The sequence below is a fragment of the Gordionus sp. m RMFG-2023 genome, chromosome 1 (assembly GCF_954871325.1).
Source record: "Gordionus sp. m RMFG-2023 chromosome 1, tfGorSpeb1-WG-v2, whole genome shotgun sequence".
Classification (NCBI taxonomy): domain Eukaryota; kingdom Metazoa; phylum Nematomorpha; class Gordioida; order Chordodea; family Parachordodidae; genus Gordionus; species Gordionus sp. m RMFG-2023.
In genome coordinates, this window is record NC_088775.1 from 71,893,084 (window position 1) to 71,965,172 (window position 72,089).

Below are 72,089 nucleotides of genomic sequence, written 5' to 3' on the forward strand. Positions count from 1 at the left end.
TTTGTAAGAATAATATATTTACTTTAAAAATTTTATTTTATGTACATATCCCCTCGAAATTAAATGTCCTTAAAAATAAAATAATACATACCACATGGATTGTATATTTTCCTTCAAAAAATATATTTGTCTACTCAAAAGTATATATTGTGAATTGTATTATCTGATGTATTCATTAATTTACATGATTAATAAAGTTATTCTTATGTTAAAAATAATTTGTTTGAATAGGGGGTGTGGCATAAACTCTTTCGCAAATAAATATGATTTGTTGTAACACATTTTCATAATGTGAAAAAACATTCTTGTATAGTTAACTAACTTTCCATAATTATTGTAAAAACATTTTGATAAAATTTTTGATATAATTTTTTTTTAATTTTTTAAAAATTTTTTTTTTTAATAATAAGAGTTTTTAAACTTTAATGAAGATTTACGTCAAAGTTATATATCGAATATAATTTTTTTATGTTTGGGACCCAAGTTTAAGTGGGAAAATGAGAATAAAAATTTTCTAAGATTTTTGGAATAATTTTTTTTAAAATGCATTATAAATTTTTTTAAATTTAAAGTATTATTTACAATATATTAATGTTACTTTTAGTTATCTAAAAAATGGAAATCAGGATAAGAAATTTGATAATTTCTTAATAAACATAAGTGAAAGAAAATTCGAATTTAGGGTTTTCAGATAATTCTTATTTTTTTTTGGTTTTAAAATTAAATAAAATTTAAAATTTCCTACGCATACCAAAAATTATCGAGATATGCCACCAACCATTCTACCCATAACGGAAGCCCCGACACTTCAATTTAACTTTATATCAGTCCTATGCACAATAGGAATAAGTGGATTGAAAAAATTCACAAAAATAGATGGGGCTTTTACTGCGATAAAATTCAAGGCATACCTGGATGAATTATTCTCACTTTTACCATCAAACTCATTACTTATAATGGATAATGCTCCTATACATCGAGCTAGGATAATTAGTGAGAATTATCCAAATATCATATTTTTGCCACCCTATTCGCCGCAATTAAATCCGATAGAAAAATTTTTCGGAGTAATTTAAAAAAATATAGATCAAATTCTCCTAAACCCAATAACCGAAATGAAGTTATTTCAATTGTTACGAGTATTTTAGGCAATTATTTTACATATAATTTTTCAAATTTTTATTCGCACACCATAAAGTTTATTGAAGAGGGAATTCGATGCATTCCTTTAAATGATTGAATTTGTAATTGATTTATATTGTGTAATATTATATTTACAAAGAATAAATAAATAATAAATGGTTTTTTTATTTTGGTGTTTCGAATTGATCATAAAAATTATAAACAAATAAGAATTATCTGAAAACCCTAAGTTTTCACTCATGTTTATTTAAGAAATTATTCAAATTTCTTATCCTGATTTCCATTCTTTGGATAACTAAAAGCAAAATTATAATATTGGAATAATGTTTTAAATTTAAAAAAGATATTGTAAAAAATTTTCTAAAAATCTTAGAAAATTTTTATTCTCATTTTCCCACTTAAACTTGGGTCCCAAACATAAAAAAATTATATTCGATATATAACTTTGACGTAAATCTTCATTAAAGTTTAAAAACTCTTATTATTAAAAAAATTTTAAAAAAATTTAAAAAAAATTATATCAAAAATTTTATCAAAATGTTTTTACAATAATTATGGAAAGTTATTTAACTATACAAGAATGTTTTTTCACATTATGAAAATCTGTTACAACAAATCATATTAATACTGTACATTATTAAGCCATTTGATGTCAATCAAAGATTGTATAATTTTGAATGGACATAATGATAATTATTAATAATAGATACATAATTTTAATTATAAAAAATATAGACACTTTGAAATGTTCAAAGTAATTTTATAGAAATATTATTTTGTTTCCAATTTATTGAGAAATTAGCATTATGATAAATAAAATGAGTAATAAGATATATACAAAATATAATATTTATGTATACTTCGCAGCGAATTCGCACAAACTATGAATGCAGGGTTAATCATGTTTATGGGTGGAATGAGGTTGAAAGAGTAGGACTCATCCATATGTAAAAATATGTTTATATATAGATTATTTCTTATCATAAAGACATAGTCTCCCTTTTATGGTGACCCTTTTCAGAAACATGGTGACCCTTTTTTCAAAAATCAATTTCTTTTCTTAATCATATAATGTTTTAATTTTATCTTTTTGAAATTAATGATGATCTTTAAAAGTTAAATTTTGATAAACTTTAACCCTTTTGGTCGCGGTAGTGCAAATATAAAACCACCTTTTAACCTTTATATCTTCTAAAGGAGTTGATCATATAAAATGGAACCACCACGAATATATATTAAAAGATATTCTTTTTCATATGTTTGTGGAAGAGTTATTTTTTAATTTTTTTTTTCGCGCCTTTATTTCAAAATACGTTTTTTACGGTGATTTTTCTTAAAATTCCAATTTTAATTATAAGTAAGTATATTTATCAAATATTTTTAAATATATATATTCCTCACTATTTTATCTATCTTTCTAATATTTATTTTTGCTCAAATAAATAATATTTATATATTATTTTGATCTTTTTAATGTGGTATATTAAACTAACCACTGCCACTTAACAACAATATTTTTAATATTTATTTTTTTAAATAATTGATAAATTTTGCCAACTCATTTCGCAATAATTTTAGCTTGTTATATATATGGATGATTATCTGGACATTCCATCTGAAGGTTCTTCGTTAGACAACTCATCCACTGATTCCGAAGATGATTATGAATCGGATACACGTTACCAAATTGATAGTGATGATTATGAATCGGATACACCTTATCAAATTGAAATTGATCGATTTAAAAAAGAAAGGTATATATGCTACCGGAACACTAAACAAAAATAGGAGATACTTGCCCATAAAGAATATGGAAACAAAATTAAAAAGAGGTGAGTTTGACTGGATAAGTGACAAAAATAATATAAGTATAATTAAATGGCGAGATAATCGTGACGTATTTATAATGTCCAATTATATTGATCCGAGATCAGTGGATACTGTGAAGAGAAAAAATAAAAAAGGGGAAGTATTTGACGTAAAATGTCCAATAATGATAAAGATGTATAATAAATATATGGGGTCTGTTGACCATTTCGACCATTTAAAGTCTTTATATGAAATTTCGCGAAAGTGGCGAAAATGGTGGCTACCAATATTCTTTTGGCTGATAGATGCGGCGATTATCAATTCATTCATAATATACAATATTCTTACAGATAATAAACTCTCATCGAAAGAATTCCGAAGACAAATAATTGCTAGCGAATTGGCATACTGTAAAAATGTTAATAGAGATGATAATATTCATAATGATAATAATTATATATCAATGCAAAGAAAAAATAATAAACCTTATATCCTTCCAGAAATTAGACTAAAAAACTCAGCTCATCAACCTCAGGCAGGACCCTCACGAAGGTGTATTTTCTGTAGTACAAAGTTAAATCCCAGAAGAACAAGGTGGTCGTGCAAATCATGCAACGTACCACTATGTCTAAATAAAAATAGAAACTGTTTCGAAAGTTTCCATAAGGTGTCAATGATATGAATTTAAAACCACCAGGGAGAGCCGCCATTTTGAATTAAAAAACTTTTTTCGTGTGTTTTATATTATATTATACTAGAATCAATAAAAAAATTACTAAATATCGTGTTGCAACATATTAATTTTATGAGGGAACCTAAAGGGTTAAAGAATAAAGTAAAGCTTGATTGTCAACTTTTATATATGTGTCCAATTTTAAATGGATTATTATTTCATTTTTTCCGATAAAAATTACATGTTCTTCAGGATCATTATCAGATTAAAGTTGCCATCTGGTCCAAAAGAACTGCTTCGAAGTCTGCGGTAGGCTGCAGGCTAAAAAAAATAAACTTGGATGAAGCGAGAAAGCACCTGCAAATTAATTGCTTTCGAGACGGGTCAATTTCTATTAACTTTTAAGCCCAAGTTCGACCCGAAATATTTTTTCCTAGGTCCCGGAGTAGAAAACCCAAGTTTTTAAAAATTATTTCTGAACCTGAACCATATCTGAACCCTTTTTAAAAAATTTGTAAAAACCCAAACCAAACCCGAAATTTATTGAACTCGGGTCAATCGAATTCAGTAAATTTTATAATTATTAAAATTATATATTAAGATATTTGTATAATTGTAAATACAAATACAAATATTAATAATGTAAATAAGATTTTTTAATATTTTCAAATTATTTAAATATAAACAATATAAATCTTTAAATATTACAGATATTACTTAGTATAAGATTTGTGTGAAGAGGCATCCTTAATTTACGGAGTTGGATTAACCATATCCATGCCCATTTTACCTAATAATAATAGTTTGGAAGAAGTTATTAAACAAGTAAGGCAGGAGAAAATACTTAAAAATGGACCAACGATTGCAGAGTAAAGTATTGGAACGATAATTAATGAATGGTAATTTTAAAAGATTGGATAAGAAAGACAATATTTCGCATTTTTGGGAGTCTGTTAAGCTGCAGCACCCTGAATTATATATTTCATCCAAAATCTTATTTGCTGTTCCTGCAACACAAGTTAATTTATGATATTTTCATATAAATATATTTAATATCGTTTAGTTGAAAGATCTTTTTCACATTTGAAATTCATTCCCACACATCAAAAATCGGGATGAGCTAACAACTCTTGGAAGATATTATGTTAATACGCTTATATAAAAATTTTTTTAATTGATACATGAATATGCTTTATATTTTTTAATATATTTTGCCTATAAATAAAATAAAAATTTTATTTTATATACCAAATTTAGTTTTTTAATTATGATTTAAATATATCAAAAGTTTTCTATATACAATTCAAATATTCCTAAACCGATCTGAACCCGAAACCAAACTCAAGTTCAAAAATATTCCCCTGAACCTAAACTAAACCAAACCCTCTTTTTACCTTGAACCGAACCCGAACCGTTTAATACTTTTACCAGGTTCCCAACCTTAGCAAAAACAACTAACTCACACAACTATACTAAGTGAGACCAAGAATAATATTGTACACATCATATTTTTGTGAAAAATGTACATCAAAATACCTAATGAATTTAAGTAAACACATTTAAAAATACTTTGGGGTGTTTTTAAATCCCATCTGGGCCATCGAGGGTTAACATTAAAAATACCCAATGTAAAAGAACCAATAACCCAACAAATTAAATAGATTTTAACATCCGGCAGGCAAGCCGGTTAAAAATTACAAAGGGAAGCTTTGAAAATACACCCATTACTACCTCTGTAATGAACGTCTATATAATTTTTTATCGATGAAAAAATAATAAATTGCACAAAATGGCATTAAGTAAGTAGGCTCTCATAGAAAAGGTGTCTAATTTTATCTGCAAAAAAAAAAACAATTTATCAGGTTTTATTTTATTCTTAAAATTTAGCACTCCAATAAAAATTATGACATTTGTATGGCCAAAAAAAGTTATAATTTTTTTTTAAAAAACCACTAAATTTTATATCAGATAAATTAAAAAAAGATGTTTCGGAAAAAGGATAATACATATATTTATGAAAAGAGTCCCTAAGTTTCTGAAAAGGACACATGATACTAAAAAAAAGATATAAAATTTTATTTTACTTTATACAATTTAAAGAAATTACGGGTCTAAGGAGGTTCAATTTAAAAAAATCCAAATTATTATAAGACTATCGATTTACTTCAATAAAAAAATCGTTCTAGGCAATATTATTAATTAATAATTAAATAGTAAAAAAGTATAAATAAATATTAATAAGTTTTTATATTATAAATTTAAAGAAAAAACATATATTATATATTGGTTAAATAGTTTAAACCTAAAGATGTAAACCATAAAGTTATATAAATATAATTTATGAAATTAACTAAGGATAAAAAAAATAAGCGAAGCCGAGAGATCTGTGTTGCCATTATGGCCATACATTGAAATGATTTGAAATAGCACTTGATTTTTTTTTCTTTTTCCGATTAGAATATTATTTTAAAGATGAAGGGTGCTTGTCCGAAAAATAAAAAATACGTTTGTAATTATAGGGATAAATTTTAAAGTGAAATCGTTTTCTTTTATTTTAAATTTTCTAAGTGGGTAATTGCAATATCAGGGAGACAAAGATATATATACCGCTGGTTGTAAGACATAAATAATGAGTTAACCATTTGCCCGGGGAATAAAACCCGGGAAATTAAAATTACATGATTTGACTTCTGTTATAGTTATTGAGGTTAATGTGCTCATGTGAGCACAAAAATCTTGAAATTTTAAGAGCTTTAAGTTTGTTGTTAGTGCTTTGATATCCCCTAGAAAAAATGAGGTGATTGATGAGAGTCATTAATGTCAATAAAAATATGATAAGAATACATATTCGACAATAATGTTGCAAATTAGACTAGCTAGGATTGTCTCTAAGTATTCATATTGACCGAATTTGAAATTTAATATGATTACTCAAGCGAGCCTTTTAATAGTAGACAATCAGGAAAATCCAATCACTAGAGGTGTGCTCCAATTTTTCCGATATATAATACTTTGCCTATATATAAAGAACAGTTGTCATATCATAAGCTTTTTTAATCACATTATGTCCCTTTCCAGAATCATGGCAACTTTTTAAAAAACAGGGAGTTCTATTATCCCTTAAAAGGGGAGGTCTGCTTGATTTTAATCAATACGATATTATCAAGTAACATTATGTTGTGATCTGAGTCTGGAAGAAATAGATGCTGATATAGGTAGTTTTATTGGAGATGGCAGACCGATAATACTTCGTTGTTGCAAAGAAGAGATCCTGGAATCAATCGGGATCGTCATATTTATTATTTGTGAATGATTTCACAGATGATTATTGTTATGTATTAAATTGTTTATTGTTATTTTTGTATTTTCTGTAAAATGTTTATTTTTATTATTATATGCATTATATGAATTTGAATAGAAAAAGAAAATGCGATTTGATAACGAATATAAATAAAAATAGATTTCAAGGATTACTTCTAATAATACATTTCAAGAATGGCGTAGTCGATAAAAAGTCTAACGAATTCAAACCTGTGTTACAAAGATTGGTACGACTTAGGATTTTGATTTATAAAATTTTCTGGTAAAGTCTTTATGTATTGCGTTTTGTGAGTTATTTTTATTTTATTAATTTTATTTTTAGTTTATAATTAGGATTTCAAGCATGATTATGATATTTATAATTTTAAAAAAATAGAATAATTAGACTTATGGATAGACCATTACATGAACCTCTATAGAACGAGATGGCCTAGACCTAGATGTGACTACCCCTTCCAATAACCCAGTCAGAATCTGAACAAGTCCGATATAGTCGGTGCCATCAAACGTCTAAAAATGCATAAAGCTGCTGGAGCTGATGGGATCTTTGCAGAACTCTGGAAGATAGAGGTAGACCTAAGTGTCAGCTTATTACTTCCCCTCTTTAGGGAGATTTGGAATACGGGTAAGTTTCCTGACCAATGGATGACATCAATTATACTAAACTTCCCTAAAAATAAGTCCCCAAACTGCCTTAAAGATTACAGAGGTATTGCACTGATTCCAGTCACACTAAAAATATTCACATACATCATATCGGTCAGGATTAAACCAATCATTAACAAGTTCCTTTCTAACGCTATCACATCATACAGGAAGGGCAGAAATACTACGGAGTTGACTATGGCACTTAAGGTCATTCTGGAAAAGGCCAGAATACATAAATCCCCCATCTTTGCCCTAATGATTGATTTAAGTCAAGCCTTTGACTCCATAATTCAGAATAAGATATGGCCCTTACTGGAAAACATTAGAATAGATAAGCATCTGATAGCGCTAATTAAGATAATTTACGACAATCATAGCGTAGTTCCTCAACATCTCAATATGAAATCACAACCTTTTAAAGGGGCCTCAAACAAGGATGCATCCTTTCACCGATTATTTTTAATGTAATAATGAATGATATCCTAAATAAATCCCTTAAACAGGAATATGCACTCAACACATATTACAGTGATCAACAGCACCTCAATGATATGCATAACTCTCTAAACTTTCTATGTTATGCCGACGACGTATGTATTCTAGCCAACTCAGAATACAAATTAAGAAATATTTTATCATTATTTGTCAATAACTGTGATGGATATGGTTTAAGAGTTAACTACACAAAAACCAAGCTGATCACCTCAAATACCGATGCGAGTAACTTAAACCCCTTTAACTTTGAGGGTAATACGATAGAATTAGAGTCAGATTTTAAATACCTAGGAACCAGGATAACATCATTAGACCTCACTTTTTTAGATACGAAATCGAGAACGAATAATGCTAGACTCCGCTATCATCAACTGTCGAAATTATGGTCATCCAACCAAATATCAACTAATTTAAAAATAAGACTCTTCAAGTCCCTAATTGTACACATTTTTACCTACGGCCTGGAAACTTGGCAGGACTCAAAAAAAGAATCACCAAAACGTATTACCCATACAACACATCAAATACAACGCTCTGGAATAGATGCGACATCCTACCAATCAATCGTCTCATACCCTTGAGGAGACTAAAATTACTAGGCCATAGCTTAAGACACTCGCAGGAAAATATGATATTCTCGTCCTTGAAATGGTGCCCTGGCGATAGGAAGAAAACTCCTAAATACTATTGGTTGGCGAAATGTTTGAAAGATATGGACCTGATTAACCTCTCGTTTGCAGATTTCATGGCATAAGCAAAAACAAGAAACACCTAAAAGAACATTTACAATACATGTTAAAATATGGCCTAAATTAATATTGAAACCGTTCCTCTCCTTTACTTTCGTGCAATAAATAGAATAAAGTATGTTTGATAATGATAATAACCTGAATAACAACAACATAACTTAACTTCCTTTATTAACCCACGACCTTTCTTTTCTGGACACACGATATCGGCGACGATAACGATAACAATTACGAGACTATTAGTTGTATAATGGACAATGAGAAGGTACACTGGTTATAATAATAACGCAATAACTCGGACGAACCCAAATATCATTGGCACAGCACATACAGGATCTACAGGACATACGATATTTGGCACACCGAACAACAAACAAGGAAGAGACTCTTCATGCAAACTTAACATAAACTCTCAATACTTACCAAGATATAAGGGTTATTATTTTTTGTTGTCTCACTAAATACTACTTAAGGATGCAGGTACATTATTATTATATGACATTATTTTATTTTTATTTTTTTCCTTAACACTACTTTGCCGGTAACGGAACTAATACATCACCATTATTGTACTTCTTCCTTCTTCACTTTACTTACTAGCTACATAGTGGTACCGTCCACTATAATAAAACGGGTAGACATCATGTATGGGATCTATATACTAGTGAAAATACATGATGCACGCTTCAACTCCTGGTGGGTGATGAAATTGCACGAAGTGCAATTTCTGGCGTGGTAATGAATGAATGAATTATTGTTTCGAATTATTTATTATGAGTATTTGCTTCCCTATAAAAGTGAAGCAAATTATAATGTAAAATTAGTTCATTTTTTTTATTATAAAATTATAAATTATTGTTGTCTTTATTTTGAAATTTAATATAATCTTACCGGAACTTTTTGTTTGAAGAAAAATAAGTTCTAAGCGGGCAACAGCAAAAACAATAGGATGTGATGCTTGCAAAATACTGGTAATTTATATAAACAATAGAATGTGATACTTACAAAATACTGGTAATTTATGTGCACCTGATAGTCCGGGAAACAAAGGGGTATTAGAAATACATAATATTTTAATCAAATTTTTTCATCCCAAACCTAATATAATTGTAGAGAAATATAATTTTTATCAATATAATCAAAAAATGAGGAAAAATTAATAGACTATATACAAAATCTTCGAAAATTAGCAACGACTTGTAAATTTGGAGAATATTTAAATACTGCATTAAGAGGTAAATTTATTGGAATAAAAAATCTTAAAACAAAGATTATTATCCGAGGATGATATAGACTTGGGCTATTCATATGGTTACTGCAGTAGAAACAGCTATAAAGATTAATACAAATTGATCAGTTTGATGAGGACATCATGATAATATAAATATAATTAAAAAAGTTAATAATGATAATGATAAACAATCCAAATCATATAATATCATAATACGAGCTTTCAAAAATGTCACTTGTTATAAATGCAAAAAAAATAGGCACATTGCTCGAGTCTGTAGAAAAGTAATAGTGAATTTTATTAATAATACAACAAATGAATATAATCCAGAATTTTGGGTGAATATCAAGATAAACAACAGCGATATCAGAATGGAAATGGAATTATATACCAATGGATCTGATTTATGATACTCCGAAAAAAAATTGAAGCATTATAAAAGAAATAGATTGGAAAAATAAACTTAATCGTCCTGGATTGACAAATTGCATGCTAAAACTTAAAAGCTATACAGGAACCAATATACCATTATTAGGTCAGACTGTAGTAAAAGTACAATACAAAGGACGAACATTAGAACTACCTCTTATAATTACAAAAGGATATACAAAAAATCTAATTGGAAAATAACTAAATTTCCAAAAATGACTGAAATAACTGAAAGGGCCATACAAATAAATAACATCAATATTCAAAATGAATTTCCTCAATTATTTACCAAAGAATTGAGCTGTTTGAAAGATTTTAAGGCAAAAATATAAGAAAAACGAGAAATCAAATTTATGTAAATCACGTCCCATACCATACACATTAAAAGAAAAAGTTGAAGAAGATTTAAACAGATTGCTAAAAATATGAGTTTTAGAAAAAATTAATCATTCACTTATGCATCACTCATAGTAATTGTTCAAAAGAAAGATAAAACATTACGAATTTTCGGGGTTTTTAAAAGAACTATAAACCAAAATATTAATATTTCATACCTAATACCAAGAATCCAAGATTTATTAGCCAGTTCGGTAAAAGGAGAGGAATTTTCAATATTGGATCTCTCAAATGCCTATTTTCAAATTAAAGTGTGGGAAGAGTCTCAAAAATATCTTGTAATTAATATGCATATAGGATTATTTAAATATACATGACTACTTTGGTATATCGTTTTCTTCAGCAATATTTCAACGAGCCATCGAGAATTTATTAAAAGGTTTTGAAGGAGTATCTTGTTAGATGATATTATAAAAACAGGAAAAAATAGAGAGAAACACGAAACAAATTTAAAAAATGTATTAAAATGTCTAGACAAAAATGGAATCAAGCTAAAGATAGAAAAATGTAAATTTTTCAAACAAGAGTACTTAAGGCACAATATTTCAAAAAACGGGATTACAACTATAGAAAAAAATACTGAGGCAGAAAAAAGCATCAGAACCAACAAATTAAAACGGGTCAGCAACATACTATTCAAAATTTATTTGAAATTTTGCAGACAAAACCAAACCATTATACAAATTATTAGAAAAGGCAGTAGTTAAAGCAGTAGTTAAAGCAGTAGTTAAAGCAGTAGTTAAAGACGCATACAAAAAAATAAAGAAAGAAATAAGTAGTACTACAATATTACAACATTATAATCCGAAATTAACAATTATATTAGCAACAGATGCGCTTTTTATAGGAATTGGGGCAGTAATATTACATATAGAAGGGGGTAAGGAGAGACCAATTGCATTCGCCTCAAGAACGCTAAATACAGCCGAGAAAAATCATAGCCAAATAGAAAGAGAAGCTGTTGCCATCATATTTGAGGTTACAAAATTCTAAGAATTTATATATTAAAAAAGTTCACATTACAATTTTTCATTCAAGAAAAGATACACCAACAATATCTACTGCCAGTATACAAAGATGGGCTTATTATTAGCAGGTTACCAATATGAAATAGAATTCAAAAGTCATCGACAACTAGCTAGCGAAATAGAAAAAAAAAACAATGCAAGATGATGTACTCTCTAGAGTATATAAGAATACAATAGACGGATGACCAATAAACTATGATACGTGTTAAAAGGAGTATAGCCAAAGAATAGAGGAAATCACAACAGAGAGTTTGTTTACTGTGGAAAACTAAAATAATACTACAATACCGACACAACCTGTTAGACATGATACATCAAGAACATATTGGAGTGGTAAAAATGAAGATGAGAGCAAGACAATACGTGTTTGGCCTAATATAAACCAAAATATAGAAACATGGGTCGAAAAATGTAGAGAATGCCAGGAACAACATGATATGCCTCAAGGGACATCAATAAAATTGGTGAAACCACCAAAAGCATGGCACCGAGTACATATTAATTATGATGGACCATTTCAAAATCATTATTGGTTGGTAGTGATAGAAGCTAAGAGTGGCTGGCCAGAGATAGTTTTCAAGACTAGTACTACAACCGAAAGCACGATAAAAATATTAAGAAATATTGTCCGGATTTCCTAAGATAATAGTTTCTGATAACAGACCACAATTCAGCAGTAAAGAATTCAATGATTTTTGCGAAAAAAAAAACAGAATATAATTAGTGCACGGAAGTCCATATCATCATAAGACCACGGCATGGCCGAACGTTTAGTTCGAACTTTCAAACAGAACGGATTTAGAAACTAGTTTAGCTATTTCTCTACAATTACCGAAATCACCAGGGGTGTAAAATGAACAAAGTCCTTCCGAAATACTACTGAAAATTAAACCTAGATGATTGTTAGACCAAATATTCGAACAGGGAAACAAAAAGGAAAAGTTAGTACACTCAAAAATTCGAGGTAAATGAAAGTGTGGTAGCGCATTTACAATAATAAAGGAAAAAAATGGGGAAAATCCATTATTAAAAGCATACTCGGATCCAACAATATTAAGTATATAGGGCAATACGTCAAACTGACCAATTAAAGAAAAGAACCGAAAATATATTAACTGAAGAGTACGAAGTAGAAGAGAGAACATGATACAAAAGAGGCTGATGGAAGTATCACACAAAAGTTAGAAAGATTGGGGATAAATGTTATGTATTAAATTGTTTATTTTGTTATTTTTGTATTTTTTGTAAATGTTTTGGGAATTTGTAGCTTGAAGAATATTGGGGATATCTAAAAAATAATTATGAAATTATATACAGGAATGATATTAAGAATTATTTTAAATGGTTAATATATCTCTAAACATGGGGAACTAATTTTCTAGCAGCGGATGAAAAAATTCCTAGCAGTATGAATATCCCTATATATGATAAGGTACCCTAATAATTTATTTAATATACATCATTAAAACCATTAAGATTAATCCTGATTAAATTATACCCAAATTATTGTTAGGTGGTAACAATTGAGATTGACCACAATTTTTGAGATTGACCACAATTTGCCAAATTGCACGATTAGGCTTAATTGGTTAAAGCCTAGAATCTCTAGGGTTTGTAAATATCAAAATTCAGAAAGTTTAAAATGATCTCTCTGAACTTCCAAAAAATGTAAAACATATTCTTATCAAAGTTTTTTAAATTAAGATAAGTGAATGCTTTTAATCTGAATTATCTCTGGGCCAAATTTAATAAGATATTGTAGATATACAATTTAATAAGATATTGTAGATATACGAAATGTGTTGAGAGTGGGGATGTTGCCCCCATATATTTTTCAGGGGCTTAAGAGGCAGAGCCTCGGGGGTATCGATAAATTTTTTAAGGATGGGAGTCTCAATTTTACAAAGATTTTCAAAATTAGCTAAAAACGTATTCTATCTTAAAAAAAATTCAAACTTTTCAGGGCCTTAAGTTCCATGCCTCAAATTACGCCACTAAGAGTTGGCAGGGAATAGGGGTTAAAAAAATATTTTGAGGGTTAGAGAATTTAATATCAGCGTGATAACCTCCAAATTATTTTCTCTATGTATATAACATCACTTTAAACCGCCAGTAATTTCTGTGTGATCATTATTATTTGAAATATAATATGGATTTTTTCGTTTCCCTAATCATATATTTCATTTATATTCATAAACCATCCCATTCTAATATATGATCGTGAATGAATTTAATGTGATACAATATTATTAGTTCCCTACTGCAAGAATAAAATGTTAATTTATATTTTGAAAGACATATTAAAAAATTAGAGGAAAATTTAGGGTTTCAAAATTAAATTTCGCCTTAAATTATACAAATATAATAAGAGAAATAAATTTATAAATAAATGTTGAGGATAATGGCCTAAAAAATTTCAACAAATTTACATTTTTTTATATGAAAAATTATCATTTAAAAACTTTTCGGAAATGTGAATAATGCGATTTATTTATACAAATCATCAACGGTTTATAAATAATAAAAATTACTTTAAATTATGATTGTAACTCTACTCAACAGGGGAGTTGAATTTGGTAGAAAATTTTTTTTTTTTACTTATTTGTATTTTAAAAAAAAATAAGATAATGACTTTAGTATTCAATATTGATTTAAGATTTAAAATCAAACAACCAGGAATTTTCACTTTGGGAGGGGTATAAATTTTTTCCTGAACATTAATCATCTATATTAGGCGAAATTTACTTGTAAAACTCTATAATTAACTTATGTTATAATTGTTGATTATTTTTTAAATTACAATTATCTCTGAATGAATCATTTAAAAATCCACAAATTCTATCTGGAAAGGAGGGGTCAGAAATTTATTTGGAGGCCAGGCCCTAAATCCCCCCCCCCCAAATTGATCTAACATCGATTCTCTACAAATAAAGCTATTCAAATAATGAGCAGAATAGAGGCTTTTTCATTAATTAGGATTAAATTTTTAAATGATTGAATATAATAAAATCAATGATTGTTAAGGAAAAATAAATTGAAAAATGGATAATACTATAATATTTAAAGTTTATATTTTACTATAAGCTGATCTTTGAGCGGAAGAGGGATCTGGGTCCGCGCCTTAGATAGGTCTAAGGTTGAGTTGGAATGTTATGTTTAATATTTATTTGTTATAAGAAAATCAAAATAAATAAGAATTACTTTTAATTAACCTCAAAATATTTTCCCAAAAAATTATTATACTATTTAAAAAATAGCTACCCATTTAGAAAAAATACTTAAAATATTATCCTTATTGATATTATTAATCAATTTGTTTTTAGTGTAAATTTGTCTGGTCCTAGAAATTTAGAAAAATAGTTTAAATAAGCATAGCGGTAATATTTAGTTTTTTAATATCATTTTTGTGAGCACTCCTAAATTAAAAGGGTTAGATTTTAAGTATACTTTTGGTAAAAACATCACTGATTTTTTTAGTGTCTAAACGTTCTTTTTCAATCATGAGGTGCTTAAAATATTTTTTCAAAAAGGTGAGCTATAATAAACAGCTTTAAATTCATCTAAATTTTTAAAATAACTTTTTGGGGTCTTCAAAAATAAAATTTTATAGGTATATTATTTTTTTATTTCTGGCGCCAATGATTCTTTTTCCTGTTGTTTGAATTTGAAATATAATTTATAATCCTTAATATAAAATTGGTAATTTTTTAAATTGTCAATGTCTCCATTGTTTATATCTCGAATACAATCCAAATAATTCCACTGAAATATAAATAAATCTTCGACAAAATGAATAAAGCATGAAAAATTTCATAAAACTTGAAACTACAAGCCAAGTGATTGAAAAAACACACAAAAGAAAAATAATATAAGATGAACAAGGCAGTGGCGTCGCTAGGAGGGGGCGCGCAGGGGCTCGAGCCCCCTGGAAAATTTGAATAGCCCCCTGAAGCAAAAAAAAATTTTTTAATGGAATCTTAACCCCTTGAACTTAAAAATATTTTTTGATTGCCCCTGAAAGATTTCTTTTATAATTCTATTAAGTAAAATATATATTTAATTTTATTATTTAAAAATAATAAGACTATCTATATATTTATTAAATGAATACTATTTTAAATATTAGATTAAATTAATACATATAAATTATATTTTCACTATGACAGCTAGCAATCAAATTTTGTGAGAATATTAATATCACTCACTAAATATTAATTTAGCATTAACAGTTGAAGCTTAATGGACTATTATTATTTAAATTATTTTATAAACCTATAAAAAATATTGTAATTAGCAGAGTTCAAAATGACTAATCAACTGTATATTTATTTTTAAATTTTATTATGCCTATTCCTAAAAATATTTTCAAGGTCCAAATAAGTATAATAAAAAGTAAGTAGACATATAGTTTATAATCCTCTATTATATACAATTGTTTATAAAATATTAGATAAAATGCCACTGTATTTGACAGTTATAATATATTACAGCTAATATTATAATGAATTTTATTTATAAATGCTTTTGATAATAAATATAGTAACAATTTGCTTTCAAGTATTAACCGCCATCTATTTACTTATAAATAATTTAAAAATTTAATCTTTTATTATTCATCCTACAATAGTTATAATAAATTTGATATCTTTTTTTTTCTTTTTTACGTTAGGAAAGCTATTTTTTTCTTTTTCAAAAAACAGTTTTGAGTTAAATTTTTAATACAAGTATATTTTTGATATTTTTACAAACTACTATTATTTTAAGATATAATATACCAACTAGAGGTGGTGCGACAATATATAAAATCTTAATTGTTTCATCATATCATTCTGGTCCTTATTTTATAGTTCCAAAATGTTTCATTTCTAATATGGCACCCTTGCCGTGTAAATAACTCAAGGCTTCAATATATTTGCACAATTATTTCTTCCAAAAATTTTTAGTGTTTTTATTTTATCAATTTATTCAACATAATAAATTCTGATACTAGTTTACATCGTGAGTGTCATGGCTATTACTGCAAATTAATTAGCATCAATTATTTGTGTTGCTATATAATTTAAGATTATTACTACAACGGCTGAGAGCATATGATTGCATATTTTAGATAAACAATAATGTTCAACTGTGCAGTCGTTTATATATTATATATCATTTAGAATGAATAATCTTTTAGAAATTTAATATCTCACAATAATTTTCTCGATTAATTATCTAGCTACCATCATGTCATCGAAAAGGAAGTGCTAACCACTTAATAGTTTTATGATTTGGATTGGTCGTGTATACTCTCTTCTTCAAGAATTGTTGATTTGGTTTAGGCCTATAAATTTTTCCTTATTAGTCCATACATTCTATAAATGTATTAAATGGTAACAGAGAGTTATATTAGTTTGATAACCATTTGTCAAAGTAAGTTGCTAAGAATTATATTATTGCATAATGTGGTTTCTAAAAACTATTATCAATTTATCACTTGTAATTCTTTATACTCAAATTTTTTTTATATTAACAATCGAAAATATTTTATACTGTAATAAATAGATTTTGTATTAAAAAAAATTTATTTTTAGAAATGTCTTGTATTGTTTTAATTATTTATATTCCAGTTTATTTTGTATGCATAAAATGAGAATTAAAATTCAGAATAATTGTTCAGAGTTAACAAATTTAAAAAAATTATAATATATTAATATAAAACCCGGCCGAAGGCCGGACAAAAGAGGGCCGAAGGCCTGCAAATATATGGGCATGGGGAGGGAGCGAAGCCCCCATGGAATTTTTTTTAGTTGAGCCCTCCGAGATTGTAAAGGTGAGCGACGCCCCTGGAACAAGGGACTGTATGCAAAAATAATTGACCTTACTTAAAATTAAACATATTTTTATGGGCAAATGTTTATATATGTCAATCTTAAATTGACATTTACGAGGTTTTAGACTTGTCTGAATGACATCTAAAATTTTATTTATATAATAATTTATAAAAGATAAATTTATATATATTTAAAAATCTTGTAATATGATCTTATTTCTTATAAAGAAAAGAAACCCAACAGTTTAAAAAAGGATTCCTCAAGTCAAATATATACTTATCATAATTATAAACTGACATTTTAATTTTTATTCATTATAACAGTTCATTCTTTATAATAATAAGCTTTTGGAATTTCATATATTTATGGTAACCCAATCATAAATGACAACCGAAATTAATTCAAATACCTCAAAATCAAATTACATATATCTCTTATTATTTATTCCTTTCATTTTAAAAATATATTGTTAATTTTCTTGGGTATCAACTTATTTTGTTTTGAAGTGGTGTTAATATTATATTAATTCTAATCAAAAAATATATTTGTATACTATTAAATTTAAATGTAATTAGATTGATGAATAAAATGTTTTTTGGTCATATAATACGTGCTTATTAAATTTAAATTAATTATTAGTAGGGCAGTACCGATATTAAATATCGCATAAAAGCCAATATTTCGCTTTTTGAAAATTTCGGATAGAGTTGATTTTTAAAAACCAATCCGATTCTATATTTTTATTTTTTATACTTATTTTATGATTGATATAACAATTTTTTTATTATACATAATTTCATAATAATAAGAAACCAAAACTCACTTTATTTGATATTTTAAAAAAATCTAAAAGATAATGTAGCTAAAAATTTGGCCTCGTTTTTTGGTATATCATCTTTAACAAAAAATGGGTTTAAAACATATCTAACGATTATATTCTGCTAGTGTTGTTAAACGTTTCGATTTAGCTGATTTTGGAAAACGGCCAACTCAAGATTTTAGCCAATGTAAAATTAAATAAGTTTGGAGATTTTGCCCATAGATGACAGAAAGATTTGGATGTCTTTTGGCGAAATTTCGAGGCTTAAGTAATATAATTTTAAATATTAATTTAGCCGTTTTTAAAAATCAGCTAAATCGAGGCGTTTAGCAACACAGCATTCAGCTATAAACATTGACCATATTTTGAATAAGATGGATGATTAACTTTTGGAGAATTAAAAAAAAACAAAATACACTTAATCATTCGTGAAAATTAATTTTTTTATTAAAAATTATTGATTTTTTTAAGACAATAATTCAAGAATAGATGGTGTCGGATCGGTTTTATAGTAATATCAGATCGAATAAAAAATTAAACACTTAACTTTAAAAACTAAAATTTTATTCTTTTTTTATGCGTATAGATAGTTTTTTAAACAATATAAATTAATGATGTTTTTATTATATTACTAATAAATATACAATTTGAATAAAATAAATTTGGAGAATAAATTAGTTAATAGTATGCAATATATGTAAAATGTTTTTTTTATAATTGTTGGAAGGTATCGTCGTGTTAAATACATATTTGAATAAAATCATATGAATTAAATATATTAAATATGGGGTAGCACCGTTTTATAGGTATTGTTTCAAAAATTATAATTCATCAAATCCATACATATGTATTATCAATATATAATTAGGAATTACTTTATATATGGAAGAACAATTAATCTATAATAATATCACCCATTTTCAAAATAATATGCACTAATTACAAAAATCTAATAATGTAATTTATTAAGTACTGCCATTAGAATTAGAAAAAATTATTAAAAGAGATTTTTTTCTTCTCTGAATATTGTCCTGAATCCACAAGGTTTCAGCCAATCATCAAAATTGAAAAATATTATTCTTGTTATCATTTTCAAATCTTTAAATATAGTAAATATAACATTTAAGTCAAACAACTATCTATGTCAGCGGAGGTATCCCAAACGAGTGGAGATGATGGAGATAATTTCCCATCACCTGTCCCATTTAATCTATAAGGACTTAATTCGTCATAATTGTAGTTTTCATCAATAGATGACGCATCGCTACTGTTCAAATAATTATCCAAGTATGAAAGATAGGAATCATCTTTTGGTCCCTTACTTATCCTAACGTAATTAGAATTTGTAGAATCCTCGAAAGATTTAAAAACTGGGAAATTTCCTTCGTTAGCAAATGGATCTTCTGCCAAAATTTCTTTGAGAATCAACGATTCCAAACGTTCAATATCCCCGCTTTCGTAAGTGAGAGAATCAAGTATAGCGTAAGCCGGAGTCAGACATAATTTGGTTTGGGTGGCACGATGGAGATCGTTGCTATGTATAGGTTGCAATGTGTTCGCTTTTTAATTTTGAATATAATTATTTTTTTAATGATATTTTTTATAGCGTAATCAATCCCATCTTTATCTTGATCTCCTTAATCTTTAATTTTCTCTTTTTTAAGGCCTGGTCACATCCAAGGGAAAAAAATTTTATCTTACAGATTCAATCCAAATGTTTTTTTCTTAAAGATCTGAACCCGATTCAAATTCTTATTTCCGAGTATGTTCATCTGAGAAAAAAAAACTTAAGAAAAATAATCTAGAAAAGTATGATTTCTCAAAAAAAAGCGAAGAAATAGGCGCTTTTTTATTAAAATCATTTTAAGCGTGTTCCAATTCCGACCCGTTAAATATTTTGAAATCAAAAGGCCAGGCGGAGTCCGAGATGACTGTCCGAGTCCCAACAATCAACTTTACGCAGAAATAAAATTGAATTGGTTTAAGGCGAGAAGATGGCATTCTACTAAATAATCCGGACTAATGTGATTTACAATTATAAGGTTAACTAATATATTACGAATTGTTTTTTAAAAAAGCTCTACCCTTCATTAATTATGTTCCAAACCATTCGCAGGACCGCAAATGTTGGATAAATGGGATATGGAGGCTCAACTACCTTAACCTGAAAATGGCCTAAAAATGTTCCCAAATAAGGTTATGGTATAAAAATGTTTAAAAAATTACTTTTTATTTTAAATTTAAAGGTTGCATAATTATTAGTCAGGTAAACATAAAATAGCAGACATAATTTTTTATTAACCTTGGTGGTCACTCCTATGCTCATCCTTCTTATGATACGATTTTTCGGGGCTAGTTGGATAACTGTGATTAGAGAAGGTGTTAGTGCTACTCATTAAGGAATCCGTATCGGAAGGCGAGGGGAAAAGCTTGGCAATTATAGGGTTGTCTCGATTCGGGGACAATAAAGAGGGCGATAGAGATAGATTCTGTGTATGGATTTTTTTTAAAGTATTATACTATAAATATCCTAATTTTTTAAAAAAATGAATGAAACTATACAATATATTAAAATGGCGGGTGAAAAAATTTTATTTCCTGCATACTAAGATAATTTTTTGATTTCATTTAAGCTTTCATTCCACCCATTTATTCTCTCCATCTTGAGGGCTCATTTATAATATATAAATTAATTAAGGAAAAGGATATTTATTCATATTATTTTTTTTACACTGATATCTTCTATACTAAGACAAGCAGTTCCGATTAATTTGCTATTCCTTTGGCGATGTTTTTTATGGTGGTTTTTGCCGATATTTTTGCCATTTTTAGAACTATTATGATTAATAATCGAATGAATTTTAGCATCGTCAATGGGATTCACATTATTCGCAATATTGAATTGACTGGAATCAGGTCGGTTTATGTTGTCAAAGTTGTTATCAAGATGATAATTTTTACCCTTGTTGTGATAATATATAAATAATATAGAATATATTATTAGTTAAATGCCGGTGAAATCGAATTTTATTATTTTTTAAATGATATACAGTAACTCGTTATTAATGGGGAAATCCTCAATTGTAAAATCAATTTCAAATTTCGACTTAAATATTTAATGCTTATAATATTAAAAATATTAGGTATTTTGTGAAATTTAACCAAAACAGAATGTAATGACATAACATTATAAATGGACAAAATATTGCTTTCATCGATTCCTGTAACAAAGTTATAGGGTCACTATGTAAAATGAGCAAAAAAATTAAGATTTTCGCCCGATCCCTTTCAATCCGATAAAAAGTTGATGACTGGTTATATATGTTCACATTAGATCACAAACAAAATTTTAGCGCATTAGCAACTAAATTAACGGAGATAATCGGGGTTAAAGGTCCAAAAAAAGTCTATTTTTGCTTTTTACTAATGTTAAATTATTAGTTTTTAATTTATAACTAAATATGATCAAATAGGGAAAACATTAAAATTAATTTTTTTTTAAATATGGGTCATCTTATGGTCAGTGAAAATTTGAAATTAATATTTCGAAATGAATATGATCTAAAATTTTAAACTTTTTATTATTCGTTTACCATTTTTTTTAATATTATCTTCAACAATTAGCATGGCTGAATATTTATTTTAAAAATTATTGCAATTTTATACTTTAAAAATAATAGATAGCGCTATATATAAAAGATTTAATATGATAAAATTCATTTGTTTTTTTGCTTAAAAATATTCTCAAGTATAATATATCATAAAATTTGGTTATATAATTTGTAAATCTCATTCCCCTGAGATATTCACAGGATAAAAAATATTAATAATTTTTTAATATTTCAATGTAAATTAAAAATAATTAAAAAATCCGACTAGCACACGAATAAAAAAGCAGGATTAAAGGAGTGCGGGAAAATTACTAAGGGAAAAATCGAAAATCACATTAATTACCAGGCCTTCTTTTATGGAATTGTCATTATCTTAAATTATTAAAATAACCAGTGATAAAGAAAATTTCGAAGATTTGGAAAAAAATTTTAAGCAATAAAAATATAACAAAAAATTAACTTTATAAAATTTTGGGTATTAAATAAATTTGAGCATTCTCTATAAAATCTTTTTTAAAAAAATTTTTATGATCAAAGTCTTTGAATTTTGAGAATAACCCATCAGGACGCCTTTGAATCGATTAATGAAACATTACACAATATTGGAGAATTACCAATTAAAAGAATATGTTTAATGGAGAAAAATTATCCTAAAAATAAAATTCAAAAGATTGAAAAAGCAATAAAGAGTAAGGTTTTAGAAATATCTAATTCCGAGAATAATAGTTCAATGAAAGAGGAAATTATTATTATATTAAAGGATAACTTTGATAAATTATCAAAAAATCAACAATATCAAATTCTTACAATTTTGCCTCAAAGATGGAGGAGTGTAAATAAAATTCAAGAGGAACTCAACGTAACATCATACATGGCAAGAAAATCCAAAATGGTGGTAAAAGAAGGTGTAATTCTTTCACCAAAACATAAGGCAAGAAAGACACTAAACCAAAAATTTAAACTCGTTAAGGATTTTTATAGTTCTGAGGAAATAAGTCGACTCATGCCTGCAATAAAAGATTGTGTATCTGTTAAAGGCGAGAAAGAACCAGTCCAAAAAAGACTAATATTAAATAATCTTAAAGAAATATTCAAGATGTTTAAGGAAGAATACCCAAATATATCAATTGGATTCTCTAAATTTGCCGAACTTAGGCCAAAAAACTGTATTTTAGTTGGAGCTAGTGGCACACTGTTTGTGTCTGCGCCATTCATCAGAATGTGAAATTAATGACAAATGTAATAGCTGAAATTACAGCAGGAGAAGATTACTGAATAAATTATTATAACTATCTTTTGGCGCAAATTATTTGTAAGCCCTCTCAGCCAAAATGTTATTTAACAAATTGTGATCAATGCCCTGGTATAGAATCTCTTAAGGGCCAATTATACCAATTGTCTCAGAGAAATCGTATAGAATATGTCGCGTTTAAACAATGGATCACGGTGGATAGAGCAAATCTTGAAACTATTATAAAGTCCGTTGATGATTTCATTGATTATCTATTAGAAAAAGTTCAAATTTTACTGCGTCACTCGTTTATAGCTAAACAACAAACTTTATTTTTGAAGAATTACAAAGAAAATTTAAAAGATGGGGAATTTTTAAATTCTAGATTATTAAGAAAATTATCCCTTTATTTTACAAGATAAAGTTCAGGGATTTCATTGCAGACTATACATCCATTTGTAGCATATTATAAATCTGGAGAAGATTTAAAAAATATAAATTTTGTTATTATATCCGAAACATTAAACCATAATACTAGTGCAGTCCATCTTTATCAAATAAAATTTATTAATTTCTTAACAGCCAAATTTAATTCTAAACCAGAAAAAATAATATATTTTTCAGATGGAACAGCGTCTCAGTACAAGAATCGCAATAATTTTCTGAACATATGTCTTCATAAATACGATTTTAATTTTCCTGCCGAATGGCATTTCTTTGCCACTGCTCACGGCAAAAATGCATGTGATTGGAGGAACTGTCAAAAGATTAGTTGCCAGAGCTAGTCTTCAAAAGCCAAATAAAAATCAAATCCTAACCCCATTAGAATTATATAATTATGCTAAAAAAATATTAATGGAATTCAATTTGAATATATATCCAATCTAGAATACATCGAAGGAGAATTAGCCCTTCGTAAAAGATTTAATTCTGCACTGCCCATACATGGGACCCAAAAAATTCACGGGGTTATTCCCAAAATAAGCTAAAAACCAAAATATATTCAAATTCCAAAAAATATAATATAAAACAAGTTTCGTTTTTAAATGAGAAAATTATATTTAAAAATATTAATGGATATGTAACATGTGTAAATGATGACAAATGGTGGTTAGGATTTATAATCGATACAAATGATACAAATGAAGAAGTAAAAATCTGATATTTACAACCTTGTGGACCTTCAGCCTCATTTAAATTTCCTCTGAAAGATGATATTTTAATATTGCTTAAATCTCATACTTTCGCTGGTCAATCCTTCTACTCCCACCGGTCGAACATATATATTATCTCCTGAAGAAATCTCACAAGCTAGTCAGGCTTTGTATCCTTTAGATGAAGTAAGATTTAATTAATTTATAAACTATCTTAATTAGGCAAAATTTGTGAAGATTTTAAAGATTTCATGATCTGAATTACAAATAAATATATATAATGGATATTGTAATCGATTTAGTATGATATATATACAATAAAATATTTTTAATCAATAAAAAAAATGAATTAACATATTAAAACTATTACATATAACGTCATCTATTTTCTTAAAAGTATAAAATCGCAATAATTTTTAAAATAAATATCCGGCCATCTAATTGTTGGAGATATTATTAAAAAAATAGTAAACGAATAATATTTCTTAAAAAAATTTAAAATTGGAGATCATATACATTTCGAAATATTAATTTCAAATTTTCAACTGACCATAAGATGACCAATATTTTTAAAAAAAATCATTTTAATGTTTTCGCCGTAATTATCCATTATTAACTTAGCTATTGATATTAGATTCAATATTTGATCATATTTAGTTTTAAATTAAAAACTAGTTATTTAATATCAGTAAAAAGAAAAAAAAGCCGTTTTTTGGACCTTTATACCCGATTATCTCCGCTAATATAGTTGCTAATGCTCTAAAATTTTGTTTATAATCTAATGGGAACATATATAACCAGTCTACAACTTTTTATCGAAATCGAAAAGGGTTAGCTGAAAAGTGATTGATTTGACATGGAATGACCCTATACTTCGAGTTATCAGTATCGCGAAACTTATATTTAAAATCTAAATACAAATATTTTTTTGTATTTTATAGTATTTATTAAATAATTTTAAGAGTATTTAGTATTTGTATTTGAAATACTAAAAATTAAAAAAGTATCTTGTATTTATTATGATTTAAAATAAATAACAAATACTTTTTAGTTTTTGAATATTATATTATAAATTGAATTATAAATGTAAAATACACAATTTATCTCTTTAAATAGTAATTTTGTTATCCGAATCAAAAAAAAAATCAATATCTTATCTGTTTAATTCTATTAACGTTCATACTGAAAATGAAGAAATTTATTTTTTTGAAGTTAATATACAATTAGAAGATAAAGATTCCAGTTCCATTGAGTTAAGATAATAAGATATTTATCGCAGAGTATGTGAAAGGACCTTTCACATCCCCTACCTCCATGTCATTTACCATATTAGACGAAGGAGTCTTCCATACTTCCAAAATAAGTAATAAAGTAAAAGCAAGATGAAATATTAGATATTAAATAATATGTTATAATAATAATTCTGTGCCTGTGATATAAGACATTATTACTTGCAAATTTTATGATATATTATAATTTAAATTGTTAGAAAATGATTAATAATTTTTTTAAGCAAAAAAAAAAATTATGGTAATAGGAAAAAAAACCCCTTGAAAAAAACCCCCGGAAAAAAAACCCCATGGAAAAAAAATTTTAAAAAAAAGAAAATTGTTATTTTTTAAAAAAAATTTCTTGTCAATCTCAATTTATTATTTTCTTCCCATTTTTGCTTTAAGTCATTGTTAATCTTTATTTTTCTGACCTTTTCTCAATTTTTTTCTTCTCAATTTTCACTTAATTTTTTTAGTATAACCTAGCAATAATTAATATTGATAAATAATTTTATAAGCGAACGCCACATTCATTAACAGCTTAAAACTCCAAAAAAAAAATATTTACGAAAAAATATTCGAAGTAATAATGTCTAAATGTCAAGAACGGGATTTATTTCATGATCCATTATATATATACATGGATTTCGAAAAGTCAGCTATTAGCGCGGTTAAAACTGTCATTGGTATGATTATTAATATGTTAAATTATTTATATTTATTTTTTGAATTAGAGGATCACATCATAATCAGAGGATGCTTTAACCATTTGTGTCAAAGTACCAATAGAAAAATTCAAAAGCTAGGTCTGGAACGCCAATACAGAACCGATGATGCCCTAAGCTTCTTTTGTGGCATGATGGACGGCTTAGCATTTGTTCCTTTATGTGACATGGGCAATGCAATGGCATTCCTTAGATCGGTTACTCCAAGCAATAATAAGGATATTCTTGAATATTTTGATAAAAATTACATATTCTCAATCCCAGACAGGTGGAATTGGGCTTCGATTTCCTCCAGAAACTTGAATCAGAGCTCTCTATCCAACGAATAACTCATAAATAATCAATGCGAAGGTTCGAATCATCGTTTTTCTAATCTAGTTGGGAATACACCCATCAATCTGGGTATTGATTAAAAAAATAAAATGCGAGGTGGCTGCCGATGAAACCAAACTTGAACGATGGCATGTAGGTAGTTGGACACTGAAAACAAAATCGTAGTGCTTAAACAAGAAAAAATGCTGATATTCAAATTGGTACTGGGAAAAAAAATATCCCAGTGAAATAACCCATGTATTACTTATTTTCGTAAAAATTTTTAATTTATTAAATTATACTTATAATATTTTTTTCTAAAATACTAATTTGTCTATACATTATATAAATCCAAATAAAAATATACCGATATTATTAGATCTTTTCGAAGAAAAACTTCGGGGTTTTTTTTCCGGGATTTAAAAATTAATGGTACTATAAAAATCTATTTCGAAAAAATAGTCAAAATATTTGCATTATAGATGCTTTTTTTGAAAATTTTATTGGAAGGATCTAGATATAGATATAGCGTCAAATATCGTATCTAAAGACAGATACAATTTTACAAATGTATCTGTAACCGATACAATATCCCCCATACTTATCTATATACAACGTTCGCCGTTGTTTTCAAACAGAAACTCTTATTATGTGAGCACAAAATATGTAAATAAAACATTTTTATTTTTTATTCATTAAAATCGAACACCATATAAAAAAATGTCAATACACCTATTGTTACCGTTCTTTCGTACAAATTCTCATTTAAAACGAACATATATTTTTTAAAAAATTTATATTAAACTTATAATTTATTCATTAAAATTCAATATCTATAAAATTATTATAAAAATTCTAAAAATATTTATTTGCTTAAAACAATTTTATGCAGGTGTCATGGCTAAGCAAATTATATATTAGTGCGCACAAATTGAGCGTTGCAACGCTCCGTTTTAAAAGCTAATAATGCATTTTAGATGGTATTGTGCAAATTGGATTTTTTTACGGCAAGCGTTAAAAAAAAGCAAACTGGTTTGATTTTTTAATGCTTTTTTAATTTTACGCTAAAATTTGAAAATGGATACAAAATTGTAATTATAATTTATCTCATATATTAATTGATATTATATCATTTAGAATATATTAATTGATATTTATATAATTTTAGAATATATTAATATAATTTTAGAATATATTAATTGATATTATTATTTGAATAAATTTTAGATATCAACCATTAGTTTAAGGTAAATATATATTTATTAGCATGGAGATGGAGTTTCCACAGCATGATACAACTGTATAATGCTTAAAGAAGAAGTTGAATATATATATATATATATAAAATTCATGAAGCCAATGATAAAGGACAGAAAAACTACTGACAATTTTAGTCCTAAAGAAACTACACCAAAGACTAATGGTTTAAAAATAAATGCACTCATGGGTGAAAGACTTTTGGCTCTTTTGGAAAAGGTGTCATCTGAATGCCAGTAAAATATATTTTTTACAATCAATGGCAGAAGGCTTGGAAAGTATGAGCCATTCAAATAAATACTTTTTCAATTGTGAAGTATCAAGATTGTATCATACTTTGATGGAGCAATCAAAGGATCAAAATACTATAGAATTATCACCAACAAATTCAACAGAAACAACTTTAAATCAAACATTAAATAAATTTTATCTTAGTTTATTTATTTTTGTAAATATGTTTATTTCTATATAATAAAGTAATATTCCATTTTATAGTGTCCATTTTTGAAAATTTATATAAATAAGCAAACTATTCAAAATTTATTTAGCATTTTTAATAAAATATATAGATTTTTATAAATATATTAAGGTAGGATAAACAAATAAATATTATAATAATCAAATTATGAAATGAGATTGAGTAAACAGTTATGAAAATCCAATAAATAAAAAAATCAGGAGTAACATGATTGGAAGAAGTTACAATTAAGATCTAATAGTGTATATATATTATAAATTTTGACACAATAATTAATTAGTGAGATCAAAATTTGAAGCCTTTCTAGGATTTTAATTCATTGACATATAATTTAGCCAATATTATCTTTAAAAATAAAATATTATGTATATAAACAGAATAATAGTGTTTGATTTTTTAAGATATTGATTATTTATATCTTACTATGTTTTATTGAGCTAACAATATTTTATTTTGACATCATCTTATGTGATTATAATAAAAAAATTCAAAAACCAATTAAATAAAATTGGGCAAGATGGTATGATTATACTATTCTAATAAGATATTTAATATTCTTACATGTTCTAGTGTATATTTTTATTAAAGAATTGAAAATGTAATTAAATTATTTTATTTGCATTATTTGTAAATTATAATGTTCTCCTCATCCTTGTATAATTAAAATAAGCAATTAGTTGTTTATCTTGTAAACTAAAGAAATCCATACTGTTTAATATAAATTAAATCACGTTTCAATTTTAAAACAAGGAAAAAACGTACTGCTTTCAATTTAAACAAAGATGCGTTGCGTTAAAAAACGTACTGCAAACGCAAACGCTCAATTTGTGCGCACTCCTTTCATAATAAAAATATTCTTCACAGATATTTAAAGATTTAAATGGGAAAAAAATTTAATGAATATCTATATATTTTTTTTAATAAGTTTTAATATTTTATATATAAGTTAATATTTTAATATTTTTTTATTATATTACTCCTAATATTTTTTAGTATATATTTATTTAAATTATATGCTCATATGAAATAAAATGAATTTTGCACTCAAATATTTTTATTTTTAATATAAAAAGGCGTTAAAAATCTAAAAACAGTACCGATACCTATAAAATAGTATCTAGATATCGATACTTTTTATAAAGGTGTATCAAGATATAGATACCATATTTTAGAGACTTTAACAACTCGGTATCTATTATTTATATTTAAAATACATTTCTTTAAAACGTATTTGTATTTATATTATATTCAAATAATTTTTTGCAGTATTTGTATTTATATTCGAATACAATTTTTTTGGAAAATTTTCCAAACTCTGGTTATACTGCATATTATAAAGCTTTTGTAAGATTTTTTAAATATATTCTAAAAAAATTATTACAATACTTTCTACTAAAACTAAAGAAATCTTAGGAAACTGATTAGAAATAAACTATAAGCATAATGTAATAAATCTAAAAGAAATACTACTTTTCCCCTCTAATGATTGTCGAAAAAAATTTAGTAATATAAAGCCATAATATCTCACATTTCGTAGGTGTACGGGTATAAAATGAGATGTCTTTGACCTTCTTTCCAAGAATATACTCTTGATCTGCTGATTATTGCTTTTAGCAGATCCTGATTTTGTGTTAGAATTTGATATGTTATTGCTAAATTGTTGAGTACCTCGATTAGACTTACCCGAATCAGATCTACCATATTCCATATTTCTAATATTACAATAATTGTCTTTAAAATCACCCATTCTTCCTCCAGTTCCCATCTGTCTTTTAACTTTGCTTCTTTCGATGGAATTGAAATGGATTTGATTCGATTTAGTTTCGTTATTAGTATTATTCCTAAAATTGAGATCGTTACGTTGAAAATTATTATTTTCTACCATATCCGCGCTGTCAATTTTGTTTCTGCCATTGGAGGGGTAACCAAAGTTGTTGTTAACCGAAGTATGTTTCTCTTTGCCAGGTTTAGATTCCCCACGCACTTTGTAACGGTAAGAGTCGTATAAAAAATTGAACCTTGGGGGACTGGGCGGTGGTGTCAACGGTATAGATCTATTTCTCTTCTAAAAATATCGAATATATAAATAAAAGTGGTTAAAGTGTGACCTTAAAACGCTTATGATTCCTATACGAAATGGTCATTGAATTTATATTAATAGACCTGGTCATCCAATTAATTTTTACTTTATAAAAAAAATGTTAACCATAAAGTATACCTCAACGCTCGTTCCATTAACGACGGGACGGTTAATATGCCTTTCTTTAGATTCTCCCTTTTGGCTGGTCCCCTTAAACGCCAGATTATTATAATATATGACATTCATAAATTTCCCGGCGTTTTGAGGCTGCGAATTACTATTTTTATTATTACCAATATTATTGTTAAACCCCTTTACCTTGTTAAAATGGTTTGAATAATTTGGGTAATAACCACATTTCAATTCTCCGGTCTTGTAAGAATTTTGGAAGGATGCCTTATTTTGGAGGTCATTTTTGGTGCGTTCGCCAAAAATATCATGCTCATTTTGTTCTCGGGCCATGTTCATATCTCTCGGCCATTTTTTTCCATTCGATTTATCCTTATTGTTGTTGAAGGACGTTAAATAATTGTTATGTGTGCAATTTTTATCATAATCAATATTACGTTGTTGATTTTTGTGTTGTAGTAAGAAATTGTGATTGCACGATTCCTCATCTTTACTAGGTGTGAAGTTAAAAGACGCATTAAGACGTTCGGCGGTTAGTTCGTCCGCTATGATTTCCTTAAAAGAAGTTGAAATAAAATCATTGCATTTGTGCCAATAATTATTAGTAAATTAAATATAATTTTAGACAGCTGCCTAGCTCGTCTTGTTCCCTAATTCTGAATAGAGCATTCTATTTAGAAAAACATCCAACTAGGACACCCCTTTTCTTGGGATTTTTTTAAAAAAACAAATATAGGGATTTTGACATTTACTTATTTTTTTAATTTAAAAATAATATTCTATTTGGACAACTGCTAATTAGAATTCTAAATTAAATGATATAAAGGGAGCGACGAATTTCGGAATTAATAGAATCGCTGTTTCAAATTAACAAGAAAAGTTTAAAGCTATAATAATCCCGTTTAAAAACTTATTTTTTTCCCCTTAAATATAAACAGATCAAGTCTAATGACCCTACACATTTCCAGGATCTAATCGTAAAAAAAACTGCCACTTCTTGATTCGAATAATGTTTGTAAGATATAATCAATGACATATAATACTTACCATAGACTGAAGATCCATTCATTCATTAAAATACATTTTAAAGCGTCGTTGAATATACAAATAAATTGGTGACATATGCCATTTTGGTTCCATATAAAAAAAATTTTATATATAAATGAAACTCGATTTTTTTAAAAAATTTTCATAAAATATTAATGTAAATTATTTATATAGAAAAATGGCGTGTCACTTGCTGATTTGTATTACACATATGAATGAATCGTCAGTTATTTAGTATTATATATTATTGGATATAATACACTAGGTAAACGGCTATTTATTTATTATAAATTTTGTTTGGGATTGCATCTATTTTTTAAATAACGTCCAATAGGAATTCAGTTTAATCACGTGATTGTAATTATTTTTCCCTAGTTTTCAGCTCCAACTTTTTTAAAAAAAATAATACTATATTTTATATTATTACGTTAATTTAACCTATGTTATGTTTAACCCAAAAGTAATCTTATATTGCCTTTTTTAATGGGTTATTTGAATGCAGATTAGTCATCTTAGAACTTAAGTTAGGTGATTGTGAAACTACTGTATGGTTTAATACCAGTTCAATACATATCTGATGAGTCCCGTTAGGACAATCTTTAATAACAACAATAGTTTAGCAACAATTTGCTTACAAATTAACAATCATTTTTAAACGTAATTCAAGAACCTTAACTTTTGGTTGCTCTTCAAAATGATTAAAATTAATAAGATTGGGGTTAAACATAGAATAAATTAATGTAATAATATAATTATAACTATGTCCTAAAAAATATATACTTCATTTATGCAACATTATTTTTTGTTTGTCTTTACTTTTTGACGTCTCCCGATTTCCTCGTTTAATTTTTCGATGATAGGCAATTTACGGGCCAGAATTTCGTCCCTTTCTTTCCTGCTCAAATCCATATTTTTGGTTCCATTGAAAAATTATGAGAGTTTTTCTATATAAAAATAATATAAATTTTAAAGGAGAATTTTATAACAAAAAAATGGTCTAAATTTTTATGAAAATCGTAAAATAAAAAATGTTATCCATAACTTTTAATGTGTATAGAATATAATTAGATTATTTTCAATTTATAGATTTAATAATGTGTGAAATCTATTTTCCTTGCAAACATTAATTTTTATAGACTGGCTTGCCATGTCTCCCCCCATCAGTGGGATTCTCCCACAATTTTTTAGTTTACCCACATACATCTCACTCCCACAAAACTCCCACAATTAGAAATCTCCCACAAAAAGCTCCCACAATTTTTTAATTTCTCCCACAATTTTTTTTTTAGCATTTTAATGTTTTTAATATATAAATAATAATTTTGAAAGACAGTATTTGATTATTTTTATATTTTTAAAATAAATTTTAAATATTTATTCGAAAAATATGTCTAGTTCTTTTATTTTATTTTTCCGCTTTAAAATATATTTTTTATAAAATTCTCCAATTCTCCACTCGACATTTTCAAAATTTTTGTGTTAGAAAGAATAGAAGTTAGAACAGTATGTATAATTATTATAAATATATTTTAAATTACTTAATATATTTTATATCGTTATCTAGAATTGCAGTGCTCCACTCGACATTTTCAAAATTTTTGTGTTAGAAGAATAGTACTTTTAGAAGTGGATATTATTCTAATCTCTAATTCTTTTAAATAAAGTTAGTGGATGAATAATATTGATTAAATAATATTTTTCACTACTTACTTTTATACTATTCCATAAAGTATATGTCAAGCAAAAGATTATAAATATAATTGATATATTATTCAACAATAGCTCAGTTTTAACAAACGACAATCTATCAAATATTATCATTTTAAAAATATGCGTACCATCATGCAAAATGAATATGCTATCTGTCATCACATTGTGGGCCGAATCTTTTCCCCATAATATTTAACGACTCCAAAATAAGTGCTAACTTTACTTGAGGTAGGACAAAAATGAGCAAGGCTATCACAAATGTGTTAGGACCTGAAGAGGTCAATTCTAGACGATTTGAAAGAAGGACATCCATATGCTATTTTAACAGATGCATCAAATAAGGGAAATATTAAAACATTTCCCCTGATCCTTCGCTATTTCAACAAGAATAAGGGCATTTCTATAAAACTATTAAAAATTTTTTCATCCGATAGTGAAAAATCCAACGATATAGCTAACCACATAATGGTAAATATAGCTGATTCAGGGTTATCAATGAGTTGCATGTCAGCTTTCTGCGCTGATAATGCCTCTGTTAATTTTGGCAAAAATCAAAGTGTATTTACCGAATTGAGGCAGCACAATAATGAATTAATATCAATTGGCTGTATATGCCATATACTGCATAATTCTTGCAAGAAGGCAATGAATGTACTATCTGTAGATGTCGAAGTAATTGTGATGAAATGTTTTAACGAATTTAGTTCATCAACTAAAAGAGTCACTGAATTAAAAGAATTGGTGGAGTAGTCTGATTTGGAATGGTGTGAGTTGTTGCGATATGTACCTATCAGGTGGTTATCATTAATACCTGCCATCGAGAAATTTTAAAATTTTACGAACCCTTAAAGAAATACTTCTTAAATAAAGATTTTAAAAGCTGTCCTAAAATTTTGAAAAATTTTTTCGAGGATGAAATGTCAGAAGCATATTTGGGATTAGTTTCACATGTAGGAAATCTACTTCATGTAGTTAATATTCAGTTGCAATCAGAAGATTCTTTATTAAAGATTCACAAAATCATGCTACAGCTCTGTTCATCTCTACAGTTAAAAATAGATAATAAATTTTATGGCGCTATTGCTAAAAATATTATATTAAAATGTTCAAATAATACTCTAATTAATTCATTTTTAAATGAAGCAGATATTTTTATTAAGACAATTTTAGAATATTTACAATCAAAATTTGATTTTAATAACTCTATTAACAAATGTTTAAATTGGAACAGAAACCATCATTTGATGGTTTTTGTAATTTAATAAATATATTAAAATTACCGATAGACATTGAAGCCTTGTTTGAAGAGATTGTAATTTTTTCCATTTTTTATGATTCGCCAGAATACTTAAAGTTAGATGGTCTAAAAGCAGAGGAAAAATGGGTGGAATTTTTTCGTAATAACGATAAATCCCCATGCTTGGAAAAAATTCGCGAGTATGTTTTCTCCTTACCTCATTCTAATGCCTCATCGGAGCGCATTTTTAGCCTGATGAGGACTGCCTGGAGAAAGGAGAGAAATCAAATTGCTTTAACAACATTAGAGGCCGAGTTAATGGTTAAACAAAATTATAAAATGTCATGCCAGGAATTTTATAAATATCTTAATAAAGACGGTAAACGTTTAGTTCCATTATTTAAATCTCAAATAAAATATAATTAACTATAACTATTTGACTTTCTATATTTTATAAAATCTTATTTATACATTTTGCATAAAATCAAATAAATTTATTTTTTACATTGTAAAATTAATATTTTGAATATTTTGGCAAATCATAAAAATAAAGAAGCATTACAATCTCCTCAAACATGACATCATATTAAATCTTATTAATAATTACGATAATAGTAATAATATTCTTACTTTGGTATTTCTGCAGCACAATTTAGTGAACCTTTATTAAATTATATTCTTCTGATTGCAACTGCATATTAACAGCATATATTAGATTTCCTATATGTAAAATTCCTAAATATACTTCTGACATTTATTTTTGAAAATTTTTTTCAAAATATTAGGGCAGCTTTTATAATCTATTTATTTTTTAAAGGTTTGTAAAATTTTAAAATTCAACGATGGCTCGTATTAGGAGGACCCTGTCAACCAACATTATGCTGACTCAATTCTGTAAATACACTCTGGTTTATGCCAAATTCACTGAGGAATTATCAGATCAGAAAGCTGCCATGCAATTCATTGGTAATGCCAAATCTGCCATATTTACCATTATATATTGTTAGCTATGTCTTTGGATATTTCATATCTGGAGAAAATTTTTTCAATAGTTTTATTGAAATGACATTAATTTTGTTGAAATAGGAGAGGATCAAGCGAAATGTTTTGATATCTCCTTATTAGATACATCTGTTAGAATTGCATTTGTTTGCACATCTTCAAATCGTCAAGAATTGACCTTCTGGATTTATATCCTAAAACATTGATGATAGCCTTGCTCATTAGTGTTCTACAAAGTATACTTTTTATTTATATTAGTCGTTAAATATTATGGGGAAAGATTCTACCAACATTGTGATGTTAAGTAGCTCTCTTAATATTATACTGCATGATAGGTATTTACCATTTCCGCAACTGTAGTTGCATTTGTATTATTTCTTATTTTTGAAGAATATTTTTGTTTTGCAATAGATGTTGATAGACTGCCCTGTACTGATTTATGCTTTGAAGATTTTTGATGCCTCAAAATATATTCCCTTCCCCCATTGTATTAATTAAATACTGTAGAACAACTTCCCCGCACTGATTATAATTATTTTTTATATTGTAAATTTAAAATTGTTTGTTTTTTTATAAAATCTTATTTATACATTAGCATAAAATATATTTTTTTACATTGTAAAATTACAATTTTTTTATAAAATTTTATCTTGTTATTCTTTTGTATTTAAAAAAGATCGTTGGTTATTATTTTTAAACAAAATTAATATATTATAATAAATCAATATGTTATTTTAATAATAAAGATAGTATTTAAGTAATTTTGTGTCGTACTATAATCACCTATTTTGAAAAATTATTTTATTTTGGAAAATAGTTACCTATTTTATTTTGAAAAAGAGTTGGATATTTTATTTTGAAAAATAGTTGGCTATTTTATTTTGAAAAATAGTTGGCTATTTTATTTTGAAAAAGAGTCGGATATTTTATTTTGAAAAATAGTTGGCTATTTTATTTTGAAAAATAGTTGGCTATTTTATTTTGAAAAATAGTTGGCTATTTTATTTTGAAAAATAGTTGGCTATTTTATTTTGAAAAATAGCTGGCTATTTTATTTTGAAAAATAGCTGGCTATTTTATTTTGAAAAATAATTACCTATTTTATTTTGGAAAATAGATTCGATTTTATATTTATAAAAAATAATAAGCGGATAACTAAGTCAATTCTAAATCCCGAACGGCCCGCAAAAAAATTTTTTTTAGTTTATATTTCTCTTACAATTTTTATATTACTCCCACAAAATACCGAATTTCTCCCACAATTTGAAAATTTTGACCTGGCAACCCTGCTTATAGAGTTTGTAAGAGAAAATCGGGAAAAAAACTTTTATATGTAATAATTTGTAATTGTAACATTTTTTTAAAAAAACATGTGGGGTTAATCAATGTCGATTTAGTATTAATATTTTTTTTACAAATTCAAAAATTTCGGATCAAGATGGAATAAAAAAAATTATAAAAAATATATTATTTACAAAGCTTCAGAAGCGTAACGCAAAAATTTTGGAGTCTCCAGCAAAAAAAATAACGCAAAATAGCGGTTGTAAAACTTGTCAAGTTTTAAAGCTTTACATGAAATCATTATGGACCCAAATATGTGTTTCAGGCGTGTTTACTCTGTGCGTGATTTTACCCCTCTCAATGAAATTAGTGTTGAGTCGGTTCAATCTAAATAAACTTACCAATAAAATTCGAGTCTAGTAGGGAAAAGTAGCGTTCGTAGGTTATTTTTTTGAATCAAATTTATTTTATTTTTCAAATTATAAGAATTAATTTTTTAGACGAGTCTTGAGATCAAACACAAAGTTTTATGTTCCTTCTTTTGTAATTTTATTGCTGAACATTTAGTTTTTTAAATTTTATTGTGTGATGAGATTAATACTTAATATCATATTAACAGCGGTTGAAAACCCATGATGAATACTGTGTTTAATACAAATATATTGGTGGCCATGTTTATAAATATATAAAATATTCATAAAAATCAATCGAAAACTATTATATCATTTTTAATATAATGGCTAAAATTATATTTATATCAATGACATATAATAATACCTAGAATGACGAAGCATTCATTAAAAGGTGTACATCAACGGAAACAGCTGGGGACGCCATTTTGATTACCCATATCATTATAAAAAATTTAAACGATCCTGATGCATACTTTATTAAAAGAATTGCCTGGTCATCGAGATAATGAGGAAGGGAAGTTATCAATTTAATAGTAGTTTTTAACATGAGAATAATTACTATATGAGTAACCAAAATGGCGGGTCCAGATGATTTGCATTCAACGACGTTCAAATGCATTATTATGAATGCATCGTCAGTCTAGGTATGATTATATGTCATTAATTTATAAATAAATTGTTGCTTCAAATATATTTGAGGCCATCTAATTTGAGTTGCCTGGCAATCAAAAAATTTTTAATTTCAAAAATATTGGCGGCCATCTTTATAAATTTTTAAATTACCGAATATAAATGAGTATACCCTAAAATTTTAATTAGTACCACAAGCAGATAATTTTGATGATTTAAATGAAAATCAATTGATGCTATTGAAAAGATAGAGTATACAGGCACTATGCCATCAATTCAATAATCAATTGAACATTGAAAGCCGTAAAAATTCCTATCTCACTGGAACCTCTGGCCTCAACCCCGACCACTAACCTCCCTCGTTTGGGATTAAGCGTGCTTATTCGTTTTTCCAGATCCTTTTCTAATACATCATAAAAGTAAAATACTTAACACCCAATAAATATAGCCACCTAAACGACCTATTATTCATTCCGGTAGTTTTAGGCACCTATAGTTCAGTTCGACCTCAAGCCTTAAAACTATTCGAAACTAGGATAAAAGTTACTAGTTGTAACAGGTGATCCAAAAGAAAGTTTTTACTTGCGGCAAAGAATATCTATCCCCCTAGTTTTTGTTTTTAAATATTTTTTTTTACAAAATATTGTTTTACTTTTTATACATTCTAATAACATATATTTTTTTGAAAAGTATATTAAAATATTAATTCAGTATATTTGTTCAATCAATAAAATTACATATGCATCTCAAAAAAACATGTCAAAATGTCAATAATCATATGAATAATTTGTATATCCTTTAAAAATCAGTTGTGATTTGATGAATATTTTTTGTATAATTTTCAGTTTCAGTTAATTTAAGCATAAATTATTAAACTGACAAAGTTAGATATACTCCAAAAATATTGATTTAAATGATATCTAGAATTAAATTTTTGCATTGAGGCAAGTACTATATAAAATGATAAATATTTTCTTAATTGACGACTATTGTATATATTAGCATTTGATATTAATGTGCTATGAATAATTGATTTTAAAAAACTTATTATTTTTATGTCTTCTTGAGAAGTTAGTGAAAGAAATATAAAAGTTCAAAGTAAAATAGATGTATTCATGCGCGAGTATTTACACTCACTTCATAAATAGGCATTCATCTCATAACGACATCGGAATATGAATAATAAAACTGTGCCATCGGCATGAGCGAGAGGGGTAGCCCCCGGGCAGCCAAGATTTAATAATTTTTTGTTTTTTATTTGGTTTAGAAAAAAAATGAAAATTTATTTAATATTTTTAAATAAATTAACCTTAACTACTAAAATAGCCAACGAAAAAAATGGTCAGATTTTGACAGAAACCCAAATTAAAAATCTAGTCAAAATTTAATCCATTTTGAGGCCGATAATAGTAAAATTGCATTAGTTTCTAGTAGGCCAAAATCGAAAATATTTTTATAAATTGTATAATTATTTATTATTTTTAAATTAGGTAGAACAAGACATGTGCGTCGACAGCATTTTCGGCGGCGGCGTTTCTTTTTTTAAAATGATCGGCTGGCGGCGGCGAATCGATTAAGGCGCCGCCACAAAAAATCGGCGGCGGCGTCAAATATTTTTCTAACTTAAATTTTTTTAATTAAATTTATAAATTCATTGAAACACTTTTAAAATAAAATTTTTACTTTATTATGTTTATAACTATAATTTAATGATTTCATTAAGTTATAATTATCATGAATAAATATTATTTTATTAAGATTTAAAGGACATAATAATGATCTTTTAGAGTTCAGAGTGAGCCCAATAGAAAATGCACGCTCGCTGGGTGTGCTCGTAGCTGGAACGCACAGGACCTTTCTAGCTAATATTGAAAGTTTAGGAAGATCAAATGCTCTTATCTTCCAAAAATCTAAGGCATCTTTTATCTCCAAATTATAAGGCGAAAATAATGAATAACACTCTTTTTCTAAACTAGTTAAATAGTCTTGTTGTTCTAGGTTATTGTTTTGAATAGATGAATGTTTCGTAGCCAATGACTTAAGATAATCGAGTTTTGAAGCAACTTCCGTCATTCCAGATTCATTTAATTCGTCCGTGTAAGGCCGTAGAGAGGTATCGTGTTGACATAAAAATTCAACCGGAGTAATATTTTTTTCCCTCTAAATATTCATTTACTATGTTTATAGATTGAAAACGAGGATCCAAAAGTGCTCCTAACACCTAAGTAAAAAAATAAAAGAAAGAGAAATAATATATAAAAAATAATTTATGTATTTTAAAATACTACCTGAAGATCGGTTATTGAAAATCTATGATCAAATTTAGTAAGCATATTTTGTTTAAGGGATGCTATGGGAGAACTATCATATTCTTTTACAATTAAATGATTTTTAATTTCACTACGAAATAATAAGGCTAAATTTATAGTAATAAAAATTCAAAAGTTTTTTTTGAAGGTTTTAAGAAAATTTAAAAGTTTATGCACCAAGTCCCAATCGAAATTAAATAATTTGAGATCCGGTTTCTCCATTCTATTTAATAGAATATTTATAGTATTTTTGTTATTGCCAGTCACACTTTCCAGCATTATTAAAATACTATGCCAAGGGTGTAGGCACATTTAATTTTAAGGTATTATGTTTTTTCTCATATGATTTTTGATTTTCACTATCATTTTCAAACCACAAACGATCTTCATAAAAAGGATCATTATTATCCAAATCTAAAATATCCGATGTATATGATATCGATTCAAAACATTTTCTATATCGTTTATATTTTCAAAATCCGCTGTTTTTCTATATCGTTTATATTTTCAAAATCCGCTGTTTTGAATCAACTTCTCTCACTTTTTTAATGAGATTTTCTATTTTATTAACTTTTTTTATTCCATCGACTGTCACTAGATTATGTAATCCATGCCCCAAACATAAATGATGGTCATATTCTCCTAGACGAACACTTTTCTTTACATTGGGTCCTGCATCCGTAACCATTTGAATTTTCTTGGACCCTAAATCAAATTCATTTTTAACTTTTTCTATCTCGGAAAGAATAGTTTCAGCGGTATGTTTTTGAGTGACATGATGTGTCGCCAATGTATAAAATACAATATTAAAATTATTATCTATTTCGTGAAATGTAAAGGTGATATAATTTCGCTGTGTATATTTGTCGGTCCACATAAAGTTATAGCACAAAATTTAGGACCTATATTAATTTGTTGGCATATGTATGCTTTCATTGATAAATACACATCATCTAATCCACTCCGGCTAAGTGTAGTTCTATCTGGTAATTCTTTGGTATCTGAAATAATGCCATATTTCTACATAATAAAAAGTTAAATACCATAAAAAATTCTAAATGTGGGATGTTATAAAATATTTAAATATCTTAACAGTTAAAAATTAAGATTGCCCTATAAAAAATTATAATGATTTTAAAAATAACCTTTAGAAAATCTTGCATTCCAGTATTATTTATAGAAGAAAATGGCATTAAATCCTTGCAAGACATGAGAACATAATTCCTTACCAGAATCCATTTTTTATCTTTTATAGGGTTAGTTGTATCTTTTACAATGGGTTCGAAAAATAACTTTAAATTTTGTTTAAATATTTTTTCTTTACATGATAAATCATATGTCAAGTAAATGTTTTATTATATTTGATGTGCTGATATTTTTTGAAAAAGATTTGATTGGATAACTAATTAAAAAATTTGCAAATATTTTTAAAATAATCAAAAATTTTACTCTGAAAATGAATAATTATTTTCTTCCTCACCATCTTTATCAAGTGCTATTTGCAAGCATATATTACAAAAGATTTTATCTGTAGCAACACTGGTTCTCTTATTATTTGTGTCAGTTTTTAATATTAAGGATCCAAAATGTTTCCATGCAAAAGAAGGCTTTGCTAGGAAGGATATACTATATTTTGTTACAGGATATTGCAATGCTGCATCCATTATAATTGTTTTAGTCCTGGTATTTTTATATATATTATAATGGCAACAAAATAAAAATCATTAATTAAAATTTCCTATTATGATAAAAAATAAATTTTATATAACGAGTTGTAAATTATTTGAGGCATCAAAAATTAAAAGAATAAAATATAGAATTACCTTTTCAAATTTAATGTCCTAATCTTATTTTATCTAGCACGTTGATCACAAACCTGTCCAAAGTGAACGAATATGGATTGTTACAAATCAAATTTATAGCAAATAATATTTATTAATTTTAAAAAATAAAATCGCATTTTTTAATATTTTTCTTCTAATTAAAATTCATAAATAATATATAAAATAAATTAATAATAAAAAATATGTATCACGCCGCCACGCCGCCGAATTTTTAGATCGGCGGCGGCGCATTTGACCGGCGGCGCACATGTCTAGGTAGAACTATATTTTATATCTGGTTGTTTGTTATAAGTAGTTTTAATTTAAGATTATGTTTATACCATAGTCATCATTTAATACGTGAAATTTATGGGTGGGTATACCTCAAATGGCCCTCATCTCAAGTTATTTTAATTAAGCTTTAGATTCAACTATTAGATGTCTAATTAAATATATATTATATACTAGTTTCAGATCCTTAAAAAATGGCAGGCTAGATTAATTAAAAACTGTTTTAGTGACCTAAGAAAGTGTCATATGAACTTTTATTTCATAAGCTATTATAGAAAATTTTGAAAAATAGGAAGAGGAAAAATATTTGACGGTGCTGAAAAATAAAAAAAAAAGAACGAAAGCTGAATAGGGCACTTTTAAAACACTAAAAAAGGGTAGATATGCGCTATATCTGAAATGGGAGAAATAATCAATATAGATAATGAACACATTGATATCATAGATTAATGTATTCATCGGTCAATCAAAGATTTCATTTTCTCAACAATTAAAACTTTCCAAAGATTCATTGGGTTTTTATTCGATACGCCTGCATTGGTAAATACGTCAACGAAGCTAAAAGAATATTGTATAGTTTATTAAATATTTTACTAACAAATCAAGATTCGCTGGAAAGATATATTAATGTACTAGATTTATTAACTGATTTAAAAAATTTTAATAAATATGTAAGCAGACGACCATTAAAAGTCCCATAGAAATTGTGCGCTATATTTACACTAATAGACTAAATGAAATATCCACTGTTTTTAGATTATTATAATTATTACAATTATCGTCACATTGACTGAACGCAGCTTCTCAGTTATAGCTAATTAAGACTTCCTTAAGATCCTGCATGGCGCAAGACCGCCTCTTTAATCTAATAATTTTAATCGAAAATGGCATTGCATTGTTATTATATTGTACCGACATAATATCCTCTTTTGAGAATAAAAAGGTGAGGAGGATGTTTGAACTATTTTTTAATTAATGATTATATAAGCCTGTTATTATGTTATTATATTGCACTATTTAAAATGTTTTATCATTAAATTTTAGGGTTGGCAAAATTTGTGATTAAAATTGATTTAATCCAAATATACATAATTCAAGTAGAAAAGTTAGTTGAAAAATATCATATATAAAAAAATTTTTTTTACCTCTTTGTATGTAAAAAGTTAATGCCTCAGGAGATCCAGTCAGGAAATTGTTGAAAAAATTAATATTGATAAGTCATGAGTTAATTTGATATTTTGTCAAATAAAAAGCCGACTGTCAAGCAAAATTCGTAGATATGTGCAAACATAGTTTAGGAAAACTAGTTTTGTTTTAATACCAATATAGAGTACATGAGTTGCAATGCACTATCAAAGTTAGGCATAAAAAATCGATCTTTTAATTTTAACATGTAGATTTTGGAAGATGTGAATATAATTCTCTTATAAAATTTAAAAAAACAAATAGAATATTATTTTTTAAATTGTATTTGTGTTATTCTAATTATAATGATAAGATAATTTTTTTTGTAAATGCTAAATATAATATAGTAAAATAAATGTTAAAAAACTCATTTCTGTTATTTTTACTAAATTTTATAAATCTTTATTTTTCTGTATTAACCCTGAACTCAAACCGTGTTATTCCACTTAACCAGAACCTTTTGTTAGAAGGAGAGTTCACAGTCCGAATTTAACAACTAATTATTTTTTTAGAATATTAAACAATCCTCCCTACATTGAGATTAGAATTATAGAATTAACAATTAATTATGTCAAAAATTGAAACAATGAATAAAAAATAACGAATATTTTTTTATCTAATAGTAATAACTAATGACTACTAATATAATTTAGTATTTTTCATATAAAAATTGTTTAATTCTAAAATATTCTAAGTCTTTATCTTTTCTTATATTAAGTGTTTTGATCAAATTTAGAAAATAGAATTTTATTAAAATTATTGATTTTAATCAATGATTTAAATTGTTATTTAAATTAAATGATTTATATTTGCCAACTATATTAGATTTCAATAAATTTTACCATATTTACTTAGTTCTTGTCAGAATACGAAAAATTTTCAAACGATCTTAGATAAATTATGGTTTCATATAGGGCCACCGAATTATTTTTGCGCTGAACCGCCAAAAGTATCCGCCTGGCGCTGGAAATGAGTAGCACGTTTCTTTTTGAGAAAAACGAGTATGTATCATTCTGCTAGTGTTGTTAAATGGCTCGTTTTGAGCCGATTTTTAAAAACGGCTAACTCAATATTTAATCCAGAAAAATATTACGCAAGCCTGAAGATTTTGCTCGTAGAAGGAACAACGGTTTAGGCATATATTATTGAAATCTCGAGGCTTAGGTAATATTTTTCTGCCTAAAAAATAGAGTTAGCCATTTTAAAAAATCGGCTCAAAACGAGCCGTTTAACAACACTACATTCTGCAAAGTATCAAGAAAACCAACTTACTTTTTAAAATAACTATTAAAAGAGCTTTTTTAATTTTTTTTTAATTTATGTGAATCACGATTAAAATAAAATATAACTTTTTTATAAAGAAAAAAATTTAAGAAACATCTCAAGGCAATATTTTATTAAATATAAAATAAGGAATAATCTTTAATTTAACGATTCGACAAATATAATTTTAATGTTGAATTTTTTTAAGCCTTTTATAAGAATTTTCATAAATATAAAAAATTCCTATTTTTTCCCCCTCTTTCCATTTCTTTTCATAAGGTAAAAAAAATTAAAGTAAGAGATAATTACAAGTTGTAAAAATTGTGATACATTATATAATTATTGTTTGGTATCAAAAATGTTATTATGAACCCCAATAATATTTTATTTTTTCTAATTATGAGGATTTCTTTGTTTTGAGCATATTCAAAAAAATCACGCTAGCTAAATGAAAAATTTCATTTTTATACTTGTATTAAGAAGAAATCCCAATAGAGAAACAAAAAAAAATGATGTGGTTGCAACAGCTTTTTTCTAGTTATGAGTCCCTAACCCAAAAATTGGAATATATTATTTTATTTTATTAGATTCATATAATTTGCATGCAATAAGAGTAAGGGCGCATTCATAGTGAAATTCGATTCGACATGATTTAACAGCTGATCGATTTATGAGATCAATTCTTATTTATTAATATTTTATCTTTATTTCAACTTATAAAAATAATCTAAAAAATAATTATTATAATAAAGAAAAATTGTTCTCATAAACAGATTTTAAAAACTGTCTGCTGTTAAATCGTGTCGGGTCGGATCCCACTATGAATGCGGCCTAAGGTAAGAAAAATGACACATCTATCTCGAATCACGATTCATTAATTAAAATACATTTTGAAGGGGCTAAATCAACTGGTGACCCGCCATTTTAGTTTCCAGTAAAAAATTTTATAAACAAATGAAACTGATTTTCTAAAAAAATAAAATATAAAATTTTAATATAAATTATTTATAGAAACCACAATCGCGTATCACCAGCTGATTTGTATTGATTACACATCAAAATGAATGAATTATTCGTATTCTAATGTAATAGGCAAAAATTAAATATTTCCTTGTTTAAAAAAAGTAAAAGTAATAAAATAAAATAAAGTTTTGGACATTGGATTTAAAAAATTCTTATTTATTTGCCATCTGTTAAAAAATAATAAAAGATCCCAGATTAATATCCAGAGACCATGGGCTGTTTATGATACGAAAATTAGACTAATTTCTGATTCATCCGTCGGTCATAAAATAAGGAAAATTTCTCATTCAGGTATCGTTAAATAAAGGAGAAAATTCTGATTCACCGTCATTCTAGACGGGTATGCTAGCGAACCCAATTTAAAAATAACTGAATTATCAAATTTCGCCATGAACATTTGAACCTAATATAATTTATATTAGTTTTTCCATAGATTTTTTATAAATTATAAATGACTCAAAGGTTAAAGGCAAAATTATCTACAATTCATAAATTAGGTATTCTAAACATGCTGATATTTCCAGTAAAATCTGATTTTTAAATTTCAAAAAACGCGCTCAAAAATTAATTTAAGGTTGAAAAAATAAAACACATTTACGCTAACATCAACTCAAATTTGTTTTAAAAAAAAATTAAACCTTTTTCAATGCACTTTATAAAATTAGAATTAATTATATTTCCATATTTACTTTTTTAATCATTCCATTCAATTCATATTATTTTTTCCATATTTCAAATAATGTGATGAAATATTTTAAATTTATTCTTTTAACTTTTAAAAGAAAAAAGCTATAAGTTTTATACAGTATATTCAACCCATTCTTTCCCCATGTGTGCGTGATTTTTTTTTTATTTTACAAAAAAAAAATATAAAATAATTTTTAAAAAAAGAAAGTAGTTTAAAACTTTTGATAAGAAAGCATTTATCTATATTTTTTCCATCATATTATGTTGAAAATAAAATATGAAAGGTAATATTATTACATTATTAAAGTAAATCATAAAAATGATAAAACTTATTATACATCTAAAATGTTATATAAGAAATATAGTAATAAAAAATTCGCCAAGCGAATTCAGTTATTTTTACTCCAACACCTCTCTTAACTAAACAAAAATAAGCAAATAAATTAAATAAGCAACCAAATGAGAATTATAAAAAAAAAGAAAATCCAGCAAGCTTAGTTTTATATTCATTTACCCCCTCCCCTTTTTTTTAATGAAGATGGCATCTTCACAACTCCTCCCCCTTAATTTCAATAAAGATCTTGCATACCCCCCCCCCAAGATAGGTGCCTGGATAATTACAAAAAATATATAATATAAAGAGGAAACCAAATAAATGAGTGGCGATTTATTTTGAATAGATCAAAAGGAATTTTAAAAACGGCAAAAGAAAGAGTAGAAAACTAAAATCAACCAATTCACCCCCTCCCTCTCACTACAATTTTTTTATCTTAGGTCTTATATTTACAAAATAGAACCGTCAATTCATCTTTTGCGCAATATACAGTATCTTTATCTTCCTATTGAACCTGCCCAAATCAATGCATTCAATAATTCAATAAATAGATATTAAATATAGTTTCTTTACTAGAAAATCTTATTTAATTTTAATTTTATGGATTAATAATTTTTTATTATCTTTTTGAGTATAAAAGAAACTTATTTAATTTTAATTTAAGGGACATTTTTTAATAAAATTTTACCTTTTGATGGTAACACTAAAACCTAGGTTTGCAAAACCCAACTCATTGGGTGGGGATATTGAAGTTATTGTTAATTTTTGGTTAAGTTGAGTCAAGTTTGGAAATATTTTTGTTAGAATTTAAATTTAATCAGTGATATCAATAAATAATGGTTTGATTGTATAACTGTACAATTTTTTGGATTTTTGTTAATTATCATAACATACTAAATAAAATAGGGTATATTTTTTTAAATATTTTAATATTTAGGTCAGGACTATGTAATTAATATTATGTTTAGTTAAGTTGAGAATTTTTTTTTTAATTTTTAGGTTGGCTTGAGTCAGGAAAATGGGTATCTTACAGGCCCCTGCTAAAAGTCCTCTATTACTGAGGGGCTGGGGGGGGGGGTGATGTTATAGAGGGTATTGTAACAATTAAAATAATAATACTCCTCCTCAACTTAATTTATAAGAACTTTGATGATGTTCTCAATAAAATATATTCCTAGTTCTTGTTCATTATTCCCCAGAATAGCATAAAGGGAGGCTGGAGTTATTGTGAACCCCAAAAGGCTAAATAAAATAAAAGGTACTTTATTATTTTATTTTTAATAAAAAATATCACTGCAAAGGTCAAAATTTTAGGCCCAGTCCAGATTTGAAAATTTATTCTGCAAAGTTGAGCTTTAAAAAATTTTTATTTTCAAGCCTAGCCCAGGATTTTGTAAAAATTTTGACCCCCCCCCCCAAAAAAAAAAATTTTTTTTTACTTAATCACTTTTTGGGACCAGCACTGAATTTTAAAAATTTTATTATTTTTTGCTAAGTTTTGCAAATTTTTTGAGAAATTGAAAATATGAGCAGTTTAAATATTAAACACTGCTAAAATATTTTTCAACTGATTGATATAATTTACATTTCTTTTTAAAAAATTGACCCAGTCCAAATTTTTAAGCCTCTACTGGTCTATATTTTTATTTTTAAAGCCCTGGTTTTTAAAATATTTTTTAGTTTATTCCAGGCTAGTTTGAGACATGCAGGTCTTTGAAAAATGTCATTTTGTTCCTTAATATGAATTTAAGGATTATATTTAAACTTTTTCTAAATTTTATTTGTGGGAATAGGTGTCACACTTGAAATGATTGTGACTAAACCAAAAAATTGATGAAGAAAAGTTAGAAAATGATATGAATAAAAATTTTAAATCAGATTATCTTATTGACATTAATACTAACTTAGGCGATTTATTAAAGCACACAGATTAAAGTCAGCTCTACTCAATATATACATTGAATTATTATTTGGTCTAAATGCCTCATATTTCATTTAAATTTCTAATTTAATGGTGGGCTTAGATATATGTGCACCTTTTAATGCATTTTAATGAATGAATCATCAGTTTAAAATTTAAATGTCATTGGAATTTTTGGTCCTATTTTTTAAATAATTAAAATAAATTTTCAGGGGTAAATTTACTTCCCCCCCCCTCCATTACCTATCTAATTAAAACATTCAAGTCTGGATATTGAACTTATCTATAAGATTACAACTTTATTATTATATTTATAAAATTATAAATAATTTGGAATATTAATTATAAAAAATATATATTTAATTTGTTTATTATAAATTTCAAAATATATTCTTATTAATTAAATATCATTTTATTAAAATTAGTTTTTTTTAGTGAAATAAAGAATGAAACATTTGAGTCTAGAGGGTAGGGGGAATATGCTGACCACATCTTAGGTATCTAATAACTATTTTTTTTAATGTAAATAATCACACAATTTATAATTGGCTAAATATCATTTAAGCTAGTAAATATATTTTATTATCATAAAAACCTAACATCCAGATATCAACTATTATCGTATTTAGTAATATGACTTCCTACTCGAAACCTGTATCAGCATGAATTTTATCGTGATTGATGTGTAGATATATTTTAAAAAAATGTCAGTTAGCTGAACTACATTTTCTTTAACTTAGATATGATAAAACTTATTAACAAAAAATTGTATATAGGTTTTATTACAAATAACTTAATATTTTGCTTTATTATACAAATTTTATATAAAAACATTTGGTATATTTTTAAATTATTTTACCTCAACTTATATCAGGACCGATTATAGGCCTATGTTTTTTTAGAGGAGAAGGAGGGGGGTATTGGGTGGGGGGGGGGCAAAAATATCTTTTGGTTCCTAAATGGGAGAGAAATATCTGTTGTTCAATCCACTATCGGTTTAAAAAAAATAACGATTTATTCATATCTGTTAAAATACCTAATAGCGCCAGCTTATATTTTAATAAGGAAGAAGAAAGTGAAAATGTAGTTAGTTTGGTGGAAGAATTAAAATGATCAAGATACCAAGATTCAGAATAAGTAAAATGAGCCTGATCTTGGAAAAACAAAATGGATCTACTTATTTTAAATATTTTACAACTGATTTAAATCATGTATCATTAAATAGGCCACCATCTAGTGATGTTAAAAGGCTAGAAAAAATGCCCAGATCAAAATATAGCCAAGATGCATTTTATTATGTAATTCTGGAGAATTTATTTATAGATGGTAGAAAGGCTTCATCTATTTTCCTAATGACGAGGCTTATATCAGTGGCGTCGCTAGGGGGGAGGGGGAACGTAGGGGCTCGAGCCCCCTGAAAAATTTGAATAGCCCCCCTGAAGCAAAAAAAAAATTTTTTTTATGGAATCTTAACCCTTTGAACTAAAAATAAATTTTTTTGATTGCCCCCCTGAAAGATTTCTTTTATAATTTTATTAAGTAAAATATAGATTTAATTTTATTATTTAAAAATTAATAAGAATATCTAAATATTTATTAAATGAATACTATTTTAAATATTAGATTAAATTAATAAATATAAATTATATTTTCACTATATTAGCTAGCAATCAAATTTTGTGTTAAAATAGAATATCAATATCACTCACCAATATTAATTTAGCATAAACAGTTGAAGCTTAATTAACAATTATTATTTAAATTATTTTATAATAACCCTAATTAAATAAATATAATAATTTATTAATTGAGAACTAAAAAATTTAATATTGTAATTAGCAGAGTTCAAAATGACTAATCAACTGTATATTTATTTTTAAATTTATTATCATACCTATTCCTAAAAATATTTTCAAGGTCCAAATAATATAAAAAGTAAGTAAGTAGACATATAGTTTTTAATCCTCTATTATATACAGTTGTTTATAAAATATTAGATAAAATGCCACTTTTATAGACGTATTTGACAGTTATAATATATTACAGCTAATATTATAATGAATTTTACAAATAAATGCTTTTGATAATAAATATATAGTAACAATTTGCTTTCAAGTATTTAACTCCATCTATTTAGTTATAAATAATTTTAAAAATTCATCATTTTATTATTCATCCTACAATAGATGTAATAAATTTGATATCTTTTCTTTTTTACGTTATGAAAGCTATTTTTTTCTTTTTTAAAAATCAGTTTTGAGTTAAATTTTTAATACAGTATATAAAGATATAATATACCAACTAGAGGTGGTGCGACAATATATAAAATCTTAATTGTTTCATCATATCATTCTGGTCCTTATTTTATAGTTCCAAAATGTTTCATTTCTAATATGGCATCCTTGCCGTATAAATAACTCAAGGCTTCAATATATTTGCACAATTATTTCTTCCAAAGATTTTTAGTGTTTTTATTTTATCAATTTATCCAACATAATAAATTCTGATACTAGTTTACATCGTGAGTGTCATGGCTATTATTGCAAATTAACCAGCATCTATTATTTGTGTTGCTGTATAATTTAAGATTATTACTACAACGGCTGAGAGCATATGATTGCATATTTTAGATAAACAATAATAGTCAACTGTGTAGTCGTTTATATATTTTATATTATTTAAAATGGATGATCATGTCATCTAAATTGAAGCTCTAACCACTTAATAGTTTTAGGATGGATTGGTTGTTTATACTCTCTTCTTCAAGAATTGTTGATTTGGTTTAGGCCTATAAATTTTTCCTTATTAGTCCATTCTATAAATGTGTAAAATGGTAACAGAGAGTTATATTAGTTTGATAACCTTTTGTCAATGTAAGTTGCTAAGAATTATATTATTGCATTATGTGGTTTTTAAAAACTATTATCAATTGAGGCATATGTATGAATTAATTAATCTTTTTTATCACTTGTAATTCTTTAGACGCAAATTTTTTATATCAGCAATCGAAAATATTATATACTGTAATAAATAGATTTTGTATTAAAAAATTATTTTTAGAAATGTCTTGCATTGTTTTAATTATTTATATGCCAGTTTATTTTGTATGCATAATATAATAAATGAGAAAATTAAAATTCAGAATAATTGTTCAGAGTTAACTAATTAAAAAAAGTATAATATATTAATATAAAACCCGGCCGAAGGCCGTGGCCAAAATTAAAGGGAATAGGGGGAAAAGCCCCCCCCCCCATAAAATTTTTCTTAGTTGAGCCCCCTGAGATTGTAAAGGCTAGCGACGCCCCTGGCTTATATAATATTATTTTAGCCAAAATTCTAATCGGGCCATTAAAATTGACCCAAATAGGGCTTTTAAAGTGCAATATTGGTTGAAGACTGTTTTAATAATCGAAGGAGCTTTTTTTTAAGTTTTGCAAAAACATATAAGTTGAATAATTAATTAAAAATGATAATTTTTTGCATTCCTTGTAAGATCTATAACTTAAAGAATGGTAAAACAAATCTATAACAAAACGGGTTTAACCAACTGGAAGAAAGTTCATGTATATAGTGTTGTTGAGAAACATTATAATTGCAAAATACATGAAGGAGAGGATCATAAGACTAATATTTTATAATTTTTTTGTTTAAATTAATTAGCAAATTTAAATAAATTTTAAATAAAGATAGCCATTTTAATTTTCTATACATAAAACAATTAAAACCTTTATTGGCAACCAATATTACTAAAGAGGGATTAGTATTGAAATTGAGATTGTTTAAAATTATTTATTAAAAGTTTAAAAAATGTGTTGTTGTAGAATAATAATATATATATGTAGAAAAAAATATAATGTTATTTAAAGATTAATGTCAATCATATTGATATATTTTTTTATATATTATCTAGTGGTATTATTTGAAAAAGATCATTATTTTATTTGTGGAATTTGAATAAAAAAAGGATTCTCAGTTTATTCTGGCTCAATTTTATTATACATTTACAAAAATGGTACACGTAGTACCAGGATCTGAATTCTAATTATGAAAAATATTTGAATAGAGAAAAACAAGATTATAGGACGAGGTTCCTAGAGAAGATAATTTGTATTCGAAGAAGAAATTTTACTGAAGAGGATCATTCGAATCCGGATTAAAAGGTAAAAAAAAAAATTTTTTTTGTTTAAATATTTTTTTGTACACAATGCTCTAATATTAATGATAAAATTTTGATTATAAATATTTTAATGAGAACATGGTTTATTTTTTTATTAGTAATCATAGGAATCGAAGTTTTACTTAGTACGGTATTCTCTGACCAGCTGTTAGTTATTAAAGCAAAATTAATTTTTATACATATAATCAACTTAAGTTGATTGTTTGATATAGAAAAATTGTGGAGTGATAATTACAGTGAAAGAGGGGATATTTTTTACCAGATGTTAAAACAAAATAAAATGATACTATTATATTTTTATTTTAATCATACTTAAACATTAATCTATGTTAAAAAAATATTAAACAACTTTTTTAAATGTCACACTTACATAAAAAAAAATTTTTATAAAAAAATATAAAAAGTTTTGTCATCACATATTTTCTTTTACTTAGTTAACGATATTTTATGTAGAATAATTTTAAATAAAATGATAAATTATTCATTTAAGTTGTAAGATCTTAGTCAGAATCTTTTATTTCTTAAAATAGTTTTTTTCTCTCACTTTATTTTATCATATTTGAGACATAACTTTAATTTAATATTTATTCAATTCGTATATGTAATACATATAATTATATATAATAAGAAATATATTCGTAATTACACTAATACATGAATATTAATTAATAAAATATGAAATATTTAATGATAGTTCATAGTCATAAATTGCTTGCTTAAGTAGTACCTATAAATATTAAAAAATGTTAATCGTAATTTATTATATAATTAGATTACTTTAGTCAAGAGGTAGTCCACGATAGCCCAGCTCCAAATAATGTTGCATATGATTATAGAAATTTGTAAAATCATATGGAATAAATTGATTCATTATTTGATTAATATTATTTATTATATGTTCCCTTGTACTTGGTCTGGGAATTAATGACCTGTACTTGTTTTTGAAAACCCCGAAAAAATTTTCAATTGGGTTTAATTGTGGTGAGTATGGGGGAAGATATTCAATTCTCTCTTTATAGTCATCAATTAGATGACTTTTATGTATTGACGCATTGTCCATAACTAATATGGCATCTGGTGGTAATATACTAATAATATCCATTAATGAATTTCGGAATAACATACCATTATATGATCCTTCGATGATTTTATAATGTATAACTCCACAAATTCCTATAGTGCAAAGTACACTTACATTTTTCCCTTTTGAGGGTGGCACCTTTATTGATGGTCTAACGTTGAGTGGTGCCCAAGCATAGACAGGTACAACATGAAAATTGATGCCTGTTTCGTCGAGAAAATAGAGTCTTTCTCTGGAGATGTTCAGCAATTTGCGGCAATACACCTGTCGAATATTAATAGCTCCTGGTGTATTCCTGCGATCTGGTTCATTCCCAGCTCTTTTTTTGGACCATCGGATGTTTTTAATATATTTCCTTATAGTTCCAATATTTTTTGGAGAACCAGAGGGCAAATTCTCAATTATATCCTTCACCGTGAAGGTATTATTGTCGATTAGCAAATCCATAATTTGCCTTTCAATATTTGCTGTGTCTTTAATTTTTCTCCCCCTTTGTTTAAGCGAGAATTCCTTTAGGGGCTCACCAATAATTTCTGGAAATGTATCCCGCTTTATTTTATGTATTGATGCCTTCGACATATTAACAAATTTAGCAATGTCCTTAACCTTCATCTGTTCTTCCTCTGGCATTGCTAATATTTTCATTACCATTTCAATTTTATCTTTGTTCCAACAATTGTATGTTCTTTTGGGTTTAGGAATGGATGATATTTGAGAATGATTTATATTTTCATTAATAGTTGCTAAAGAATTATTATTTGCAGAAATATTAGACTGTGATTGATAATTTTCCATATCATTCCCATCTGAGATTGGCAAAGAATAATTTACAGAAGTACTTGAGAGTAAAGGAGATGTATTATAAAGAATGTGGTCTATATTAAACATTATAAGATTGAAAAATTAATTAATATTAAATTAAATATACAAAAATATTAAATTACGTAAATGATATGTGAAAAAATATGTTTTTTTTAAAAAGTTTTTTTTTTTAAAAAAGTTGTTTAAAATTTTTTTAACATAGATTAATGTTTAAGTATGATTAAAATAAAAATATAATAGTATCCTTTTATTTTGTTTTAACATCTGGTGAAAAATATCCCCCTCTTCACTGTAAACAGATAAATGAAAATGGTATATGATAATTAATTAGATAAATGAAAATTGTGTGTTGTAAATTAAATATATAAATTGTTGAAGGGTGTTGTTTATTAATGGAGCTAATATAAATGTTTTTTATCATAAGATAAAAGTAAAACGGTTGATTAAGAAAATATAAAAATATGAAATATGTTTTGAAAATGTGTTATAAGAAAAAGAAAGGGGTATAAAATGTATAATTTTAAAAAAAAATTATTGTATATTTTTTGATTTTTGTTTTTGTGAAAAAAATAAAAATAATTAAAGTTAGAATTTTTTTTGTAATTAATTATAATCGTCATGAATCGAACGGAATTACCCATTATTGACTGCGGTCCTGGTTACCTCAAAATAGTGATTATTCCAAAAATACCGAAACCAGTGAAAGGTTTTGAGAATAAAAATAAAATATTTAATATCGACAAGAGACAAGGGATTCAAAAATGTAAATATGTTACAGCATGACAGTGTTTTAAATGTCAATATACTGAACATCTGTTGGCCGATTGCACAGTGCCGGCATATTTATTAAAAAAAATGTGTATCCAAGTTCTATAGTGAAGAATTTGATAATAATATGCCCAGCTGTTCCAAAAATTATGGTTCGAAAATAGAAAGAGACAAAGGTGTAGTATTGTTAAAACGCCGCGAGTTGTGACCCCGACCCAAAGTTCGGGTCATTTTTTCGACCTCGACGCAAAATATGGGTCGTTTTTTACGACTCAGACTTGATTGGTGGTTTTTTTCGACTCAGACTTGAAGTTATTTTTTAAGGCAAATATGTAAAAATATATTTTGCAAACATGTTAAATTAAAATTTCAGTGAAGATGTACCTTGAAAGTGACAATTGTCATAATCGTCATTTTTGAATTTTTTTTAGACAAATGGGTAAAAATATATTTTGTAAATTTGTTAAATTAAAATTTCAGTGAAGATGCACCATAGGAAAGTGACAATTGTCATAATCGTCATTTTTGAATTTTTTTAAGGCAAATGGGTAAAAATATATTTTGTAAACATGTTAAATTAAAATTTCATTGAAGATGTACCTTAGGAAAGTGACAATTGTCATAATCATCATTTTTAAACTTTTTTAAATTTTTTTAAGTTAAATGGGTAAAAAAAAAATATATTTTGTAAACATGTTAAATTAAAATTTCATTGAAGATGTACCTTAGGAAAGTGACAATTGTCATAATCGTCATTTTTGAACTTTTTTGAATTTTTATTAGACAAATGGGCAAAAATATATTTTGTAAACATGTTAAATTAAAATTTCATTGAGGATGTACCATAGGAAAGTGACAATTGTTATAATCGTCATTTTTGAACATTTTTCAATTTTTAAGGCAAATGGGTAAAAATATATTTTGTAAACATGTTAAATTAAAATTTCATTGAAGATGTACCTTGAAAGTGACAATTGTCATAATCGTCATTTTTGAACTTTTTTAAATTTAATTGAAGCAGATAGATAAAAATATATACTATAAACATGTTAAATCAATTTTTCAGTGATGAAAAACCTTGGAAAAATTAAAATAGCCATGTTGATAATTTTTTTGGAATATTTTGAAGAAAATGGTTAAAATATAAATTAGTTAATTAAAATTTCAATAAAAGCCATAGAAAAGTGATAAAAGTTTAAATTAAATAAGAATGTTTATTTATTCGGATTATACTTTCTCATCGCTAAAGTTGGGGATAAAACTATATTATTATTAAGATACGATAAAAAAATATATATATTTAATATTTTAATCATATTTATTTTATTTGTGGAAATAGAGATATTTAAAAAAAATTTTGAAGTATTGTAAAAAGTGGTTAATAAGACGCTATTTTATTAAAAAAATAGCGGACACTCTTATAAAAACAGGCTTTGACTAATTATAAATAAAATCAGTTTTCCAAAAATAAATAAGTATTTATATGAGATAGTTTGCCACCATGAATCTTTTTCTCGGGTTCTTCTACACTAAAATATTAATATAACATGTTTTACAAATAAGATTTTTACTATTTGTTTAAATAGAGTTTAAAAATAATTATAACTTTTATCACTTTTCTATGGTACATCCTCAATGAAATTTTAATTTAACATGTTTACAAAATATATTTTTACCCATTTGCCTTAAAAAAATTCAAAAAAGTTCAAAAATGACGATTATGACAATTGTCACTTTTCTATGGTACATATTCACTGAAATTTAAATCTAACATGTTTACAAAATATATTTTTACCCATTTGTCTAAATAAAATTGAAAAAAGTTCAAAAGTGACGATTGTGACAATTTTCACTTTCAAGGTACATCTTCAATGAAATTTTAATTTAACATGTTTACAAAATATATTTTTACCCATTTGTCTTATAAAAATTCAAAAAAGTTCAAAAATGACGATTATGACAATTGTCACTTTCCTATGGTACATCCTCAATGAAATTTTAATTTAACGCGTTTACAAAATATTTTTTTACCCATTTGCCTTAAAAAAATTGAAAAAAGTTCAAAAAGGACGATTATGACAATTGTCACTTTCCTATGGTACATCTTCACTGAAATTTAAATTTAACATGTTTACAAAATATATTTTTACCCATTTGTCTAAAAAAATTCAAAAAAGTTTAAAAATGACGATTATGACAATTGTCACTTTCCTAAGGTACATCTTCATTGAAATTTTAATTTAACATGTTTACAAAATATATTTTTACCCATATACCTTAAAAAAATTCAAAAAAGTTCAAGAATGACAGTTTATGATGTCACTTCCTATGGCACATCTTCACTGAAATTTTGATTTAACATGTTTGCAAAATATATTTTTACACATTAAAAAAATAAACTTCAAGTCTGAGTCGAAAAAAACAACCAAACTTCAAGTCTGAGTCGAAAAAAACGACCCATATTTTGGGTCGAGGTCGTTTTTTCGACTCGGGTCGAGGTCGAAACAAACGATCCATATTTTTGGCCGAGGTCGTTTTTTTCGGCTTGGACTCGGGTAGAAGTCGAAAAAACGACCCATATTTTGAGTCGAGGTCGTTTTTTCGGCTTGAACTCGGGTCGAGGTCGAAAAAAGAGACCCAAAATTTGGGTCAGCTCTATTCGAGCCGACTCGCCTAAGCCGATTAACAACACTACCAAGGTGGGACTTATTGATTACAAGATGAACGAAATCGATTCAAGAAGAAAATTCTATGGAAACCGAGCGTAGCCTCATTAACTCCTACGACAATAATAAAAGAATCAAACAATAGGTTCGCGACTACCATGAAAGTATCAAGCAAATCGTTCGATCCAAATCAAATAGAGATAAGCCTTCGCGAACAACAAGCCATCCAATGAAAATAGATATGGAAAAGCAATATGTTATAAAAGGGAATTCAAAAGAAATTGTGGACACGGATACTGAAATTTAGGAAATAAAATTGTTACATGGAAAATGAATAAAAAAATATATACATATTACTAGTGCTGTACGGTAACGTCAAAAAAGTAACGACGTTACTAAAATATTTATAACTTTTTACTCTCAATTATATTAAATTTCATTTTCAATATATTTTATTCTTATAAAATAATTTTCCATTTTTCATATCATAATTTTTTATAATAATAATACAAAATTCGTTCCTTTGTTCTATTTTAACAATTTTTTTTATCCTTCCGCGATGATTTTTATCAAATCAATATATAATTAAAAATATATTTTTTAATCAATAACATTTTGATTGACATTAAATTCATAAAACAAAATATACTACATATATATATATATTAAATTTATAAACATAACAGTTACTAACGTCGTTACCTTTTTTTGAAGAAAGGGAACGTCATACGTTACCTTTTTCTAGAAGTAACGAGTAACGGTAACGCGTTTCTTTTTTTTGGGTAACGGTAACGCAAAACGTTACTCGTTACTTTAAATTTTTTCTTAAAAAAATATTAATAAAAAAAACATATTTTATTGTGCTATATAATTACTTTTATTTATTTTTAATATAAATAATAAACCGAGTTTTTAATTCATATCAACCACCATTCCTTTCATTCTTATTTAAATTTTCACTCGTTATTTTCAATCAAATTTTAATCTAACTAATATTCAATCAAAATTCAAAGTATATATTAATATTATTATTCTATATAATAATTTATTTTAAGAATATATGCCAAACTTTATAATAGTTGATTCTTCTGCTGAAGAAAATTTAACCCTATATACTATCAGCAATGATTCACCCACTCTTTAAATTAGATTGGCCCTGGATAAAATCAGAGATGAATAAACAAAGAATGCAAGATCTTATTTCCATTTTGAGAAAAGATCTTGATAGAGAAAGAGCAGACCTGATTCCCTTATCCAAAACAAATACCAAAATATTTTCTGATAAAGATAAATTTTTTTTTGATGAGGAAATTAATGAAAATCCTTGTAAAGATGTTTTATTAATTTTTTTCAAAATAAAGATACTTCTTTAAATATTTTTAATAAATTCCACGAGTTAAAATTTTTATTTATTAAATATAATACCACCCTCCCATCCTCTTCTCCAATTGAACGTGTGTTTAGCATACGAAGGCTGTGTTGAGCACTAAGCGCTCTTGTTTGTCTGATGAAAATTTTGAAAATCAATTAATGCTAAAAATAAATAAAAAATTATTACAAAAAAATGTTATCTTATGATTATATATTATATATTAAAAATTTTTAATAAGATCTCATCATTTTATGTATTATTTTTTATAGTTTTGTCTATATTATATATTGTAAGAAAAAATAAATATATTTTTGTATATAATATTTAATTTTTTTAAGTAACGAGTAATACGTCACTTTTTTGAAAAGTCAGTAACGCGCGTTCCTTTTTTAAAAAGGTAACGAGTAAGGGTAACGCGTTCTTTTTTCCCAATGTAACGAGTAACGCGTTCTTTTTCCAATGTAACGAGTAACGGTAACGCGTTTCTTTTTTTAGGTAACGTTTACAGCACTACATATTACACGTGATAACTTTAAAATGTGATTATTTGTAGATAAATTATATACATTTGTTTTTTTTACATGTCCTTGGCCTGTTAGGGGTGGATATGTTGTAGTATAATAATATACTAGTAGAAAGCCCGTCAAAAATGACGGGGAATAAAATTTTTATTCATTTTTTACAATAGATGTCATGCCAGGTTCAAGCTCACAATATTAGGAAGCATCCAAGATCTTATAATTTTAAAAAAGTTTATCAAGCCCAGCTCAACCCTTAATAATTTGTAAAAGATATTCCCAAGTCAGGTGCAAGCTAATATTAATTTTGAGGTTCCAAGCCCAGTCCTACCCATTATAATTTTGAAAATTTTTTCCCGCCTCGGAGATAGTTAAATTTTTAATATCATCACATGAACGGGAAATATCTGATTTCCAAATTAGTCTAATATGGAAAAAAAAACATGTAAATTCCGTATTAAGAGAAACTGGGAAGGCCTGGGCAACCACTTATTAGAGAATCATGACAAATAAAATAAAAATAACCGACTCTCATACTTTTTTGTAATATGATCAATTAAAATTATATCTAAAAAATATGTTGTTTATTATATAAGGTTATTGTTGTTTTTCAGATAAATGTAATATATGTCTTGCAGTTGCATTTCTGAAATTATTTGTCAAAGAATTTGATAAGGGATATATATTTTTTTATGTAAAGTAAAAAAAAATGCTGTCTATTTAAATTACAAAAATGTTATTAAACACTAATGAAACTTATATGCAAATTATTTATATATTTTTTAAGATATTTTTTTTTATTGACATATAAATTTAGGATAAATTTTTTAAAAAATAATGAGGATTATTTATTATGTATTTGATATAATTAAGAGCAAATCCTTGTTGACATTTTAATTTTTGATGGAAAAAGTGGCAAAATAAATCTGGACGGTTGTCTGGAGAGGAAATAATTAATGTATAATTTTATATCATTTAGGGTTGTAGATGAAAGTAATGACGGATTAACAAAGCAGTGTACAAAACACATTGCGTCCTGATAAAGATGATATGCCTATGCCTTGGGATACTGGTAAAAGAAGAACGCAAAACGATATTTCTGTCAATGACATCATTGGTATCCCCCTCTAAAATAAAATCATGAATGACAATGTTAACTCAACCATAAAACGGTCGTGAGTATTGTTATAAAGGCCACGACAGAACTACTTCATATATTTCCATTAATAAAGTTGATGAAATTGGCCGTACTGTACATTCAAGTTTAACACGCAAAACGATATTTCTGTCAATGGCAGCATTGGTATCCCCTTCTAAAATAGAATCATGAACGACAATGTTAACTCAACCATAAAACGGCTGTAAGTATTGTTTTAAAGGCCACGACAGAACTACTGCATATTTTCCCATTAATAAAGTTGATGAAATTAGCCGTACTGTACATTCAAGTTTGAACATTCCTCTAAATATTCATGAAAGTTTCTCAGAGAATCGGATAAAGTAATATTTATATTAACTCCTAGTGAAGTGAATGATAGTACAGAATTAAATGTTTATATTTGTTAAAAAATAGGCAAAGGTATAGGGATTGTGGTAGTGGTGATAGTATAATTTGGAGAACTGGGTGAAAATAAAATAAACATAGATATAAAACATAAGATAAAAAAAACAAAATAAACCTCCAGATGAGTTCATTTCAAGTGTAGTTCTTTATTATTTTGTCTACCAGTAACTCTAGAACGGGTAAGGCGTTTGTTTAATCGTCATTATTTTTTGCTTATCTTTAATAAAAGATTCATCATGTTTTGTAGCAATATGAGGGATTAGGGTTAGCCTAAACAAATAAAAAAATCAGGTAAAAATATAAATAAACTATTGTTTAAATTAAACAAACATTAAAATAATGTAAAACCAGTAGATGGGTCAATATTAGATGCATATTTCTAGTAGTTGGAGGGCTATATCAAAAAAAAATTTGGGGGGACTTATCAAGCCTATTATGATATTCTAAAAGTTAAAAAATAACATGATGAATGTAATGTTATTAAGATTAAGGTTAATTAATTGTAAGGTAATTAAAAAATAAGATTAAAAAAGGTGGGAAAAAGGAAGGTATAAATTATTATATTATAAAAATAATAAAAATTAAATTAAAGGAATTGATAAGGTTTGGCAATTATCAAAAAAAATTTTTGGGGGACTTATCAAGCCCATTATGATATTCTAAAAGTTAAAAAATAACTTGATGAATGTAATGTTATTAAGATTAAGGTTAATTAATTGTAAGGTAATTAAAAAATAAGATTAAAAAGGAGGGAAAAAAGAAGGAATAAATTATTATATTATAAAAATAAAATTAAAGGAATTGATAAGGTTTTGAGAAATAGTGGTTAATAGATAATAGAGATAGAAAGAAAAGAATGAGATAATAAAATTTAGTGATAAATAAATTCATTAAGGGAGGGGAAAAAAATAAAGAAAGAGTTATTTATAAGGATTGGAGATTATAAATAGGTTAGGATAATAATATTGGAATATACTTGGTTATCTTCTTAATTATTGGTTATGAAAGAAAAATGTAAGTATAAAAAATTGTAATGTAAGTACTGACTAAAATTGTGAGTATGTTCAAAATAAATATACAAGTTGAGTATCTTGTAGAGATTTATTAATGTGTAATTGATAATATGAGATGAAAATTGATATGGTAATCTAAAAAATAAAGAAAGGATTAAGTGAAATAAAAAGTTTCATTCATATTTACAAAGTTGAGGGAATATTGTTTTTATCAATTCAAAGACGATTTTTCAAATCTCTCAATCCATGTCAGGTATGTGTACACCATCAATTCTCGAAATTCCATTCATCTGTTTGTATAAAATAAATAAATAAAATCAACAAATAAAAAAAATCCGTACCGATGACATGACGTAGCGATGACGTAGTGAGGACATCGGAAAAATAATATAGATATATGTGTAGAAAAAATATAAATTATTTAAAACTTAATGTCAATCATATTATTATTGATTTATTTTTTTATATATTATCCAATGATATTATTGGAAAAAGATCATTATTTTATTTGTGGAAAAAATTTGAATAAAAAAAGGATTCTTAGTTTATTCTGGCTCAATTTTATTATACATTTACAAAATGTGTTACATCAGATTTTTTAAATTTCTATACCCATACAAAAATGCATTTCCATATGTTTCTCAAATATCCTTTATCAGTTTATAATCCACATAGAGTTGTGAATCAACTTTTTACCATTAAAAAGAATTCTTAAATCAAATAAACGTTAGAGTAGTGATATAAGAAAGGGTAACATGGTTTTATAAGGACTTGAAAAACCTAACTGAATAATTTTAGAAATGTTTTCAAGGTATTTAAAAAATACATCTCAACCAAAATTATATTGATAATGCAATATTTTTGTTAGTTTCACACTGCTCAATCATTGACATAATACCAATTGTAATATAGTTATAAATATTTTATAAATTACTTATATTTTATAATTGAATCCCTAACAAGCATTATACAAGCGCAATCAAACTATATCAAAATTATTTTATAATTTGTAAAATCATTAAATTAACTGATTTTTTATCAGCTATAAGTCATTTCATATCTTCCATTTAATTTTATAAACATATTTAATCATTGTATATTTTTAAATGTGATATTTTTTAAATAAAATCGTATTCGAAATTGTTATATTTAAAACTTTAATAAACTTATATTTAAAAACCTTATTCATTTTATTGAAATTATTTGTTGATTTTATTTTGTATATATATATATTTATTGATTTTGATACAATGAAAAAATAGATTTACGGAAATTATAACGTAACTAATACTTTATAACCAATTATATAAAAGGTTCTTTTAATCTCTTATACTTATTTGGACCTTGAAAATATTTTTAGGAAGAGGCATGGTAATTAAATTTAAAAATAAATAATATGGTTTATTAATTTTGAAGTCGGCTAATTACAATATTAAATTTGTAAATTTTTAATTAATAAATGATTATATTTATTTAATTAGTGTCAAAAAATAATTTAAATAATAAAAATTAAATAGGCTTCAATTGTTAATTTTAAATTAATAATTAGACATTATGAGTGATATTGAAATTCCATTTTTAACATAGAATTTGATTGCAAACTCATATAGTGGATATTTAATTTATATGTATTAATCTCATCTAATAAATAAAATTGCACTCATTTAATAAAATTTAGATAGTCTGATTAATTTTTAAATAAATATAATTTATATATAAAAATCTAATTTAATAATTCTTATTTAATAAAAATTTAGATAGTCTAATTAATTTTCAAATAGTAAAATCAAATCTATATATAAGAAAAAAAATTTTTGTCGCTTCTGGGGTCTATTCATATTTTTCAAGGGGCTATAGTCCCTGTGCCCCCCCCCTAGTGACGCTACTTTTCAAAATAACTGATTTGTATTATTTTAAGATATGATCATGCTATTATTAATATTACCTAAACCTTGACATTTCGCTGATAGATGTCTAACTTTTGTGCCATCTGTGACCAAAATCTTAAGGCTGCGTGATAGTTTCTGGATAAAATGTGGGGTTAGCCGTTTTTAAAAATTGGCTAAATCGAGCCGTTTAACAATACTACCTATTAATTTACCAACAGGCCCGGGTAGGATTTTTTAAAAATATATTATATTTATATTTAATATTTCTAGCTAATAATGGCGATTTAAAAAATTTAGTTCTAAAAATTGGGGCCAGCCCGGGTATTTAGAAAATAAATTCAAGCCCGGCCCGAGTATATTTTAAAAAAATTAAAATACGGCCAGGACCGTGTACCCTGGAGCAGGTCTCTGATTGATATATTTATAAAAATTATATTTTAGTCTTAATTCAGAAAGTGATTCCAACTTCTATTATTTTTTAATTGGGCGCAGCCGTTAAAACTTTACGAAAGGTCCAGGTCCGTAAAGTTTTTTTTGCAGTTTTTGACCCTCACAATTTTTATTAATATTTAATTTTTTCCCCCATCCATTTTTTTAAATTTATAATTATTTTTCCAGATCAAAAACTATAATTATTTTCATACCACCTTCCATCTTTTTTTCCAAAAATCAGATTATTATTTTATTAGTATGGAAATCTAATAATTAAATAATAAACGGCGTCTTTTATTGAAATTAAACAAAATTTCATTCAGCCTCCCATATTGTAAAAATATAAAAAAAGAATTTTTTTTTTCTCTAAAAGACTAAAATATAAATATTAATGTAATTTATTTAGTATATAGGTATTGCGTTACACCAACATAATATATATCCCAGGCTGGTCATAATATAATCATATATCTTTTAGCCCTCCAAAGTCCAAACCTGAACTATTATTTATACCCGAACAAATATTCGTTTCGGTTCAGATTTATAAATATTATTAACCTATTATTAGTGTTGTTAAACGGCTCGATTTAAGCTTATTTTAAAAAATGGCCAACTCAATATTTTATCTAGAAAAATATTATCTAAACTTCGAGATTTCGTTAATAAAATGTCCAAACTTTTGTGCCATCTATGACCACAATCTTAAGGTTTGCATAATAACTTTCTTGATAAAATGTTAAGAAAAGTAAATAATGTAACAAGCCAATTGTCGATTACCACCGATATTTGAACGGGGTTGAATTCATTATCTTACCTCGCAATAACTCTTCATTACCTAGATAATTGGGTCATGATAAGTTTTTTATTGGACCTGATCGTATTCCTTCACCCGCATATTGGTGAGGATCTTAATGAAAATAAAGTAACCTCTCTTAAAGAATTTGAAATTAAAATACAAGCCATAGCTCATAATATAATATTAGCTGCAATTTATGAAAGAACATTTTTATTACATAATATAATTAAAAAAAATTACTGCAATAAGTGCTTACCACATATAATTATTGTGAGGGAAGCTCTGAATTTATTTCAATCAATATTAGAAAAAAATGATATACTTATAAAACATAGAAGCCCTAAACATATGTAAGATATATGAAGTGGTGGAAATAGAATTCCAATGGACGTCGCAAAGAAATAGATTAGTAAATATTTAATGATTTTTACTATTAACAAGGTAATATTAATGTATATTCTTTTGTTGATTTCATAATTTGTATTTTTTTATTTCTAGAATAAGGAGGCCATAAACATATTATGTAGAAAATGTAGTTGTTATAAACAACGAAGATTCAAAATTCTTAAAGAAACTAGAGGCGTTACTACATCCCTTTTACAGGATCACTTGTGAGATTAGCTCTTACAACTAAAGGATTAGCTGTATTGTACTTTGAAAGTATTTCCAAAACTTTAGAGCTTACTATGATACACTGTGAGAATAAGCTAGCAGCGAGTGACATGTTGGACAAATGTAAAATATATGCAGGTTTTAAATTTTTATTCTGCTTTTCATATTAATTTTAATAATTAATTTGTATTCATTTTTATATTAATATATTATATTACACAGATCACATGAATGCATTCTCAAATTATGTATGTAGTTTCTTGAACCCACGTATCAAAAAAAAACTCTTTTGTTAATATATTGGCATATTATGACCAATTAAAATCATATTTTAAATGAATTAAGACGGACGGGACGCATTTGATACTACTAAACCCGCGGAAGAGGAACTAGAAAAGTATATAGGAGAAACAGTTGCTATAGCCACAGCAAACGTCTTAGTTTGGTGGGGTGGCAATGCAAATTGTCAGATTTTCGTAACGATGGCAACTGGTTTTCTTGTCCCAATAGAAAATATCAGCGGTAAGTGAAAGAGTTGTTGTTACCTTGACAAAAAAAAGGTGTTGTAGTATCAGATTTTAGACTAAAATGTTATATAGAAAATTAGAAGAATTATTACAATATTACTTAATTTCATATTATAGACTATGTAAGAGAGGATTAAGGGAAGGATAAATATTTGAGATTTTGTGGATATAATTCACTTTTCAATTTTTGGAAAGAATTCTTTTTTAATTTTATTTTAGTTTCTTTTTTTTAATTTAAGTTTTTACTATAATCTTTTATAATGTTAATTTAGTATTTTTTTACTTTATAATTTTTTATTCTATAATTAATGGAGAAGAATAAAGGAAAATATAAATTTTGTTATTTTATTTCAATCTTCAACCCTTAATTAAATCTATCATCTGTTTTTTATTTAAATTCAGCTATATTTTTTATATTTTACAATGGTACTCAAACCTTTCAACTCTATAAAAAGGATCGTACATCTTCAAAGGGAATGTCTTTCCCTTAATTCTTGAGATATCAATATTTAAACATTAACGGATAATTTTTGGATATAATTTAATTCGTTTTTATATAATATTCATTATCGTTATTATATCATTCAATTTATATTACGCTTATAATGTTACAATAAAAATAAAATTTGCACTCTTATTTTTTAATTTTAGTGTTAAAATTACATACCTAAACCCTATCAGTAACTAATTTCTAATATAATATAAAATAACTCCAAATTTAGTTTAAAAAGTTAATATTATAAAAATAATTTCCTTAACTTTATATTAAAAATACACCTATAAATAAGTTTTGTGAATTTTAATTTAAAATAAAATATAATTAATGGAGCTTTTTGCCCAATTTCTTTTGAGATACTTTTTTATATAGTACTTTTCAGCTTTATGTTTTCTAATAGAACTAGGGATTTTCCAAGATTTTAAGAGGTTCTATTATTGTATTCTCCAAATAAAACCAATATTGGCAAATAGATCATTTGGGCAATAACATTAAACGGCTAAATTTGAGCCAATTTTTATAAACGACTAACTCAACATTTTACCTAGAAAGCTATTACGCAAGCCTTAAGATTGTAGTCATAGATGGCACAAAGGTTTGGAATCTACCAGCGAAATGTCGATTAGGTAATATTAATAATAACATGGTCATATTATTAAAATAAAACATTTAAGTCATTTCTAGTTTAAAAATTCCCGAACCAAAGTGGTTAAATTTTATTAATGTTAACATCGTGGAGCAAATAATAATAATAGCCCAATTCAAAACCAATTCCTTAGTCGACTTTGAGCCTACTCTGAAGCCGGCTCATCAAGCCAACTCATGTGGCTTATTGAGTCGCTCATTTGAAAGGAGTTTTGCGACTCCAACTTTAGTTCAAATTTGTAAAAACTAGACTATTTAACAACCCTAAGAATACTCTTATTCACTTAGATGTAACTGATTATTAAATCGCGATTCAAAATCCCATAAAGATAGTCTAATCAGCAACTTCATTGTTTTTATTTAGTTTATACTCGGTTTTTGGTGACTGGCAAAACTGATTGATGAATTAATAAATAATAAGTATTTGTCAAAGAATAAATATTAAAGCAATCCATATATTACCCCACAACCCACTCCCCACCTATTCTTTCAAAAAATTGAAGCAAATTGTTCTTACCACTCCCTCTTATTTAGCGCTGGCTATAGCAATTAAACCACAAAGACATAGCCAGTGTTGTCATCAGTTTTTTTATTTATAGTTTTTTTTAACATTATCAAATAATTCTATCTAAAATGAGCAAAATAAGTAATACAACGGTAGAAGTCTTGCCCTGAGAATAGCTATGGTCTCTCTATCAGTCGGTATTGAGGGAAATTAGCCTGTAAATGGGGATTAGTCTATGTAGCAGGGGCGTCGCTAGCCTTTACAATCTCAGGGGGCTCAACTAAAAAAAATTTATGGGGGGGGGGGCGTTCGGCCCGCTTTTACCCGGCCATCGGTCGGGTTTTATATTAATATATTATACTTTTTTAATTTTTTTTAACTCTAAACAATTATTCTGAATTTCATATTTTGTCATTTAATATTTCGCATATAAAATAAACTAACATATAAATTAAAACAATACAAGACATATTTAAAAATAATATTTTTTAATACAAAATCTATTTATTACAGTATAAAATATTTTCGATGGTTGATATAAAAAAATTTGCGTCTAAAGAATTACTAGTGATAAAAAAGGTTAATTAATTCATACATATGCCTAAATTGAAAATGGTTTTTAAAAACCACATAAGGCTATATAATTCTTAGCAACTTACATTGACAAAAGGTCATGAAACTAATATTCTGTTACCATTTTAGACAATGTTTTATAGAATGGACAAATAAGAAAAAATTTATAGGCCTTACCAAAATAACAATTCTTAAAGAAGAGAATATAAACGACCAATCAAAATCATAAACTATATGGTAGTTAGAGCTTCCTCTTAGATGATATGATGGAAGCTAGATAAGTAATCGGGAAAATTATTGTGAGATATTAAATTTCTAAAAGATTATCTTCCATTTTTAATGATATATAAACTACTACACAGTTGACCATTATTGCATATCTAAAATATGCAATCATATGCTCTCAGCAGCTGTAGTAATAATCTTAAATTACATGCCCACACAAATAATAGATGCTGGTTAATTTACAGTCATAACATGACACTCACGATGGCAACCCATATCAGAATTTATTATGTTAGAATTGATGGAACAAAAACACTAAAAATCTTTAGAAGAAATTATGCAAATATATTGAAGCTTTGAGTTATTACACGGCAAGGATGACATATTAGAAATGTAACATTTTGTAACTATAAAATAAGAGCCAGAGTGATATCATGAAAGCAATTAAAATGTTATATATTATTGTCGCACCATCTCTAGTTGGTATATTATATCTTAAAATAATAGAAGTTTATAATAATATCTAAAATATATTCGTATTAAAAATTTAACTCAAAACTGTTTTTCAAAGAAGAAAAAAATAGCTTTCCTAAAAATACGTAAAAAAAGAGAAGAAAAGATATCTAATTTATTACATCCATTGAATAAGATATTTAATTATAATAATATTTTAAATATTTAGATGGAGTTAAATAGTTGAATGTAAATTCTTACTTATATTTATTAAAAGCATTGATTAGTAAAATTTTAAAAATATTAACTGTAATATATTATATACAAATTCGTCTACAAAAGTGGCATTTTACCTAATATTTTATAAATAATTATATATAATAGAGGATTATAAACTTTATGTCTACTTACTTTTTATAAATAAATCTTTTAACTTATTTGGATTTGGACCTTGAAAATAATTTTAGAAAGAGACATGATAATTAAATTTAAAAATCAATAATATAGTTGATTTTGGGCTAATTGCAATTATATTTGTTAATTATTAATTAATAAATGATTATATTAATTTAATTAAGGTTATATAATAATTTAAATAATAAAAGTCAATTAAGATTCAACTGTTAATGTTAAATTAATATTAGTGAGTGATATTGATATATTTTCAACATAGAATTTGGTCGCTATATCATTGGTCGCAAGCTGATATAGTGAAAATATAATTTATATATATTAATCTAATATAATAATTAAAATAGTATTCATCTAATAAAGATTTAGATAGTCTTATTAATTTTTAAATAATAAAATTAAATCTATATATTACTCAAAGAATTATAAAAGAAATTGTTCAGGGAGCAATTAAAAATATTTATTTTTGTTCAAGAGGATATTAAGGAGTCATTAAAAAAAATTTTTGCTTCAGGGGGCCATTCAAATTTTACAGGGGGCTCGAGCCCCTGCGCCCCCCCCCTAGCGACGCCACTTCTATGTAGAATATTGACTCTGAATGCAGTAGTTAAAAAGAATATAGATTCTGAATGAATTATATAATATGTCTTTTATTGTGTTATAAAACTTTTTCTTTTTGTAATCTTTACGCGATATTTATATATAAATATATTTAAATTACAGCCTCTAGTAAAACATTTTGTAAAAAGTAATATAAATTGATTCGGTTTGTACAAGTAATAATAAAAAGAAAAAGTAATATAATATTATAATATGTAAATTGATCAAGTAAGCACAATTTGTTACTAATCTCTAACAATAAGTAATTCTTTTTAGAATTAGCACTAGAATAAGGACCATATCGAAATAAACGCAATATTTTTCAGGCGACCCTCCAAAGTTTTAAGAGCCTAGGTCTATGCCCCACCTTTAATAACGCTATTGCATTTAACAAAAAGTGATCCTGGATTTTGGCAAATTTTATTTATTTTGTAAATGTTTGACTTGGTGTGACATCATGTCACATTTATAGCAAAAGAGTTAATCTCTTTATAATTATTTATGCAATTTTTAGAAATATTCTTTAACAACATTATTTCATGTTTAGTGTTGTTGTTATCAATTGTCTTCATATATTTTTATAAAAAGGTTGACAATCAAAAATACGTAAAATGCTAATAGTTGTAACTTAATTAGAACTCCTTTTTAGAATGCTAAAGAACCTCCTGTTATTCCTTCTAATCTACCCTATTTTGGGCACATGTTTGATTTTGGTAAAGATCCTATAAATTTTTTATTAAAAGCTTACCAAGAGGTATGACAGTTATAATTTTTCTTTTTATCATTTTCATATACCTAGTATGGTCCAGTTTTTAGTTTTACAATGCTTGGGAAAAAATTTACCTATCTTTGTAATACAGAAGCTATTGCCTGTTTTTTTAATAGCAAAAATGAAGATTTGAATGCAGAAGAAGTATATAGCAGTCTTGTAACTCCTGTGTTTGGATCTGGGGTTATCTATGATGTACCTCACAATGTATAATAT

General features: G+C 26.3%; 3 protein-coding genes across 4 annotated transcripts in view; 1 reads left to right on the forward strand and 2 right to left on the reverse strand.

Moving 5' to 3' along the window:
- Positions 1–19,268: 19,268 nt before the first annotated feature.
- Positions 19,269–49,648, reverse strand: LOC135922499 (probable cyclin-dependent serine/threonine-protein kinase DDB_G0292550). Of its 2 annotated transcripts, none has more exons than XM_065456966.1 (7): positions 40,097–40,321; positions 32,667–32,794; positions 30,813–31,358; positions 30,123–30,659; positions 21,287–21,517; positions 20,858–21,044; positions 19,269–20,114 (listed from the first exon to the last, which is right to left on the reverse strand). In XM_065456966.1, exons 2-7 carry the CDS (start codon positions 32,757–32,759, stop codon positions 19,678–19,680), a joined length of 2,031 nt encoding a protein of 676 aa, XP_065313038.1. In that variant the 5' UTR covers positions 32,760–32,794; positions 40,097–40,321; the 3' UTR covers positions 19,269–19,677. The 2 variants fall into 2 exon arrangements, with proteins under 2 accessions (XP_065313038.1, XP_065312963.1); XM_065456891.1 differs by lacking the exon at positions 40,097–40,321 and adding an exon at positions 49,555–49,648 and having other exon boundaries at positions 19,270–20,114.
- Positions 49,649–53,783: 4,135 nt separating this feature from the next.
- Positions 53,784–55,039, reverse strand: LOC135931853 (uncharacterized). The gene is made up of 2 exons (XM_065469159.1): positions 53,914–55,039; positions 53,784–53,863 (listed from the first exon to the last, which is right to left on the reverse strand). Exon 1 carries the CDS (start codon positions 55,010–55,012, stop codon positions 53,915–53,917), a length of 1,098 nt encoding a protein of 365 aa, XP_065325231.1. The 5' UTR covers positions 55,013–55,039; the 3' UTR covers positions 53,784–53,863; position 53,914.
- A 16,537-nt stretch (positions 55,040–71,576) lies between these two features.
- LOC135931410 (lanosterol 14-alpha demethylase-like) overlaps positions 71,577–72,089 on the forward strand; it is a 17,284-nt gene continuing 16,771 nt past the window's right edge. The window contains exons 1-3 of the mRNA XM_065468495.1: positions 71,577–71,710; positions 71,754–71,858; positions 71,904–72,080. Of these exons, the coding sequence (XP_065324567.1) occupies positions 71,606–71,710; positions 71,754–71,858; positions 71,904–72,080 (387 nt within the window). The 5' untranslated portion in view covers positions 71,577–71,605. The remainder of the gene's footprint in view (positions 71,711–71,753; positions 71,859–71,903; positions 72,081–72,089) is intronic.

Excerpts from the sequence above, each read along its gene's own strand:
- LOC135931853 (XM_065469159.1), bottom strand. The coding sequence starts at position 55,012 with ATGGAAAATTATCAATCACAGTCTAATATTTCTGCAAATAATAATTCT.
- LOC135922499 (XM_065456966.1), bottom strand. The coding sequence starts at position 32,759 with ATGGATTTGAGCAGGAAAGAAAGGGACGAAATTCTGGCCCGTAAATTG. Across the intron at positions 21,518-30,122 it reads TACCCGTACACCTACGAAAT|GGTAAAAATTATCATCTTGA; the intron begins GTGAGATATTAT and ends TATCACAACAAG. Across the intron at positions 21,045-21,286 it reads TTAGTATAGAAGATATCAGT|AATCTATCTCTATCGCCCTC; the intron begins GTAAAAAAAATA and ends ATCCATACACAG.